The sequence below is a fragment of the Vombatus ursinus genome, unplaced genomic scaffold (assembly GCF_900497805.2).
Source record: "Vombatus ursinus unplaced genomic scaffold, bare-nosed wombat genome assembly UNPS02014794.1, whole genome shotgun sequence".
In the NCBI taxonomy this organism is placed as follows: domain Eukaryota; kingdom Metazoa; phylum Chordata; class Mammalia; order Diprotodontia; family Vombatidae; genus Vombatus; species Vombatus ursinus.
In genome coordinates this window covers 2481625-2549687 of record NW_020954572.1, presented here as the reverse complement: position 1 = coordinate 2549687, position 68063 = coordinate 2481625, and the positions used below count along the sequence as shown (strand labels likewise).

Sequence of the window (68063 nt, the reverse complement as noted above, 5' to 3'; positions counted from 1 at the left end):
TGTGTGTGTGTGTGTGTGTGTGTGTGTGTGTGTGTGTGTGTGTGTGTGTGTGTGTATGAGTAAAGCCTTTTGGGATTTGAGTCTACTTGATACCACCTGAACCAAAAGGTTCTTAACCTTTTTTGTGTGACTAGGACCCCTTTGGCAGTCTGGTAAAGACTATGGACCCCTTCTCAGAATCTTGTTTTTTAAATACATAAAATAAAATACAGAGGATTACCAAGGAAACCAATTATGTTGAAATAGAGTTGTCAAAATATTAAAAAGAAAACAAGTTCACGGATCCTGGGTTAAGAACTCTCTGATCTGGACTCACAGGACCTTATGCCCCAGTAACAAGGAGGACTGACAATGGTAGAGTAGCACAGAATACTGTTCTAAATAGTGGATCCCATATGAAAATTATATTCTAATCATTTATGAAGGATAATTGTTGCATGTACCTCTGTAACCAATATGGAGTCTGGGCCTCTGTGGATTAAACATATCTGAATTATCGTACTATATTTGGAGTTTTGTAAGGAATTTGTGAATACGAGACAGCTAGGTAGTATAGCAGATAGAGGGCTGGACCTCAAACCAGGAAGACCTGAGTTCAAATCTAACTTCAGACACTTACAGTTGTTTGACCTTGGGCAAGTCACTTAATTTATATCTGCTTCAGTTTCTTCTGTAAAATGGGGATAAAAATAGCACCTACTCATTCTCACAGGGTTGGTGTGAGGATCAAATGAAATCATATTTGTAAAGCCCTCAACATAGTAATCACCATAAAAATGTTTATTTCCTCTCCCTGCCCTGTTAGTGAGAAAGTGGGCTCTATAGCCCTGGTATGTCTGACCTGAAAACATCTCTGGAGTTTTGGCATTGATTGGGACCAACTCCAGACTTTTCAAAGTAATGAAAGAGTAGTTCAGGCCTTGAGCTGACGCTCAGTAACTCAAAACCCTGACAGTCTATGCCTCCTGGGCAGAAGCTTACAAGAGGAGTGAGGGCAGTACTGATTAGCCAGAGGACCACTGAGCAAAGAACCCTGTAGCTCAGAGATAAATCTAGAGAAATTTAACATTTGAGACTCCCAGGGACCAAGAAATGAATGATTTGAGTGGAGACTCAGCCTGAGGCCGAGGTGTTTTAAATGAGGACAGGGCAATGCTTAGCAGAAAGAAACTAATCCCAAGTGGTGAAATCCCATCTACTGTGGTACTCTAATGAAGGAAATAATTAGGAAGAGGGCTACTCCCCTCCCCTTAAGTTATACAACAACATGGCAAAGTGTTAAACACAAGTCTGGGAGACTTGAGTTGTATCAGGTACTTCCTCTCTGTGTGACTTTGGACAAGCCTTTATAAATGCCATTTCTTCAAATGTGAAATGGGGATAATAACATTTGCATTATGACCAACTTTTGTGTTCTAATGCTCTATGTTCTAGCACTGTGAGTTCTGAGATCCTATCCAGCCCCAATATTTCATATTCTGTAGGACCTGTCTAGTTCTGACTTTCTGTGATAAGTTATGAAGGTTCTGATAAGATGTGGTTCCTAGAATCCATCCTCTTAGTGAATAGGAAGTATTATTGTAGGTAATTAAGGAAGGGCTTCAGAAAGGAGGGAAGGGGAAGAAAAAGGTGGGGGGGGGTGCCCCAAAAGCAAACGTCATCTCCTTCACGAGGTTGCCTGAAGCCTGAACTGGCTGTGTCACTAGAAACCACCTGTCACAACATCTGCCACACTTGCCATGGGTTTAGGCGCTCTGCTTTGCTTCGGATCGTGCCTTCCAATGGGATAAACTTCCGTTCTTGGGTGATCGTGTTCACCGTGCTAACACACCTTTGAATCATCCTGCTGGTTGCGTTGCTGTGGCCCATTCTCCCCAGTTCTGCCCATCCAGACGCAGTCAATGCAAGGTGATGCTGGCCCCCGTTCAATCTTTCCACAGGAGCCCCTGTCACTGAGGTAGCCTGTAAATAATTTCATTAGATTAAAACAAACATCTCTGGAAAAGAAAAAGAAACAAAACCTTAATGAGAAGGCCCCTAGGGATGTTTGCCAAAGCAGATTAGCAGAGGCGCTAATGAAATACAATAAACCACACTGAGCATCACCCCCGTGTCTTCCTGGTCTGTGCTCCATGTTGCCGTGCGACACAGCTGTTTCAATGTCCTAGATGGTAATGGGGGTCGGAGGAACTATATGTTTGAGAAGTATTTTCCCAGAGAGATCGTAGGTGCGTATGTTGACTCTGCCACTCCGTAACTCAGCCACCAGCATTGGTGTGGTAGCTGCTGCTTTTCCACTGGGAGCCATGGGTAAGGATGCAACAGAGAACTTCTAGAACAGCCGCTGATCCAGATGTTGGCCCCTAAAGCTTGGCGGGGAGGGTGTGTGTGAGGAGGTGGGCAGAGGATTCTGTAGCTGGGCTCACTTATTCTTTCTGTGACTGGTTCTTGGACATACCTTACTCCCCATTGTTATTTAGCGCCCACTGGGGGCAATATTTAAGCATGGGAGGAATGATATATTTCATGTTTTGAGGCACTCTTTTCCCTCCTTTGTGAGAAGTTCCAGGGAGAGTTCTGGACTGGGGGGCAAACCTCAGAAAAGCAAACTTCTCTCAACCCTCCATCCCCAGCCCCAGCAGCTTCATTAGAGATGAAGGGATCCTGGAAACAAGAGAGAATTCATTTTGGTGGCATTCTAAATGCCTTCTCTACAAAGGCAACCGAGAATTCACATAGTTCATAACAATTTAGAACTAGAAGCCATCTTAGAAATAATCTAATAAACTCCCCTCATTTTATGGATAAGGCAACAGAATTCCAGAGCACGGGAGTGATTTGACAACGGCCATAGGAGTAATATGTAAAAGAGTCAATATTCAAACCCAGGGAATTACCACCATCTCCCCTAGTCCCCCCACATGACTCCTCCAATGGTCTTACGCCTGCCCCAACAATATGACTAACAGCATCTCAGGGAATTGTCTGGTCAGTAGGAAGAGCTCCAGAGCTGGAGTTAGGAGACGCTGGTAATAGTCCCAGATTTTCTTTTTTTTTTCTTTTTTTCTTTTCTTTTTTTTTGTAATTTTTAAAATTTTAAACTTAAATACAAAATGAGAAAAGAGAAAAAAAAAACATCTATTGCCATGGACACAGCAGACCACAAGAAAGGATTCAATATAAAACAATGAATTTCCATTTCAAGAAAACCTATATAATAAATACCACACGTTGTTTTCAAAGCTGCCCAGTTTTTCTTTGCATCCTTGTTTTCTTTTGTTCTCTGCTGTGCACTTTTTCCTTCATTTTTTTCTTCTCTCCCAAAGAAGGCTACAATTAAGTGTGGTACAATTAAGTACGTACATACATACACACATACATATACATATACATATAAATGCATATATACACACAACATACATATATACATGCACATATACATACATACATATGTACATCTACATAGATGTCTATAAATATGTACAAATATACTCTTATACATATATGTAAGACTGTACTATGTTTATTTCCTCCTCTCATCTGTTTTTCTGAAGGTAGATAGCATCTTCCTTCATAAGTCCAAGTCTTTTCATGTTTTTCTAAATCAACCAGCTCATTTCCTACACCACAGCAATATTCCACCTCAATCACATCCTATCTAAGAGATTGTCTATGAAAGTTTTTTCCCTCAGTTTTCTGCATTCCTTTGGTTCTTGGCTACGTTGGTTTTATTTATAAAAGAAAATTTGAATTTAAAATAATCAAAATTATACTTTTCACACTTCAACAATGCTCTAGCCTTGTAATATAGTTCATGGTCTGATACTGCTGAATCTATTTCCTTTACATCTTTTTTCCCTGGTTTCTTTGATATTCCTGACCTTATTTTTTCTAACTCAGTAAAATAATTTTTAATAATTTAATTGGGATGACATTGAATAAATAGATTAGTTAGGTAAAATTGTCATTTTAAAAATTATATTGGCCTTACTCACCCATGAACAACAAATATTACTTCAATTATTTAGATGTGAGTTTATTTGTATAAAAAGTGTTTTATGTTTATGTTCATATAGTTCCTGTGTCTGTTTTGGCAGGCATATGCTCAAGTATTTTATATTGTTTAGGTATTTTAAATGGTCTAGTTTTTCTAAAGATTATAATCTTGGATAAATCATTTCCCCTCTACTGGCCTCAGTTTGCCCTTTTGTAAAATATAATGAACACTTGCCCTTCCTGAGATTAAGGCACTGAGGGTTTAACATCTATTTAAGATGCTTTGAAAGACTTCATTGCCAGTACTGTCCCTAGAGTCAGGAGGACCTGAATTCAAATCCGGCCTCAGACACCTGACACTTACTAGCTGTGTGACCCTGGGTAAGTCACTTAACCCCATTGGCCAGCCAAAAAACAAAAAAAAGAGAGGAAAAAGAAGAAGAAGAAAGACTTCATTGCCTAGTGGACAGAGCTGATCTCAAGGTGAGGAATACTTGGGTTGGAGTTGTCCCTCTGACACACACTAGCTGAGTGACCCTGGCAAGTCTCTTAAGTTCTTACTGTCTTAGGCAACTTTCTAAGACTATAAGTTGTAGAGAATGTGCTGATCTGTTTTGAAAGAGGAAGTTCCTTACTGGGAATGCCTTCATATAGTAAAAACCAGAAGTCTAGGCCAAAAAAAATTAAAACAAAACAAAACAAAACAATGCTTTGGTAGAAAGACTTTATTCTAGGGACAGCTAGGTGGTGCAGTGAATAGAGCACCGGCCCTGAAGTCAGGAGGACCTAAGTTCAAATCCGCCCTCAGATCAAACACTTGACATGTACTAGCTGTGTGACCTTGGGCAAGTCACTTAACCCCGATTGCCTCACTGAAAAAAAAAAAAAGAAAGAAAAAAGAAGACTCTATTCTAATACAGAGTGCTTTTTTATTTTTACAGATCAGATTTCCCTGGTCTTAATTCATTCTGACAGTGACAGGGGTAGGGAACCTGCAGCCTTGAGGTCCCCAAGTGCAGCCCTTTGACTGAATCTAAAATTCACAGTTTTGTGAGGCCACATGGGGCCTCAAGGCTGCAGGTTCCCTACCTCTGTCTCTGGGCCAAGGACATTGCAATCATCTATGGTTGGGCTAGAAATCTCCTGGTGATATAACAAGGTTGCCACAATTAAAAAACTGGAAGGGGATCCTGGGTCCTGGTCCCTAAGGTCCTTTCTTGCTCTAATTAAGGAAACTGAGGTACACCACACAACGAGTTAGTAGCAGGATTCAATCGAAGTACTTAGAGTCTAAATTCAGCGCTTTCTCCTCTACCTCACATTGTCCCTGCCAGGATAAAAAAGAATAATAATTTCCCAGTTGTGCAAAATTCAACCAATTTACTAAATAGCTGCTACGTATAAGATATCACGTCAGGTCCTGGGGAGATATAAAGATAAATAAGAGATGATCCGCTCCCTCAAGGACCTTGCAGTTTAATTGGAGAGAAAAGATATGACCACATGTAGATCGGAGATAGATCATAACACAATAAATGCCTAAGAGAAGAGTTAAGTGTTAGAGGGTGCCTACATAGGCACAGCAACAGATTTTTCAAATAATCATATCAACGTCTTATTCAGTCAACAAGCATTTATTAAGCACTTACCACATGCCAGGTTCTGTGCTATCTGGGACCTGGGACTTGGCTGAACACCGTATATTATGGTTATCTAATGATGAATGTGCATATTTAAGCTTTTGTCATTAAGCTTTCTGCATGGGCTTTAAATGGAATAACCACATGAGGTTGCCAAGGACAGCTGCTGATTTACAAAGGGCTGCGTAGAGATGAAGACTTCCCTCCCATTCCCCAACCCAGACTCCTCCATCAGGGCTGCTGGGAGAGCAGTTTGGTAATTGTAGGTCTTATTTTGCACTGAGAGTACACGTAAATCATATTATCATACGATTTCATATGTCATTATCATAGCATTTCAGAGCTAAAAGGGACTTTAGAACACAGAATGTGTGTGAGTGAGTGTGTGTGTGTGTGTGTGTGTGTGTGTATGCGTGTACACACATACTCTATAGCTGGAAGAGACTTTCAGAGGTCACCTCCTCTCATCTATTACTCCATGGGGGGGGGGGTACTGGATCTCTTTTACAACATTCCCGACACGTGGTCAACCAGCCTCCACTTAAGAATGTTGAGTGATGGGGAATTTATTACCCTTCCAGATAACACAATTTCATTGTTCAATAACTCTATTTGTTAGGAAGTTCTTATGTTGAACCAAAACCTACTTCCCTATAATTTTCAGTCCAGGTGAGAACCCACCCAGGCTGGAAATAGCGTAGGTCAAAGTTCCCACACTGATAAATAGTAGGATCAGGCTCATGAGCCTGGGTGAGACTCTGGGCGAGATAGGGAGATCCAGTCTTTTTTTTTTTGGAGGCAATTGGGATTGTGACTAGCCCAGGCTCACACAGCTAGTAAGTGTTTGAGGCCGGATTTCAACTCAGGTCCTCCTGACTCCAAGGTCGATGCTCTATCTGCCGCACCACCTAGCTGCCCCCAGAATGTTTTTTAAAAAAACATTCCATAATGTGAGCCTCTCATTATCACTTCTATTCTAATTCCCAAGCCTCCTAGTTCTTTCTCTAAGTATAACATCCAGTCAGATGTTCTAAAGGGACAAAGTAGGGAAGGGGATGAGTTCACACTCATCTTAGTTCTGTCCCTCCAAAAGAGCGTTGGGTGGCAGGAGCCCCAAATTCCTTCAGGAATTCGGTTTAAGTAGAATGAAGAAATTAATGAAAGATGATTAACCAGCAAGAGGCAATGTAGTGGAATGGAGACTATCCTAAATCTGCAGTCAGGAAGACCTGAGTTCAAATCCAGCCTTAGATACTTACTAGCTGTGTGACCTTGGCCAAGTCCCTGAACATCTCTAATTCTCAATTTCTTCATGGATAGAAATGAAGGTGTTGGACTTGATAGCCTTCAAGTTCCCCTAATCTATGATCCTATGAGATAAAAGTAGGAAAGAAGGTGTCTACAATTCAATCTGTGGTTAAAAAAAAAAAGAGAGAGAGAGAGTAAGGAAGAGATAAGAAGTTTCTGGAAGTTGGATTCCCTGGATTCCCAGTAGGATGTAAGGCCCTCAAGGGCAGGGATTCTCTTTGTCTTTGTATGCCCATGCCTAGCAAAGCACCTTGTACGTAGTAGGGGCTTAATAAAGTTTAATTGAATTTAATATAAGACCTTCTTAAAGATAATAGATGAGGGTAAACTATTAGCATTAGGGCTTTAGCAGAGACCTAATAATAGCTGGTAATGGAGCTGAGTTAAAGGGGTGACATTATATGAGGAGAAAAGGTGGGAAATTCCCCTCAAAAGGAGGTAATGGCTCCTGTAGATAAAACCTTATACAAGATCCCCCAGCAATAGAATCCCCTGGTACAGTGAGCAGGCATAGCAAGCAGACCATTGGCTATGGCAGCTAGCCATTGGTGCTTGCAGCTGGATGGTGGAGAACTGAGTATCTCAGTTCCAACAAGAGGAGAATATTCCAGTGATGTGTAGGCAAAGTACAAGGTTTGTATTTCTACCAGTGCAATTGCTACATGTACACAAAATATTAATGCTCTCCCCAGTAGAGGAAGTTTAAAAAGTAGAGGGAGGGACTGGAGAAATGGCTAGGTTATATCTAGGTTATCGAAGAGAATGGAAAGATTATTTGAAAAGGAAAAGAAGAAAAAAAAAGAATATGAAGAGCCAGAAGGGAACCCTAACCTGCTCCAGGAAAGTGAAGGAATGTGAAAAGGAGAAAGAAGGGAAGAAGAAGGAGCAAAGTATTTTTGGAGCTATGTAAGAGGTAGGAGGCTCTCTGTATCTTTTTCTGAGAAGGTAACATCTGGTGCTCCAAGGAATAAAGTACTATTGTGTGAGAGGTCATAGGATAATAGATTTAGAACTGGAAGGAACCTTTGAAGTCATCAAGTTCAATCCCCTCATTGGAAACTGAGGCTCGAGGGAGTGACTTGTCCAAGGTCATACAGCTAGTAAGTGACAGGTAGGATCTGAAGCTATGCCCTCTGAGGGCAAAGTCTGGGATTCTTCCACTGTAACACCCTGCCTCCAGTAAGGAATGGTCAGAAGGAGAGGCAAGAAGTGGTAGCTGGTAACTCTCTGTTTAGGGATACTGCTAATACAACCTGAACCATACTTTGAAGAGGACCATACTTGAAGAAGAACCATACTTCAAAGAAGGAGGCAGCTAGATGGTGCAGTGAATAGAGCTCTGGGCCCAGAGTCAGGAAGACCTGAGTTCAGATATGACATATCCTTATTAGCTGTGTGAGACTGGGCAAGTCACTTCACTTCTGTCTGCCTCTGTTTCTTTATCTATAAGAAGGGATAATAATAACATCTACCTCCCAGGGTTGTTGAGGGTGTCAAATGAGATAGTATTTGGATAGCCCTTAGCACAGTGCCTGGTATGTTGTAGGTGCTATATAAATATTATTTGTTATTATTGCAGGTAGATGGTGCAATAGAGCACTGGGCCTGGAGTCAGGAACACCTGAGTTCAAATCTGGCCTCATAAACTAGCTGTGTGACCCTAGGCAAGTCACTTAACCTCTATTTGCCTTAATCGACTGGAGAAGGAAATGATATATGCTCTCTTCCTAGAGCACAGATCTGGGATTGACAGAGTCTCCAAACATTTGTCAGCTCTGATAATCACTACCTACTGTTTGTGTGATTCATGGTATAAATGATTCCTCCAGAAGGAATTTAGACAACATTGCCGGGGAATGTGAAGTCTTTGGCAAAAAACTAAAGACAATTTTCCAAAATCTGGGGTATGCCCCTCTTGGGGGATAGGGGAGATCTGGCAAGACCCTCTTGTGGGGAAGGTACATGAAGACATTGCATGTTTTTGAGCATAACTTCCTCATAAATAGGGAGAGGGGCTGGACCTGTGATGTCATTAGAATAGGTAATATTAGCTATATTTCAAGATAATTTTAGAGCTATATTTTAGCTATATTTCTTTTTTATATTTATCTGTACTTCAACAGAATTTTAGAGCTAGAAGGAACCTTAATGATTAACTAGTACAAGACCCCTAGTGTCAATGTTACACATCCAGTTAGTACTAGACTTAGTTTAGATTTCTTGTATAAATACACTCATTGCCCTCAGCAATAACAAAGTTCAAATGAAAATCCACCAAAGGGAGGAAACTATGGCAAATTTAAGGCAGCTGATGGGGGTTGAGGGACAAAAGAATTGATAGGAGGTGAGCTTGGGCACAGGAGGTCTTCCACCTTCCCACTCTCCCCAGCTCCTCCAGTTCCAGGTAGCTTTGGACTGGGACTAGGAGCTGCTCTCTTCCTCTGATTTTCTGGGGTTTTTTTGTTTGTTTGTTTTTGCTTTTTTTTTAAATTTTATTTTTTATTTTTTAAGGCAATTGGGGTTAAGTGACTTGCCCAAGGTCACACAGCTAGTAAGTGTCAAGTGTTTGGTTTGAGGCCGTATTTGAACTCAGGTCCTCCAGACTTCAGGGCCGGTGCTCTATCCACTGTGCCACCCAGCTGCCCCCCCCTTTTTTTTAAATTTGTTTTTGCTTTTTTTTTCTGATTTTCTGAAGAAACCTCCACTGCAAGGTGGAAGAAATCAACCAACATGCATTTATTAAGCACCTACTATGTGCCAACTAAAGGGCTAGATGCTGAGGATATAGGTACAAAGAAGGAAATAGTCTCTACTCTCAAGAAGCTTACACTCTACCAGGGTTTGGAAAGGGCTGGGAGTTCCAGATAGAGAGAAGACGGTGGGCGCATTAGGCAGTCACACTCCCAGTGTGCCAATGTACCCTCCATACATTGGAGTCCATGTTGTCCCCTCTTGAGAGGCAAGTCCTGGGGTGTAGCTGCAACTAGGCCTTCCTTAGTGCTGTCCCACTGTGACCCTGTCTCCAGCCTCCCAATCCTTGGGCTGGGGGGAGAGGGGAAGTTCCTGCGGCATACCTGGTGAGGAGTCTCAACCACCCCCCCACTCATGACCCCCCTTTCAAAACACCACCATTCATTTTTCCCCACATTTAGTCCCAGGTACTTACTATATCCTGTCACAGATGTGTAAATGTTGTAGGGATGGACATCCTACTGCTTCACACAGCAAGTATCTGAGGCAGGATTTGAACTCAGGTCTTCCAGACTCCAGGCCCAATGCTCTATCCACAGTGGTCACCCAGCCACCTCTAGGAGATAAAGATGGTCAAAAAAAGACAAGCTAAAACTTTGAATACAATAAAATGAACCTATTATTTTTGTCCCTGCTCTCAAGAAGCTTGCACTCTACTAGGGTTTGGGAAAAATAGAAGAATGTTGTGATGACACTATACTACAGACCACCTAGACAAGAGGAAGACAATGATAATGTGTCTATGGTAGGGAAATCATAAACCTGTCATGGAAGCAGAATACAGTAATGATGGAGGACTTCAACTGTGAACTAGATGAAAATACAATTAGATTGGTTGAGCATTGATTGAAAGACCCTTCCAACTCTAAGATTTTGTGAGTGAGCTAGGGCAGGTCTAGAAAAAGGCAGTTTAAAAAAAAAAGAAAAGAAAAGAAAAAAAAGGAAAAAAAAGAAAGAAAAAGGCAGTCAAATGACTTGAGGAAATGTTAGAACCACCAGCCAAGCACAAACTAAAACAATTCAACTTGTTATTCTAGAAAATGGGGCAAAGAATCCTATAATCTCAGAGTTTAAAGAATCTCATCTAAACCAATTAGTACCTGAACAAATGTTTCCAAAGTGGTTATTCAACCTTTGCTTGAATATCTCAACTGAGAGGAAACTCAGCAACGTCTGTGGCAGCCCTTTCCCCTCTTGCATAGCTCTAATTTTTCAGAAATCTTTCCTTATATCAAGCCCAAACATCCATCTCTGCAATTTCCATCCACTGTATCTAGGTTTGCACCCATATGTAAGACTTTATAGTTATCTCTATTAAATATCATATTTGATATAAGCCAGTGTTCTAGCCTGTTGGGACCTCTTTTGTATCCTGATTTTGATATGCAACATGTTAGTTATCCCTCTCAACTTTGAGTACTCTGCAAATTTACACCTTTTTAAAAGTCATTTATAATAATGTTAAATGGTACAGAGCCAAAGATGGATCTTGAGACACTCCTCCTTTCATAGTGACATCAGCCTATTGTCATTTTTTTTGGGCTAGTCATTCAACTTCTCCTGAATCTTACTAATTGTATTATTGTCTAAAGTATATTCCTTCATCTTGTCTTCAAGCATAACATAGTAAACCTGTAAAAAAATGATTTAGTCTGGTGTGGCATGTTCTTGAGATGCCATGATGGATTGCTAAGGCAACCATGGATTCCTTTTCTTTTTTTAAGATATTCATTAACCATCCCTCTAAAATTACATTCTAGAATATTGCCCAGAATCAAAATCAATCTCATTATCCCACAGTATGCAGATTTTACTCTTTATTTCTTCTGTTTTCGAAAGTCAGGGTTTTTTTTCTTTCTCTAGTTCTGAAATATCTCTTTCATTCTTCATAAATTCTCAAAGATTACTGGCAGTTTTTGCTTTGGGGCAGTTAGGTGATACAATGAATAAAGTACTGGGCCTGGAGTCAGACCTGAGTACAAATCTGGCTTCAGACACTTATTAGCTGTGTTGAGCAAGTCACTTCACTGCTATTTGCCTCAGTGTCCTCATCTGTAAAATGGAGATGATAATAATAGCACCCACCTCCTAGGGTTATTGTGAGAATCAAATGAGATAATAAATTTTAATTCATTTAACACAGTGCCTGGCACATAGTAAGTACTATATAAATGTTTGCTATTAGTATTACTAAGTACAAAGAATACTTACAGTAGTTCTGCAATCTCATAAACCATTTGAGATGTAATTCATTTGGGTTTGGTAATCTGGAATCACCAAGGGCAGCTAGGGCTTCTCGTATTGTTTCTTTGCTAATCTGGAGTTGTAACTCCATATTAGCTACTTATTTTCCCCCTGACCAAGCATGAATTTTCTTGGCAGAGAAAACAGAAGAAATATAAAAACTGAGTAGCCCTATCTTCTCTCCAATGTCTATTGTCATCTTGTCCACTCAAAGCAATGGTTATATCCAGGGGTATGTTGGGAAATGTTTAACTGAAAAAAAATATATACATATACACATACAACACATTTTAATCTGTACTTTCTCCATCACTTTCTTAAGTTCAGAGAAGCAATAAAACAAACAAAAAAGTCCAGATTTGTAGCATTTGATGATTTATGAGAAATAAATGCTTAGAACGAAGATTTAACAATAGGTTCTTATGTGCAAGTAGGATCTAATTCCAGCACACCCCTGGTTCTCTCTCTTTGATCCTCCTCTTCTCCAATATCACTTAGAAACTAATTTTTTTTTGCAAGGGAGGGGTGGGGGAGGAAGGGAGAAAAAAGAATAAAGTAAAAAGTGCACAGCAGAGAACAAAAGAAAGCTTACAAAGAAGCAAAGAAAAGATGACCAGCTCTGAACACAATATGTAGTATTTATTACTTAGACTTTCTTGAAATGGAAATTTATTGCTATATATTTTGAATCCTCTTTTATATTCTGCTGTGCCCATAACATGTTTTTCTTTTCTTTTCTTATTGTGTATTTAAGTTTTAGAAAAAGAAAAACTCATTTTTAGGTTCCTTTCAATATTTTCAGATGTGTGTTGAGGAAAAAAGAGTTCAAAGTTTACAAAAAGAGGAATCAATATGGAAAACATACTTGATGTCTGTAGTCAGGTAACCTGGGTTTGCGTGTTGCCTCTGCTGCTTCATAGACGTGTGTGTAACATAGTCACAACATCTCTGAGCCCAACTTTCTTCTGGGCACAATAATACCTACTGGGGCATTGGTTGGAGCTGTGATTTTACCGACCTAGGGAGCTCCCAGTGAGGAATTTCTTTTATCAATGAAGATAGGTACCTTCTCTACAGCTTAGCCTTCGAATATTGCCTGAGGATGGCACATTAGGTGACTTTTCCAGTGTCACACAGCTAGCATGTATAAGAAGAAGAACTTGAACTCAGCTTCTCCTGACTTTGAATTAGGTTCCTGATCCCCTACGACCTGCTGCGTCTCACAGGGTTGTCATACAAGGATCAAATGAGAGAATTTGTTTAGTACTTTGTAACAGAAACAAGACACTCTACCTCCTCACTCCAAGCATTTTCACTGGCTGTTCCCCATGTCTGGAATTCTTTCCATCCTTCCTCATTTCTACTTCCTCAGCACATAGTAGGCATTTAATAAATGTTTGCTGACTGAAGTATGAACTATTATTTTTATGCCAGTAAATCACTGAGGCATGAAGGTGACCTTGGGTTCTAAAAGGTCAAGCAATGGAAATGCAAGCTCTGGAAGTTCCTACAAAGATAAAAAGACTTCAGGAAAATACTTCACATAGGAATAGACAGCCTAGCTAAGCACGTAGAGGCTCATTCCTACAAGGTTGGCCATCAGAGGACAAATTGTTTATATCTCCTAAGATGGGGATGGGCTGGGAGTTTGGATAGGCATCAGGAGAGGGAGTACCCATGTTAATGAAACCACCAATCTTTATACAATTTAGTGTAGTGGGTTTGCTGGTTTCCTTGCTTCAAGACTTCCCACTCCATTACATTCTCCCTCTCTCAAACTGATCTTAAATTTCAGGTCTAACCATGCCAGCCCCCATCAACCCCCTCAGGTGGCTCTCTGTTACCTCTAGAATCAAATTTAAAGTTCTGTTTTGCTTTTAAAGTCTTTATAACTTGGTCCCCTCCTACTGTTCTAGTCTTCTTATATCTTATCCCCCTGCATATACTCTGAGATCCAGTGACACTGGCCTCCTTCTTTATTATTCCTTAAACAAGTTGCTCTATTTCTTGACTCTGGGCATTTTCATTGACTGTCCCCCATGCCTCTAACTCTCTCCCTCTTCATCTCTTCCTCTTGGCTTCTCTGACTTCCTTTAACTCCCAACTAAAATTCCACCCCCTACAAGAAATCTTTCCTGATGGTCCTTAATGTTAGTGCTTTCATTCTATTTATTATCTCCAATTTATCCTGTACACAAATTGTTTGTACATAGTTGTTTGCATGTTGTCTTCCCCATTAGACTGTGCTCTCCATGAGAGCAGGGACTGTAGATTTTCTTTGTATCCCTAGCACTTAGCTCAGTGTCTGGCACAACAGTAAGTGCTTAGTAGATGCTTGTTGACTTTCTAGTCTCATCTTTGTCATTAACTTGCTGTGTGACCTGAGTCAAGTCACCTATCTGGATTATTTTTTCTTCATCAGTTAAACAAGAATGATCACACATGCTCCACCTACTTTGCAGGAGGCTTGGGAGTATATGTTTAAATATTAGATGTAAAACAAATAAAGATAAAATCTCTAAGCTGGAAAAGGTTGTAAAAAACAGAATGTTAGAACATTACAGCTAGAAGGAATGCTAGAACATAGGACATCAGAACGTGGAACATCAGAGCATTGAAATGGACTCCAGAGATTACATGCTAATTTTTACCGATGGGGAAACTAAGGCTTAGAGGAGTTAAGTGATGCCCAAGGTCACACAGTGAGAATGGCAAAGCCAAGGCTAGAACACGGCTAACTCCAAGTTCGGTGCACTTTTCAATACACCATGCTACCTAGATTAAAGAAATAATTATTCAGCTAAATGTTTTCAGGAAGCCATTTTGGTATTTCCCACCAATCACAGTGATTTTCTTTTCCCCTGGGGGACTGTCCAAGCAAATTCACATTACTGAAGATCTGGCCTTGTAGCTACTCAACTGTCTTGGGCTGGATCTGACTGGGTTGGGTCTCTAACCACAGGCCCATAGAATTTATAACTGAGAGGAACCTTAAAGGTCTAAGCTAGTTCAGTCCCTCAATTTTCCAATTGCATTGTATATGGGAAAATTGAGGTCAAGTGACTTTCCTTATACGTGCAAAGGGCTGAGATTTTATCCTAGGTTCTATAACTCTTAATCCAGTGACTTTCCACTATACCACCCTGACTTCCTCAGTTGCTTTCCTGGGTGCCTCTCACTTGAGGAAGTGGCCACAATGGAGCCCAGATGCAGCGAGAACTGAAGGCTGAGGGAGCCCTGCGGAAATAGCGGGCACTTTTGAGCAGCTGCGCAGAGCAAAGGAAGGAGGATGGATTGGGGCTGGAGGTTGGGGGAAAAAGGGCGGGACTATTTACCTTGACTTCATTTCCGGGGGGCTGGGAGCAGTATATAAGAGAAGGTGTGAGGAAGCTGCTGCAGCAGAGCTCCAGTTGGAGTGCTGAAAGACTGCAGGCTGACGGAAAAAGGCAAAGAGGCAAGCTAAGGCGTTGCCATCCCCCCCCCCCCCCCCGTTCTCTGGCAGGCGCTTTGCCCCCCCCCCCCCCCCCCCCGCCACCTCTTTTCTGTGAGTCAGGCAGGTTCCTCTCTCCCAGTTGTGCAAAGCAGCTCAGAAATAGCAATAAATCTGTCTTCTTTTCCACCTCACTTCCCCTACTCAGCCTGCCCAGAGTCTTCTGAACCCCTAGCACCTACCTCTCCTGGGTCCCCAAGTCAACTCCAGGCCGAGTTTGTGACCCAGGACTCACCATGAGCTTTCCCGCCTTCCTCGTCCTGCTGTTCTTGGCTGTGCAAGGTAAGTAAGGAGATGGGACTGGGAGAGGACAGGATATGGGGGTGAGGGGGGAGAGAGGAGAGGTTCAGAAGTCCCCAAGCAGTTCCACTGCCTAGGACCACAGGGAGCTGGGGCGGCCTGACTCCGTCTTACATCCCAGGTCTCATCAGCACCATGGGCAGCGACAGTGACTCTAAACCCTCCCTTTCACTCTCCTTTCTCTTCTTGGAGCTGAAAGCTGAGGTTCTGCTTCAGGTCCAGGATAAGGGTCCACTATGGCAAAGGGCTCTGAGGTGGGTCTTCCCTCCTGCCTTCCTGGGCTCTCCACTAGGGTTCACCTCCACTGCAACCTGGGCTCAAAGCCTGATGCTGGTCAAGGTCATTGGCAGAGTTGGGGGAAGGGCTCAGGGAAATTTCAGTTGTTTCTTTCTTCGCTCTCCTTCTCTTCCTCATTTCTCTTCCTACTACTTCCCTCTCCATCATCTCTCCCTATATTCTTCTCTCCTTCATCTTTTACTCTCCTGTTTCTTTCCCTCTCTCTCCACCAGATCACCTCTCTTCTTTTCCCTATTTCACCCCACCATCACCCTCCTACCTCTATTTACTCTACCTTTCTCCTTTTTCTTGTATCACTTCCCTTCTCCTTATTCACCCCCTCCCCCATTCTAGCTAAACTGTTGGCTTTGTTTCCCTGGCACCTGCCTCAAGGTCTCCTGAGCCATCTGGGAGCCCTCCTCCTATGTGTACCCAGTAGACCTGCATCAGGGCTGGGAGCTGTCCAACCACTAGAATGATTAATACTTTTCAGCACAAGTCAACCTGTCTGGCTTGGGTAAAATGTTTATGAAAAGCCCACTGCCCCCAATCTCCCTGGAAATCTACCTTTTGGAAAAGAGTACATTAGTTGTACTCTTTTAGTTGTGAAATTAAGAGCTGGAGTAAAGACCTCTGAGGTTTGGGAGCCCCTTCTGTGAGCCACATCATGGGAAAAGTGAGCACTTGGGTTGAGGGGTCTCTACTTGGGACCATCCCTGCTTCCCAGGTAAAAGGAAAAACACTGTATGGCATAAAACTGTCTCAGTGGGAATAAGTCCTTTTCTTTTTCTCCTTTTCTTTTCCAGTCATCGCATTCCCAGTGAACAGCCCAGCAAATAAAAGTGATACTAAGGTAAGGCACATAAGGGACCTTCAGCTACAACCTTGGGTGTAAAGCATAAAGTGGGTGTCTGGATCTCTGAATAGCAAAGGTTATAATCAGTCCATTGGATTAGATAAAGGAAAGCTGAAGACCTCCTAAAATGGTAACTTCTTCCACTCAAATTATATGGTGAAGGAAAAGATTGGGGAGTTCTTTCTCCAATTGGCTTAACACAAATCATATTGGCTCATCTTGAGTGAATCCCATGGCTCCATCGATGTGGATGTGTAGTATCTGTGCCTGGTTTAATCTGAACTTGTCATGTATATGACTAAAATTGTTAAAGGTACAATGCAGGGGCAGCTAGGTGGCACAGTGGATAGAGCTCTGGCCTTGGACTCAGGAGGACCTGAGTTCAAATCCAGCCTCAGACACTTGACACTTACTAGTTGTGTGACCCTGGGCAAGTCACTTAACCCCAACTGCCTCACCAAAAAGCAAAAAAAATAAAATAAAATAAAGTACAATGCTTTCAGTGCGTTTGAACAACTGAACTATTATGCATGTAGTCTTGTATGTGCAACTGAATTAATTGCATATACAATGAACTAGTCCAATCCAAAACTGAAGTAGTGCAAATGTACAGCTAAAACTAGTCATTTGTGCCATTACACTGGTGAACTTGTATAACTGAATTACTTGTACACAACTGGACTGAGATACTTGTACAATTATGTTAGCACAGGTGGCCAATGGACTCAGCATACAACTGACTTAGTCTGTGCACCTGTTGTACACATGCTCTAGCTGATTGTTCCTTTCTGAACATTAACATTCCTCTCAGGATTTCTTTTCTACAATTTGAAGAGAGTACTGGGGAGAGCAAGGTGATTTTTCTAGAATAAATTCTCTGTAAGTTCATAAGATGATGGGTTTAGAGCTAGAAGGGAACTTCCACCCTTCCTCTATTTAAACAGATGATGAAACTGAAGCTCAGAGAGGTCGAGACTCAAGATTACAGAGCTAGCAAGTGACAGAGCTTGAACGCATATCCTGATTCCAAATCCAGCACTCTTCCCATTGTTCCATGGAAACAGATGTAAAATTAACTGCAAACAGTCCCTGCTCCCAGCCTATTTTTCATTCTAGTCTCTGGAATGCTCCATTGGGGACCTAGCTTGATATGGTTCTAGCTCCTTCATTCCCCAGAATGGGAGGGTGATGAGTACTTAAGTACTTGGACCATTAATCTTACTACTTCTGTGAATAAAACCCAGTCTTGGGGTTACTGGACATTTATTCCACTTTGTGGATGTTAGTCTCAAAGTCCAACTTAACTAGGAGATACAATTTCAGTGGAGCTAAGATATCCTTGAATACACTGATTTCAGGAAACCACTGAAGTACACTTCTCTAACAATGCTTTGGAGCAATTCGAAATACACACTTGCATACATGGTTATGAGTCAGGATCAAATCAGAGTTGAGTTTCCAAACTTCATCTCATTTGTGGCCTCAGTTTAGACCAATATAAATCTCCATTAGTTGCTTCTTTCCCCATTTAGTTGCTTTACAGAATGCTCCATTAGGGAATTATTTGGGGGTAATAATAATAGCTGATATTTATAATGGCACTTTAGGGGTACAAAACAATTTACACACAGTAGTAGTTTATTTGATTTTTACAGACACTGTGAAGTAGGTAATGTGAATACTGTTGTCCCCATCTTATATATGGGCAAACTGAGAGGTTGCACAGCTAATTAAGAGCAGAGCTGAAAATTGAACCCAGGTCTTCTGACTGCAGGTCCAGTGTCTTTTCAACATATCACTGCTTGGAAAGAGACAAAGATCACTGTCCCCAAATTGTCCAAACTGTCCAAAAGATTTCCAAAGCATTGCTCTCTCAAATTGCTTTATCGTTCCTGCTTTTGATTACTTGATGTGAAGCCTACTTGCTTTTGATTGCTTGATTTGAAGCCTACTAATTTCCACCCCCTGTTGGCTACCCCTTCTCTCCAAGAGTTCCGTATTTGTAGAAATATAGAAACTTAGAATGTCAGAGTGGGATAATACCTTAGAACACAGAATGTTAAACTGGAAGGGAATTTAGAGATTGCCTACATCAGGGGTCCTTAACCTGGGTTATATTTCAGGTCTACGAAGTTCGTTGGGGAAAGATATACACATACACATACATATACACACATATCTTTATTTTCACTAACCTCTCACTGAAAGTTAACATTTACTTCAGTTTTTAAAACATTATTCTGAGAAGGGGTAAACAGGTTTCACCAGACTGACAAAGAGATCTATGATACAAGTGAGTTTAGAACCCCTGCTTGAGAGAAAACCTTTTTATGGATGGGAAACTGCATTTCAGAAAGGCAAAAGGCTATCTGGCCAAGGACAAAGAGTTAGTAACAAAGCTGAGACTAGAACCCAGATGTCCTGACTCACAGTGCTGTGCCATTTCCATTCTTTCCTCACTGCCTGTCCAATTATGACAAACTCTACTTTCTTGGAAATTGTCCTCATCAACAAATATTTAGTGGGTGCTCAACGCACTAGCACTTGCAATGCAAAATAACTCAAAGAAAATGAGATCCTGTTTTCAGGGAGCTCCACAAAAGAGGACACCCAGGATCCTCTTTGACAATCACTTCCTGGAAAACAGACCACGATCCTATAGCCAGCTGAGCCAGTCAGTCAATAACAGCTCCTTAGGCCCCCATTATGTGCGAGACATGTCCCTAGATACCTCATAGGTTCATCAGGCTCTGGCTATGTGACAATACTGTAGTGAAGGTTCAAAATTTTATTCAACTGGTTGTATGCATGCTCCTCCAGTCAACGTGACCACTGTCTTCTTTGCCTGACTAGATATAGCATTACATCCCTTTAATCTCTCCTCTCTTTCCATCACTGTTGTTTACAGAAGAGGGGTGCCTTCTGCTCCCCTGTTTAATGGATCAAGCTCTGATTGCTGGAATGTCAGACTAAAGGTCACTTACCTTTTAGATCTGACCCCTGAGCTATGATATGCCTAGAGATCCTGAATGGACAGTCTTATAGAAACAGACCATTCAGCTTGTATTTCTATAGCGTTGTATGGATCATAGGGATTATAACTATGGAGCTTGAAGGGGCTTCAGAGGCCATCTACTTCAAGCTCTACCACCCCATTTTACAGATGAGGAAGCTGAGGCTGACAGAGGCTGCATGACTTTCCCAAAGTTACACTGGTAGTAAGTATCAGAGGTGGGATTTGAACCTGGGTCCTATGATTCCAGAGCCAGTCATTGTAAGGGAAGGGAATAAGCATTTATATAGTACCTACCATGTGCCAGGCACTGTGCTTAAGAGTGTTACAAATATTATCTCATTTGATCCTCACAACAACCCTTCAAAGTAGGTGCTTTTATTATCTCCATTTTACACTTAAGGCAAACAGAGTTTAAGTGATGTGCCCAGGTCATCCAGCTAGATTTGAGCTCAGGTTTTCCTGACTTCTGGCCCTGTGCTCCATTCACTGCACCACTTAGCTGCCACAAAGTGGAATCTTTTCAACTACTCTAAGAGGGTGATAGTACAAGTAGTATTATTTGAGTATTAACTGAGATAGACTGAGATTGAATAACTTGCTTAAGTTGTAGGTTAGTGTAAGAGCTTGGGGTCAAATCCAGGTGTTCTGACTTCCAAGTTCAGTGAGCATCATCATCCTCCTCCTCATCATCATCACCATTATAATATAAGTAGCATTTATGTAGCACTTTAAAGCTTGCAAAGCACTTTACAAATATCTCATTTTACCCCCACAACAACCCTAGGAGGTAGATGCTATTCTTATTTCTGTTTCACGGAAGAGGAAGCAAAAGGAAGGTAAATGATTTTCCCAGGGTTACACAGCTAGTAAGTGTCTGAGCCCAGATTTGAACTTGGGTCTTCCTAACTCCAGGTCCAGCCCTCTATCCTCTGTGCCAGCTAGTCCTCTTTTCATTTTGCCTCACAGATCTCAAAATCATTTGTCTCTACAATACCTTGCTGCCTCTAAAACTGGACTCCAGCTCCCTGGTGATTGAGTGAAGGTTTGGATAATCACTTAGATTTAGAACTGGGAGGACTTCATAGATCATGTAGCCAAATCTCTTCATTTTGCAGAAAAGGAAACTAAGGTCCAGTGAGTTAGTAAGGTCAAGGTCATAACAATAGAAAGTGGCAGAGACGGGATTCAAACTGGAGGCCTCTGAGTCTGGAGTCAGTCCTCATTCCATTGCATTATACTGCCTCTCACATACTGTGATGTCTCCTCTTAAGTTCATCTATTGGACTGGGAATTGAATCTATTAACATTGGTGGTTCCTTTCAGCTTTGAGAGGATCTGGAATTAGACATTGGGAACAGCGGATAATTTGGAAACAACTGGGAGGCACTTTATGCATCATCTAGTCCTATTCTCTCTTTTTATGGAGGAATTCTTTTTACACAAAACAGGCCCAGAGAGCAGAAATTACTTTCCCAGAATCTCACAGTCAGTAGATGGAAGGACTAGGGCTTGAATTCAAGGTCTTTTGGTTCCTGGTGCACTGTTCTTTCCATTGCATCTTATTGCTACCATATTCCAGAGTAGGACACACTGGTTCCTCATAGTTTCCCATATACCTGAGCTTTTACTTTCTTTGAAATCTGGCAGAATTGGATTAATTTGTTACTATTTCCCAGAGTTCTGTCAAGGGTGAGTGGCTTACTAGCTCTGGTAGTCCATCTTCATGAACAAGTGAGAGTGTCTCAGAGGTGGTCCTTTGTTTTTAACTTTGTTGGAAGTCCCCAGTCCAGCACTGCCTAATTTGGAGAGCCAACATATGAATCTAAATCCAAGAGTATTATCCAAATAGCACCATCAGTGTCTCCTGTGCCAGACCTGCAAAATGACTGACAGCTGAGAGTGCAAATTAGTTCCCTTTCCCAGTAAGAAATAGAGCCAGAATTTCAGCCTCTTCAAGTCAGAAGGGATGCCAGAGTACAATCCCACTTGCAACATCATCAAAGAGTGGTCATCCCACCTTGGCTTGAATCCTGTGATAATGGGGGATATCTCATGAAGCAACCAGCTCCACTTTGAAATAGCTCTCATTATGAGGAGGGTTTTCCTTAAGAGTAATCTGAAATGTGTTTCTCAGTGACTTTTGCCCATCATTCCTAATCTCCTCCCAAGGCCTGAGGAAGGTAAAGAATGTTCAGAGTACCCCGATCCATCTTCCATTTTTATTTAGTCTGTGCACTCAGCACCGGGCTGCTCAGATTAGATTTCTTTTCTGGAATTGTGCCAGCTTCCATAGCAGAGTCTCAGCACTTTGAATTTAGTTGTACTGAAAAAAAAAAAAAAAGCAATGTGATATAGAGCTTTTGGAGTTGGAGAACCCTAGGTTTGGATTCTGCCTCTTATGTATGACCTTGGGCAAGACATTTAACCTCTCTAGGACTCAGTTTTCTTATCTATGATAACAAAAAAAGATAGCTATCATTTATATAGGACATTGAGGTTTGCAAAGAGTTCTACAAATATTATCTCATTTGGTCTTAACATTCCTGGGAGGTAGGTGCTGTTATTATCCCCCTTTTATAGATGAGGAAATTGAGGCAAACAGGTGAAGTGACTTGCCCAGGGCCACACAGCTAGTAAGTGTGTACAGCTAGATTTGAACTCAGGTCTTCCAAATAACACTTTTTAGGCTAAGTATATACAGTTCCTGAAAGCATGAATATATTATTTTATTAACAGAATGAACAAAACTGAGAAGGGCCCTTTCATAGAACAGGATTACTCTGAGAGTTGGAGAGGGTAAAGTAAATATTCCTTAGCTATGGGGTATAAATCTGTGACTAAGTCAAAATGAAAACTTTCTCTTAAGTCTTTGGGTGACTTGGTCCTCCAGACAGATCCACCCCCAAATGAGTGGCATGGTTTCTTCTACTACATCATGGCCAGGGACAAGCTCTGATCTCTCGATATTTCTCTCTCCATTTCCTTCTCCTCTCTCCTTTCTTCCCTTCTTCCCTTTCTTCTCCCCTCCCAGGTAATGAGGTGTATTGTTGAGGTCATCTCTGACACACTTTCCAAACCGAGCCCACTGCCCATCAGTGAGGACTGCTTTGAGACACTACGAGGAGGTATTTGTATCTCCCTGCTTTTCAATCTGGTTAAGAGGTGGATCAGGGGTGGGAAGACAATTTTAGCATTGGTTTTTGACAAAAACCATTACCACTTTGAAGACCTTGGGTCTCTGAGTAGGTGTTTACCCAGGGCTAAAGGTGCCACTTTAAAGGTACTTAATACATGTTTTGAATGGATGGGTGAATAAACTTTGGGTCAGGTGACTTTGGTGAGCCCACAATAAGATATAGTGCCTGGGACTCTTCTGAATGGAATCTAAGACAACATCTCACTAGGCCCTGCTGTTGAGTGTTGTGTGCAGCAGATCATATGGAGGGAAATCTTACTCAGCTGGTGGCTGGAAGCTACCCATGACAATAATCTTTTCTTACAGATGAAAGGATCATTTCAATTCTCCGCCATCAAAACTTGCTGAAAGAGCTCCAAGAACTTGCCATCCAAGGTATTTACAGCTATTTCATACATGATGGAGGCAAATCCCTGTGGTAGGCAGAAATTGATTCTACACACGCACAGGAGTTTGGTTTGTGTGGTTTCTAAGCAAAACAGGAAGCCAGAGATCCTTCTATCCCTCCCATATGGTTATTATCTTTAAATTAGAGAAAGCTGGAACAAGAAGGGCCCTTTATAATATAGAATATTTGAATAAAGAGTCAGAGAATTCTAGAACATGGGATTGAGTGTCAGAACTAGAAGGTTGCATAGAACATGAAAAGTTAGAGCTATAAAGAACCTTGGAACAGACTTAGAACACAAAATCTGAGAATGTTAGAGCTTTAAAAGAACCTTAAAAATTATCTATGCAACCATTCATTTGGCAGAGGAAGAAACTGAGGTCTAAGTAAGAGAAATGACCTACCCAAGGTTATATGTTATTGGCAGACCTGAGGAAAGAACCCAAGTCACAGGATCATAGATTTGGAGCTGGAAGGGGATAGTAGAAGCCACCTATTGCAATGCCTTCATTTTACAGATGAGGAAATGAGCCTCAGAGAAGTTAATTGCTTTGCCCAAGGTTACATAGTAAGTGTGGATTCAAACCCAGGTCTTCCTGACTCCAAGTCATGTACTCTATACATTATGCCATGCTGCTCTCCAGGGTCCCAGCCTAGTGCTCTATTACATCACCTGTCATTTCAGAAGTGCTTTCAGTTTAATTGTGGGGAACTCAAAGCACAAAGAGTTTCCTTCCCTTTATTATCCACAAGTTAAACTGTAGTCATAGGGTCCCCTGCTTTCTTCCTTGACACCCCAAACCTCACTAACAGGGATGCTTGGATGTGCCCTATAAGGAGTGAACAAGCAAGGTTCACTGACTCAGGGAAGGTTTCCTTCGTGCCAGACAGTGACTTACAATAGTGCTGTTGGAATAATTTCTCTCTCTCAGGTTTTTGTCTGGGAGTGAGTGATTTACTAGCTCCTATAATGCATCTTAATGAGCAAATGAGAGTTTCTCAGAGGTAGTCCTTTGTTTCTGACTGTGTTGGAAGTCCCTGGCCCAGCACTGCCCAAAGACTATTCTGAAATCTAATTTGGAGAGCCGGTATATGAATCTAAATCCAAGACTATTTACCCAAATAGCACCATCAGTGACTCATGTGACCACAAAAATGACTGACAGCTGAGAGTGCAAATTAGTTCCCTCTCCCCAGTAAGAAGCAGACTTAGTATCACAGCCTCTCCATGCTGGGAAGTGATTTGCCAAAAATCATATAGTTAGTAGGTCAATATTTAAACGCGGGTCTTCTCTCCACTCTCTCATGTGTCCTTTCTTTGAATCCCCCAGCTGTGATCTGAGATATAAGGCAGAATCAAACCAATAAACATTCCAGAGGCAGTAAGATTTCATTTCCGTTCATTCAACAAGCATTTATTTAGCATTTATGTGCCAGGCATACAAAACACAAACCTGAAAAGGCCCCCACTCTCAAGGAGCCTTCTTATTTTGGGGAGCAGGGGGAGGGGAGGGAGACAGGATTGCTGCCTTCATCTATCTAAAGGGCTCTCATGTGAAAGAAAGATTTAACTTATTTAATTCAACCAAGGAACAATATGGACACAAATAAGTAACTACAAAACATATGCAAAATAAATTTCCAGGGGGTTGGATACTATGGGGAAGGAAGGTCAGGATAGAATTCATTTAGGAGGTGGTACTAGAGTAGAAGGGCAGCTAGGGGCACGGTGCTGGGCCTGGAGTCAGGGAGACTCATCTTCCTGAGTTCACATCCAACCTCAGTCACACCTCAGCTGTGTGAACCATGGGAAGTGACTTAACCCTGTTGGCCTCAGTTTCCTCATCTATAAAATGAGTTGGAGAAAGAAATGGCAACCCACACCAGCATCTTGGTTAAAAAAACAAACAAATAAAAAAAAACAAACAAACCCAAATGGTGTCATTAAACAACTTGAGTGGAGCCTGAGAGATAGGTATTGGACACAGAAGCCTCTGGCCCATGATACAGCCAGAAAGACCTTCAGTCTGTAGTAGGTCTACTTGGAGGCTCATGCTACCTTGGGAATGACATCTTCCTTCTTCTTGATCCAGATGTAGGTCTCAATTAGACAAGAAGTTTCAATGGGGGTCTGCTCACCAATAAGGAGTACATGGTACTCCCAATGCATCTAGAAGGCGTGGCCTTTCTCGTTTCACAGCCTAAGGACCACAGTGTTAGGTGTTCTATGGAGTATCCTCTTCTGATCCCCAGCATACTCCATATGCCGGTTACTAATCCAAGATCCTCTAATGGTGGAGGTGTCAAACATGCAGCATATGCCACCACAATGCTCCTGAATGCTGCCCAAACCAGGTTAAAATGCAAATGGGAAATATTTAACCAAATAAATAAAAATAGAGTAGAACAGAGGCAACATGACAATTTACAGCTAAGTCAATATATGGCCTATAGGAATCCTTACAGCCACAGATTAGTGGTCCCTATTTCTATTTGAGTTTGATCTCACCGTCCCAGAGGCAGCCAGGCAGGTATGAGAACACTAGTCTTCGAATCAGGAAGGCCTGAATTTGAATGTTGCCTCAGACATTAGCATTGGTGACCCCAGAGGTTACCAAACTTGAGGTCTCTGAGAATAACTTTATTCTGGTGGAGGCACTGGCAACCCAGGGCAATCTCTTTCCCTGGTTAAAGTGTTGGCAGATAATCCTATTTCTGAAAGACAGAAGACACTTTTAATAATGACCATTTGCCCACAAAGAGTAGTTTGACAGCCAATTATTATTATTATTAATTTGGGTTCCACATCTTCTTTTAGAAGGAGCATCCTGCCATCCTGAGTGCAGCTTTCTAGCTTTGCTCAGATCATCGTTTTCAGCCCATTTTGAGGTTTTCTAGGTAGGCTGGAGGAGCACAGAATTTAGAGTTAGAAGAGATAATAACACATAATGTATTACAATCATTTCATTTCATAGAAGGGAAGCCCGGGCCCAGAGAGGTGAGGTGATTTGTTTGAAGTCACACAGTAAGTAGCAGAAATTAGACTTGAACTGGTGTCCTTGAACTCTAGATCCCATGTTATTTCCATTATACTTCTATGCCTGCCCTCTTGTAAAGTTCTAAAGTTCCCCTTTCTGGCAAGCTTAGCTGTGAGCCAGGGTTTGCCTGGGATGCTGGAACTGAGTGGTCATTTGGGGAGCCCTACACTTTTGCTCTTGGGCCCCTGAATGAAATGAGTACCCTGCCTAAGTACATCCTTAGCCCTGAGGGTGGATTCTCTCTTTAGGAGTGAAAGGAATCTTGGTGGAGTAGTTTTACCTGGTCCCTGAGCCAGTCCTGGGACCAGTGACTTCTGGTATGCATCCAAGGTAACTGGGTCCACCAACTCACCCTTGATGCCTCCAGAATTAGAGCAAGATCAAACCTGCTCTGTCTCCTCACAACTACCACTGGGCCACAACTAAAGACAGTTGAGATACTCTGGTTTATTCTAAGGATCAATGCCCTCCCCTTCCAGGGAACCACAGACACCATGATTGAAACCCTTGAGGTTAGTATTGGTCAAGGGGCAGCACGATGAGACAGAAAGAATACTGCAATGGAAGTCAGGAGAGGCACATTCAATACTTCATTCTGTCATTTAAGCTGCTGGTGATCTTGGGCAAAAAAACACCTCTCTGGGCCTCAATGTCCTTATCTATAAAATGAAGGATTTGGATAAGATGACCTTTAAGTTACCTTCCAGCTTTAAAATACTATGCTTTTTGGGTTAACCATCTAGGTTCTAAGGCTGCCTTCACATTCTAACATTTTATATGCTAACATCCTATGTTCTTAGGTCCATTTCATTTCTAACATTTTCTTCTTAAGTTCTAACATTACTTCCAGAGCTAACATCCGGTGTTCTAAAGTTTTTTCCCATTCCAGTATTCTGTGTTTCCATGAAGTTATTTAGAAAAGGTGCTCTCTGGATCTAGCTCTCTGTCCTTTGATGGAAGTAATTTATGTATCCTGGTGTTCATGTTTAGAGCTGCATTGTCCCTAGTGTGTCCTTACTCTGGACCCTCCCTACCCAACCTCCCAAATGCTGGTGCAACAGGAGCTGCTTAAAGCTGAGGATGGTTCTCTGCTCCTTGCTGGGTAACTTCCATGGGAACATGAGTGTTTCTGACAATTCCCAAAAAGGTTTCCCAACCTTCCATCCTCCTTAGCTGACTCCTCTGACTTTGGCATTGCTATTTCAAAATCAATAGTTTTCTGAGTCTCTTCTTGTTACCTCCCTTGACTGAGCCTCATTTCTGGCTCAGTGGGCTTCACATGAAGCTCATTCCTTCTCTCCAGTCTTTCCCCATGTCCCTCTCTTAGCCTCTTACCTCCCTCCCTACCACTGGAACTGGTTGGCTCTGTCCCTACATAGAAGAATGGTAGGACACAGAGGGGGGAAAAGAGCCCTAAACTAGGAATCGGGAAGTCTGGGGTTTAGTCTTAGCATCATAAAATCTTAGGAACTTGGAACAGTAAGGGGATCTTTTGAGTCTCATATCTGTTACTAGTTTTGTGACCTCATTTATTAAGCATTAATTAATTTATTATTATTATTAACAAGCATTTATTAAGCACCTACTGTGTGCTAAGCACAGAGGAAAAAAGAGAACCAAAATAGTCCCTGCCTTCAAGGGACTTGATCAACTGAAGGGAAACCATAAGTACACAGAATAAGGGACTATTAAAAACATACACAGTAATTTCAAAGAGGCAGGGCACTGGAAGGAGGATCAGGATGAGTTTCCCGTAGGAAGTGGCCCTTGAAGTGAGCCTGAAGGAAGCCAGGGTTTCTAAGACATAGAGATGAAGAGGACCACAGTCGAGGCACTGGGCACATCTTGTGCAAAAGGCATGGAGATGGAATGTTCTGTATAGGAAACAGCAAGGGGGTCAGTTTGGCTAGAAGAGAGTGCACAAAGGAGTAACGCACAATAATCCGAGAGCCAGGTTGTGAAGATGTGTAAACGCCAAACAGAAAAACTCATCTTTTATCCTAATGGCAGTAGAGCAGGGACGTGGCCAGGCCTGGGCTTTAAGAACTTTACATCTGTCCATCAGTTGGGGAATGGCTGAACAAGTTGTGGTATATGATTGTGATGGAATACTATTGTGCTACGAGAAATGACAAGCAGGATGGTTTCAGAAAAACCTGGAAAGACCTACATGAATTCATGCCAAGTGAAGTGAGCAGAATCAGGAGAACACTGTGCACAGTAACAGCAGTATTTAACTGTGAACGATTTAGCTATTCTCAGCAATACAGTGATCTAAGACAGTTCTGAAGGACTTATGATGAAAAATGCTATCTACCTCCAGAGAGAGAACTGATGGAGCTGAGTGCAGATTGAAGCATTTTTCACTTTATTTTTCTAGCAACATATGGAAATGTTTTGCATGATTTCATATTTATAGCTGATTTCACATTTCTGGCTTTCTCAATGGGTGGGAGGGAGAGAATTCAGAACTCAAAATTTTTTTTACATGTCAAAGGAGTGGTAATAAATTTGGGATTATAACTCAGGTCCTCTGACTCTAAATCCAGCACTCTTTCTACATCATCATTCCTTTAAGTTACATTCATTATTCATTATTATTATATATTCATTATATACAATCCTTATGAGGTGGTCAGGATAAGGAATCACTGGAACCATTTTACAGATGAAAAAACTGAGGTCCATGCCTTTTTCTCCATCTCAAGTGTTAGAAAAGCTGAAACACTGTTCTTTTAGGGGCTGTGATTTTTCCTTCTCCCTTTCCCCAACCCAGGTGCCAGTGAGAGAGCCCAGCAGCAAAAGAAAGACAGAGGTTTTGAAGATGAACTTTCTGAAGTCCTTGAGAGCCCAAATAATGAAGAGACCATTGAGAAGGGTCAGTACCAGATCGACCATTTCCCCCTTGACACACCAGGATGTTGTGTTAACAACAGAGATGTTCTCATTGACCTCCTCGGTAGCTAAAGCGTCACCCCCTGAGCAGCCTAAGCCCCACTTGTAGCAGGGATGCCCAAGGTGGCCGTGTGATTTAGACCTGGATGAGTCAGCAAGGCCTGAGCTGAGCAGTTTCCAAGCCCCCAGGTAAACAGGGATCATCTTTCCTGATGCTGGAGAGTTTTCCCATGTCAAAGAGCTTCCTAACAAGGCCCAATCTGGGTCACACACAGGCCTCTGTTAGCCTTGTGCCATCTTCTCCAACTTGGCAATGATAACCCCAAAATGTACTTTGCCTATGCCCTGGACTTTAAATCTAAACTTACCTGGGTGCCGATGATGGCCTCTGAGGAAAATGAAAGATTACCTTGCCCTAGCTCAGGTAGACAGACTCTACTTTCCATATGCCTGATGGGGAAATCAGGGCTGGAAGAGACCATAGTGGTTTCGCCAAATGTCACGTCACACAACTATTTAGGAGCAGAATCGGGGTCAAAATCCAGATCTAGCCTCTCAGTTTTTGTTTTTTGGTTTGGTGAGGCAATTGGGGTTAAGTGACTTGCCCAGAGTCACACAGCTACCGTCAGGCATCTGAGGCCGGATTTGAACTCAGGTCCTCCCGAGTTCTGGGCAAACCTAGCTTTTTTTTCATAACATCTCTCTGGATGAAGTTATGTAGACAATTTTTAATAATTACAATGATGATAATATAAATAATAACTCCATAAATAATACCTTTATGTAGTGCTTTTTTTTTTTAAGGGTGAGGATCCAAACCTACATAATCCAACTTCATTTTATAGATGAATTAACTGAGATTCAACAAAATGAAGGATCCTGCTTATGTGACTTTGGACAAGTCACTCAACCTCCCTGGGCCTCAGTTTACTCATGTGTAAAATGAGGGAATGGGGCTAGCTGGTCTCAAGGGTCCCTTCCAGCTCCAGATCATGGTGAAGAAAGCCCTCTAACAAATGCCAAACAACAACTGCTCTGTAACTTAGAGGCACTGAGGGGTTAAGTGACCTCTCCAAGGTCACTCAGCCAGTATGGGTTAAAGTTTGACTTTAACCCAGGCCTTCCTGACTCCAGAGTCGGTTCTTTATCTGCTATGTCTTGCTGCCTCCACTTTCAGATTTCACCAAATACTTTATGTACATTGGGCAGTTAGGTGGTGAAGTGGATAGAGTCAGGAAGACCAGAATTCAAATCTGGCCTCAGGCACTAGCTGTGCGACCCTGGGCAAGTCACTGTACCCTGTTTGCCTCAGTTTCCTCAACTGTAAAATGATTCTGGAGAAGTAAACCAATATCCTTGCCAAGAAAACCAAATGGGTCACCAAGAGTCAAATATGACTGAAAATGACTTCAGACCCTCTGGAGAAGCATGACAGAGCCTGGGTTGGTATCACTGGCTCTGCTTTGTGATCTTGGGCAAGGCATCTCATCTCTCTAGGCCTCAGTTGTTGGAGTAGATGGTCTTTAAGGTCCCTTTCAGGTCTCTGATCCTTCTAATAATGTCTCATGAAGAAAGGTGGCAGAGGCTTTACAAAGAAGCCTCGATGTAATGTCCACTTGGACTCTCCAAAAGTGGAATGAACTGCCTGGAAAGATAGGGAGCTCCCCGTCACTGGAGGTCTTTAAGAGAAGGCTGGACAGAACCTTGTTGGGGATTTGTGTTTTAAGGGCCAGTGGGACTAGATTTGTTTCTAAAGCGTCTTCCAACACTAACTGGGTTTCTGTGATTCTGTAATTTTAATAAGGTCCTTTTAATTAAGTGATAATCCTCCTCCAACAGGATTCAAGATGAACTAGTCACATCAAAATCCTACTGAATAAAGAACAGGGTCAGAGTGAGGTTGTGCATATTGTCCCCATTACCTAAAGAGGTTAAATGACTTGGTTAAAGTTGGGTAGCATGTCAGTGAGGGGTCTGGGATTAGGCAGCTAAGTAGTGAAGTGGATAGTTGGATGGACCTGGAGTCAGCAAGCCTCTTCTTCCTGAGTTCAAATCTGGCCTCAGACACTTGCTATCTGTGTGACCCAGGGCAAGTCATTTAACCTGTCTGCCTCAGTTTCCTCATCTGTAAAATGAGAATAATAACAGCGCCTACCTCCCAGGGTTGTTGTGAGATATTTGTAAAGCATGCTGCAAACCTGAAAGTGCTGTGTGAATTCTTGCTGTTATTACTATTTGAACCCAAGTTTCCCAGTTTTGAGTCTAGTCAATGCTATCTCTTATTATTTGCTGTTGTTGTTGAGTCTTGTCCTAAGACAAGACCAAGTCTTAGTCTTTTCCTAACCCCATGGACCATGTGGTCCACGGGGTTTTCTTGGCAAAGATACAGGACTGTCTACCATTTCTTTCTCCAGTGGATTAAGGCAAGCAGAGGTTAAGTGACTTGTCCAGAGCCACACAGCTGACAGGTGTCTGAGGTAGAATTTGAACTCGGGCCCTCCTGACTCCTGGCCCAGCTCTCTACAGAGCTTGACAGAGCTATCTATAGTAGAGTCCATTGCATCATCTAATGGTTTAAGTGAAGGATTTACTAATAATGGTTTTGTTTCAATTCAAATGCAAATATATGAACATTGTATGACTTCTGACTGTGCGGGAGCCTCCCTCCACTATAAAACAGATTATGTAACCCATCTTTTTGTTATATGTAAATCCTAGAAATTTTCTGAACCACCGAGAAGGTAAGTGACCAATGACTAGTGTCACTGGTAGGATCTGAACCCAGTTCTGGATTCCATAACCGGCACTCTATCCAATACAACAGGCTGCCTATCTTCAATTCACATAGAATCCACATTGCCTACTGTCTTTGTAATCCAGGAAGGCACTATCTTGTGTGATTATTCAAGTAACCCTGGAAAGGTTAGACATTAGTGCTGGAGACCAGGAGACAGAAGCTATAACTAGATTGAGAGCTCTGAGAGCAGGACTCTGGCTTGTCTAAATCTTGTACTTTCTCCCCTAGCTAGCACAGCGCTTCTTAGACTGAGGTGCTTCGTAAATGATGAGTGAATGGATGACAGGCAGCTCTACTCACAGAAGAAGAAACAGGAAGGTTGATCTATCTGAAATTGACTTTCCAGTGAGTCTGCTGGGTAACCATGAGATTTGTTTTCAAGGCCTGTTTTTTTCTGTTTCCACCTTGCAGAGGAATTGAAGGATGCCTCCCCTGAGAAGCCTGATGAAGATGCCACCGAGTCTAAAGAGGAGAAGAGCCTGGAAGAAAGAGAAGCCCAGCCCAAAGAGACCGACCCCAAGGAAGCCAAGGAGGACTCGGAGAGCAATGAGATCAGCAAGGCCTCCGAGGAGGTGAACTTGGAAAGTACCCTGGCCAGTGGCCTGACCAAAGAGGAGCACTTAGCCCCAAAGTCCAGCGAAGACAGCAAGGACCAGCCCACTGATTCTCAGGAGAGCCTGGATCTCAAAAAGGAGGAACAAAGCTCCAAGAGAGATGAGGAGGCACATGACGAGGAGGAGGAAGAAGAGGAGGAGGCAGCAGCTCATCTGGCCTTAGCAGGAAACCAAGAAGCATCGGATGAAGAAGGTCCCACCAGTGCACTTGGCACCAGCTCACCCCTCCATGAGAATGAGGAGACTTCACGGGGAGACAGTATGTATGGCCCTTCCTAAGTGTCCCACGATCCTGGATGACCACATTCCCCCCAGTAAATCCCTGGCTGTGTATTTGCCTGCCATTGGGCACAGAGAGATGAATTCCTTCTCAATGAATTTGCAATTAAGATCCAGGCTTGGTTTGAGGGCTTAAATAATGACAAGAGCTCTTATTTACACAGTAATTTGCAGTTCACAAATCCCTTAAATCACAACAACCCTGTAAGTACACAGGTCAAGTATGATTGTCCCATTTCAGAGATGAGTTCAATGAGGTCTAGGGAAGTTCACTTACTCAAGGTCATCTAGGTATTAAGTATCAGTGCTGTGACTTGAACCCACATCTCTTAATTCTCAGCCCAGTGCTCCTTCCACTGTACCATGGTGCCTCAAAGACATAAAGACCAAAGAAAAAGATATACACATCCTATTTCTCAACAAGTTATTATGAGGATCAAATGAAATAATGTAAAGTGCTTTGCACTTACATAAACATAAGTTGTTTTTATTATTATTTCCACTAAAACAACAGTATCGGTTACACAGTACACAGAAAAAACACTGGATTTGAAGTCAGAGGACCTGGGTTAAAATTTTGGCTCTAGCACTTACTAGCTATGTGACCCTGGGCAAGTCAACAGCTCTGGGCCTCACTTCCTCATCTATCAAATGAGGGAGTCAGACTACATGGGATCTAAGGTGCCTTTGAGCTCATAATCTATGACATAAATGACACAAAAAGCCAACATTTAGAAAGCATTTTAATTCTTACAAAGTGATTTTCTTAAATAACCTTGAGGTAGGTAGTAGTATGACTGCCCCTATTTCATGGATGAGGGAATTGAGGTTCAGACAAGTTACTTTACCAATAAAGCTAATAAGCGTTAAAACTGTGATAGGTTTCCAGGATTCCAGACTCCGAGGTCACAGTACTCTTTCTGATACATGATGCGGTCTCAGAAAATTAAACACGAATGCAAAAAGATGAAGTATAAATACAAAAGAAGTTAAAGAAATCAACAAAACAGCATACACTAAGGGCTTTAAGGGTGGCATTGCTATTAAGTTTGAAGAGTTCAGAGGAGCAGATACCGAGAGCTATCATAGTCACTCAGGGAAGATTTCATGGCAAAAGGGGGAGGGACTTAGGCCTTGTAGAATAAAATAAAAGATTAAGGTAGGCTGAGAAGAGGAGGGATGGAAATCCCAGGTTGGGGAAAACTTGAGCAAATACATAGAAGTGAGATGCATGGCAAGAATGGAGTGGGACAGCTAGGTGGTGCAGTGGATAGAGCATCGGCCCTGAAGTCAGGAGGCTCCCAGTTCAAACCCAGCCTCAGACCAAACACTTGACACTTACTAGCTGTGTGACCCTGGAGTGTAGTGGGAACCAGGCTAACGTGAAGGTACTCAATCAACTAGTTGATTAAACTATCAAAACAGAGAAAGAGATTGAAGAGGTGACTTGGGGCTAGTTGTTATTGTTCAGTCATGTCTGACTCTGGGGTTTTCTTGGCAAAGATACCGGAGTGGTTTGCCATTTCCTTCTCCAGCCCATTTTACAGATGAGGAAACTGAGGCAAACAGGGTGAAGTGACTCACCCTGCCTCACACAGCCAGCAAGTGTCTGAAGCCAGGTCCTCCTGACTCCAGGTGCTTTACCCACTGTGCCACTTAGCAGCCCTATTTGCTTGATGGCAATTGTGGCCCCCTGGTCATGGAAATGAGAAGATTTGAGTTTGAATCTACCACTAGCTATTTGATTCTGGGCAAGTTCCACATCTATTCTAGGCCTTGGTTTCCTCATTTGTAAAATAAGAAATACACATCATGTATTCCCTATGTCACACAACTACTTTGAAGACAGTGCTTAGTAAACTTACAAGTCTGTACCCTGCCAAACCACTTACTCAGAGCGGCTAAACACAGCTTCCTTTTAGGTTTGTTTTTTCTCTTCCGGGTGCCCTAGGATCAGAACCCAAGACTACCAGCTCCAAAATGGTTCTGAGGCTAAAGGAGGACCACAGGAAGCCAAAGACGATCCACAAAAATCTCTCAAATCTGAAAGGACCTTAGAACTTGGAATGTTTTCTTTTTATTTACTTATTTTTTAAGGCAATTTGGGGCTAAGTGACTTGCCCAGGTTCACACAGCTAGTAAGTGTCAAGTGTTCGGTCTGAGACTGGATTTGAACTCAGGTCCTCCTGGCTTCAGTGCTGGTGCTCTATCTACTGCACCACCTAGCTGCTCCTAGAACTTGGAATATTAGCACACAAAACATCAAACGTTACAGCTAGAAAAGATCTTAGAATATGGAATGTTAAAAACATAGATTGTTTAAAAACAGTGCCTACCATGTAGCTTAATAAATATGTGTTTACTGACATAAAGTGTTAGTCCTGGAAGGGGCCTCAGAACATAGAATGTTAAAGCTGGAAAGGACCTTAAAATACAGAATGATAACACAAGAAGTGCTGACTAAGAGTCAGGAAGACCTGAGTTCAAATCCAGATACTTCCTAGCTGTATGACCCTGGACAAGTCACTTTACCTCTGTCTGCCTTGGTTTCCTGATCTGTAAAATGTGGGATAATAATAGCATTCCCCTCCCACAATTGTGATGATTAAATGAGATATTTGCAAAGCATTTAGTCTGGCACACAGAAGGGGTTTAATAAATGCCTGTTTCCTTTCCTTCAAAGGATTCTCCAGGGGTCACTCTTCCTTTAAGGAAAGAGAAGACGTTATTTGTAGTTCAATAAAGTGGTAATCCTAGTGTGTCCTTTTCAATCTGCCCCAGTTAGGAACAATCCTGCTAGGTTTGGTATGTGGTGACAGCACCTGGTTCAGTGCTAGCCGCCTTACTGCTCAGTGCCCACATTGGTCTCACCGCATGGATAAACCAGCAGCAGATAAAGGACCTAGGAGAGGACTCTGCAGAACCTCACATAGCCAGTGGATAAGTAAGTAGGCCAGGAGTAAGATTGGCCGCAGAGCCAACTGCTAATCGGCTCATTTCCTTTTGTTCTTTTCCCTCAACTGCTCCAGGTCAACCAGAGGCACTGGATCTCAATGGAGAAGGGAAGGTCATGGAAGAGGAGGCTAGGTCCCAGGAAGAAAAGGGTCTGAGCCGACGTTCCGAGGAGGAAGCGGCAGCCGCCGAAGACATCTTCAGCCCAGGGGACAGCAAGAGTCAGGAACTGGAGGAGGAACTCTCCAAAGAATGGGAGGACTCCAAGAGGTGGAACAAGATGGATGAGCTGGCCAGAGAGCTGACAGCTAAGAAGCGGCTGGAGGAGAGCGACAGTGACAGCGAGGAAGAGCCAGACCGGTCCATGAAACTCTCCTTCCGATCCCCCGAGCACGACTTTGGGCGTCCCCTGGGGCTGCAGAGGAGAACCTGGAAGGCCCACTCCAGAGAGGACAGCATCGAGGCGGGCCTGCCTCCCTCCGTCAGGGGCGACCCAGATGAGAAGAAGGAAGAGGAGGGAAGTGCTAACCGAAGGACAGAGGTGCGTATGCTAACAGGGTAGCAGGGAGTGATCTCGGGGGAAGAGGGGGAACAGGCAGCCACGAGCACACCAATGCAGAAATACCCTGATGCAGGCGAAGCCCACTGGATTTAGAATCAGGATCCTGCAGGTTCGAGTTCCAGCTCCGGCAATAGCTAGCTGTGTGACCCAAGATCACGAAGCATAAAGAGGACTCAGGTTTGAATTCCAGTTCTGCTTCGAATGTCTGTATGATTTGGAGCAAGTACATCCTCTTCTCTTGGGTCTAAGTCTTCTGTAAAATCATGGGGTTCGATTAAAGGATCACCAAGGTCCCTTCCAGCTCTGAGGAGGGCCTTGAACAAGACAATTCTTGGGGACTCCTCTTCTCTGAGGGAGCTGGTTCATCCCTTAGGCAGTAAGATTTTTTCTCCCAGCCCCAAGCTAGCATTTTCAACTTAAAAGCTAGTTTGAGGGCCTGGTCAACATAACCCTTAACCCCTGGGGCAGATCCAAATAAGGGTAGCCTCTGTCCTCCAGACACCCTAGGGCTGATAAGGATGGTCTAGTTCGATCCCTTCATTTTACAGATGGAAACTGAGGGCCAACAAAGTTGTTGATGTGCCTATGATCACACAGGTGGTAAGTGGCAAATTTGAGATTCAAATCCATATCCTCTGACTCTAAATCCAACAATACCATAATGATAATATTTATATAACATCTACTATGTGCCAAGCATTGTGCTAAACACTTTACAAATCTCTCATTTAATCCCTACAAAAAACCATAGCAGGTAGGTTCTATTGCAATTCCCATTTTACAGTTAAGAAAACTGAGACAAACAGGTTAAATGATTTGCCCAAGGTCACACGGCTGGTGTCTGAAGTAGTATTTAAGCCTAGAGCTCTTATCCCCTGCAATACCTAGCTGCCCCTAGAATTCTACTGCACCAATGTTGCCTACCCAGGAGGGCACCAAGTATGGGGAAGGGAGTCTAGGCTAGAATGACCCTTCCTACAGTAGGGTAAGCTTTTAAGAAAAGAGGCCCTGATGAAATTCTTTTTTTTTTTTTTTAAAGTTTTAGTTTTCAACATTCACTTTTATAAAATTACGAGTTCTAAATTTTTCCCCCTTCCAAAGATGGCATGCAATCTGATATAGGCTACACATGTACAATAACATTAAACATATTTGCACATTAGTCATGTTGTGAAAAAAGAATCAGAACAAAAGGAGAAAACCACGAGAAAGATAAAAAAAGCAGGAGAAAATAGTATGCTTTGATTTGCATTCAGACTCCATAGTTCTTTCTCTGGATGTGGATAGTATTTTCCATCATGAGTCTTTCGGAATTGTCTTAGATCATCGCATTGCTCAGAAGAGCTAGGTCTAACAAAGGCTGGTAAGATTCTGACTTCAACGCTTCGTGGTCCTAGTGCTTGGGGTAGGAGAAAAAGCCCTAAACCAGGCTCAGAAACCTGGGTGTGCTCCGCCAGATTCCAAGGTTTCATGGGAATCTCAGCTCCATTCCTTATTAGCTGTGACTAGAGACAAGTCACTCTCTCGTATGTACAAGAAGGTTGCTGGACTTGGCCTCTAAGGTCATTTCCAGTTCCAATCCATGAACGAGGTGGGCTCCCAGAGGGGCAGGTGGCTTTTCTGGATATTTAAGTCAGGGTATCGCTGCCTCAGCTAACAAGGCTCCTGAGCTCATGAAGAGCAGCTGGGACCCATCCCAGTCTCAGGCCAGGACATTCACACATTGTTAGAACGAGCTCAGTCCCCAAATGAAAAAACTCAGTCTGGAGAGGCAGCTTGCTTCAGTGAATAGAAAGCTCTGGTTTAGAGGCACTACCTCAACATTCCCAATTCTAACCTGGGTTCAAGTGCCACCTCTGACACATACTGGCTTTGTGGACCAAGGTAAGTTACTTAGTCCCTCCGGGATCTAGACAATTCCGAGGCAATTACCTGCTTTAGCAGAGAGAGTTCCTCGTTAAGGGCTAGATGGACTAGGTTTCATTCAAAACAAATAGAACCAAAAAATGCCACCTCAGCATGCGGAGAAAAATACTTCTCTTCAAGGCACAGCTCCAATTCTGCAGTCTAGGAAGCCTTTTCTGATTACTCCAGCCCCTGCAGCTCTTGTCCTCCTATGGAATGCTTCAGCACCTAACAGGAGGCAGTGCCTTCTTAGGGCTAATTGTTTCTTGTGGGTTAGCTTCCTCTCCCCAGCCAGACTAAGCTACTGGAGCACCAGGCCTGGGCACTCACGGAAGAGAAGATTTTTGTCTGAAGAGCTGTCCCAGGAAAGAGGACTGCACTAGGACCCTGGGGTAGCGGTATAATGAAAAGAATGCTAGATTAGGAGTGGGAGAGTTTCAACTCTGAATCTCAGCTTTGCCCCTTAATTGCTGTGTGACTAAGCATGAGTTACTTTACCTCAGGCCTGAGCTTCTTCATTTGTAAAAGGAGGTTGAACTAGATGAACTCCGAGATCCTTTTCAACCCTAAAATCCTCTGATCTGGAGTTGAAAGGAGGCAGATGTTGACTCGGCATGAGAAAGAACTTCTAATAGGGGTTATCGTTTCCAGTTGCTGAAGGTCTTCCGAGTGGTGGAACAGCCACTTGTCAGGATCGCTACAAATGGGACTCATGCTTCAGGAAGCTTAGAATCCAAAGCTTCCGAACTCCCCTATACCATAGGCAGACACTTTCAAAGTCGAGTGCTGACCTCTGAACAATTTATTTATAAACTTGGGTTTATAGATACATTTAAAAACAGGGTGAAGTGATTTGCCTAGGGTCACACAGCTAGTGTCTGGAAAAGACTTTAAAGGCCAGCAAGACTCCCACAGAAGAAGAAACCAAAACAGAGAAGTGTGACTCTGAGCAAGTGACTTAACTTCTCTATTGTGGTTGATGGGATCTCAATCTAGGTCTTTCCTACTCAGAATTCTATCCCCTATACCAGAGGTGTCAAACACATAGCTCCCAATTGCTGCTGAATCAGATTAAAATGTAATTGGGAAACATTCAGCAAAATTAATAAAAATACAAAAAGATAGAGATAAAAACTGCATTTTAAAACTAAGTCTCTATGCCTTATGCATGGATTAGTGGCCCTGTTTTGAGTCTGACACCAATGCACTACACTATCCTGGGCTCTTCCCCAATGAGGTGTCTGTGTTTTCAAAGAGGATCACTTCTAGGTCCCAAAGCCCCCATAATTTGTGAAGATTAGGGCTCTTTCAACATAATAATAGCAGCTCATATTTCTATAATGCTTTGAAGTTTACAAAGTACTTACCAAGTCACTCCAAGAGAAAGGTAGTATAAATCATGTTAGCTCCATTTTTTTTTTTTTTACTTGCCCAGGGTAACACATCCAGTTCACTATAAATTCAATCCCAGGTCACACCTGACTTTAGGGCTAGAGTCAGTATAGGAAGTCCTAAGATTGGTTCCATGGATAGCAAATGTGACTTGTGTGTTTACATTTCCTCTTGCTCTAGAAATGAGGACACAGCACCAATCTGGCTGGTGAATTAAGTGTAGCTCTATCTGAAGGCTGGACTAGATGACCCCTAGAAGTTCCTTCTAGTAGCAGCATCTTACTAAAACCTACCAGGGTTGCAGAAGGGATCCAATGAATGGACCTTACTTCCTTTTCCACTTGTGTTTTCTAGGACCAAGAGCTGGAAAGTCTGGCAGCCATTGAGGCAGAGCTGGAGAAGGTTGCCCACAAACTCCATGAGCTCCGGAGGGGCTGATTTAGGATCCCATGAAATGCCCAGAAATTTACTCCTCACCTTGCCTTTTCATTTCCAAACTCAAATATGGATGGGCTAGGGGGAGTTTGGGCAGCCAGAGAGTGCCCCCCAATGCCACTTGTGACACTGGCTGAATCTGCTTTTTCACTTCCTGAGTTTCTGTCCCCCTGTGCACTCCTTTCCCCACCTCAAGGCCTCTTCATGCACTTTGTGTTGGTTTCCAGACAGTTATCATTTCAAGACAACAATGAGACAGCTTTTCTAGAATGTTTCCCCATCACTGTTATGTCCACTGAATACAACTGCAATAACTTGTTCTCTTTGGATTAAAGTCAAAGGCTATTGACTTTAATACATTCTATATAAAATTTATCTAAGGAAAAATAAAACTCCAATGGGCTTCCTGCTTCTTCTCTCTCTTTAGGTTGGGGGCTGGCTACCTGTGGCATGGGAGAAAGAATGCTGGAATTAGAATTAGGTGACTTAAGTTCAAATTCCTTCCCTTGCTTCTTGGTGTGAGACACTGGGAAAAATCACTTCTCTAGTCGTCAGCTTCCTCCTCTGTAAAACAAAGAGGGATGAATTAAATGATCTCTTTTGGGTTCTACTCTATGCCCTCATGTAACTGTCTTCTGCACAACTGAGTGGTCTAACTCATACTGACTCACAGAGATGAGGTGGCATGTTTACAAACAGGTCTGTCTTTCCAATGAGGCATTGAGAATAGCAGCACTAGCAACTCCAGAGAAAGGGGAGGCCTGGGTTGCAATTCTGAGGTTATGGGAAGAACTTTGCCTCCCAGCATCTCATCCTCGTCTATAAGATCTGGGGATTCGACTATGATCTCCAAGTTGCTTTCTAGCTCCAGATGCTATGAATCTCAAAGTTCTTTCTGTCCCTTTTCCTACTCTAAGGGAGGGAAAATTATTTACTCAAAAACACCAAACAATTTCCTAATTGGCTGAAAGTGAGCTAACGATTGGAATGATGAACCATTGAGATGGGTACAGTGTGCTCAAATGGGTAAATCTCAGAACTAGTTTAGTATTCTGAGACTGAAGACACCATTCTCCTCTGGAACTGAGAGACAGAGAGAGAGTAGGCTTGGTCACTGTGGCTAAAACTTTCTACCTAGAGAGGATCACTAGTCAGGTAATTTTAGCTTAAGATTAGGTCAGTCTAAGTGTCACCAATAAATATGGAAAAAGCTTTTGACAAGATATAATACCTATTCCTGTTTAAAAAAAAAAACTAGAAATCATAGTATTAATGGAACCTCCTTTAAAATAATAAATAGCATCTATCTAAAACCAAGAACCAACACTGGGGACAATGGGATAAGCTAGAGGCCTTCCCAATAAGTTCATGGGTAAAGCAAGGATGTGTAGTATCATTTTTACTATTCAATATTGTGCTAGAAATGCTAGCGATAGTAATAAGACAAAAAAAATTGAAGCAACACAGGCAAAGAGGAAACAAAATGACCATTTTCTAAATGATATGATGGTTGAATGAACCCTAGAGAGTCAAATAAAAACCTCAATGGAACAATCAACAACTTCAGCAAAGTAGCACAAATTAAAATAAATTCATACAAATCATCAGTATTTCTACATAATAACTATCAAAATTCAGCAGAGACGGAGAAATTTCATTTATAATATCCATGGACCATATAAAATACTTGGGAATCTATTTGTCAAAACACATACAAGAACTACATCCAACATGATTATAAAACACTTTACACAAATAAAGACAGATCTAATTAATTTATAAAATATGAATTGCTACTGGATAGATCAAGCCAACATAATAAAACTGGTATTACTACCTAAATTAATCTATATATTTAATACCATGTTAATGAAGCTACCAAAGGATAGCTTAAGTGTCAATCTGGGACTGGTTTGGTTTCTTTTTCTTTAGGAAGGATCCTGATTTCATCAATGTGAAAACTCCTTCCATTGACAGGCCCCAACCCCTTTATTAACCTAATAGATGGTGTGGGGGAATTTCTGTGGCCAAAAAAAAATTTTTAATCACCCTATAGCCTCTCTGATAACAAGCTTTTCTGAATCTGACTAGGTAGGTTGGTTAACAAACAGGGATACAATCCAGCACTAGTGTCTTACTTGATAGAACTTGCCAAAGTTTATCCTCCACAGGCATAACCTGAGCAAACCATGACCTCTACAAGGGGGTAGGAGGGAGAGAGAGAAGGCAGTTATCAGACCAATCATATCAAGATGGTGGCAACAGTAGAACCAAGATGCCTCAGGGGGTAACGCCTCCAGGCTTGGAGTTCAATTAAAAGTTATATTTTTACTAAATAGTAGTAAAAAGTAGAAGTAGTCAGGAATAAAGGCAAAATCTCTTGGACCAACACCAAGGGTAGTAGTTGATGCCTAGGAAGAAACCCATGTCTGCACAGGACCAAGGATCTACTGTAAATTTTTCACACCTGGTTCCCAGATAAAAGAATTAGAACACTTTCACACACTTCCATCTTTATGAGATGAATGCTAAAGCTGGAAGGAAACTTATCGAAACTCTAATCGAATCACTTAATTGCACATAGTAGTGAACAGGCAGGTAAAGGGACCATGCACACAGTCATATAGGGACGTGTATAGACAAACCCATAGTGGTGGTGATCATTAAGAATTTGGTCAGAGATAAGAAGACCTAGTTCTTCTGTCTTTTGTCCAGACCTCTTAACATGTATCCTTGCAATGCTGTAGGGGCATAGCTGAAGCAAGAGCTATTAGCCTTCAGATGCAGAAAGACACCTCTGAGGCTCAGTTACTAACTCTCCTAAGACTAAACTGGTTAAGAAGACAAGGTTGGGAATTACGAACCTTTGTTTCCAGATCTGGAATCCTGCCAGAGTTGTGCCTATTATTGATGCTTCCATCTAAGAAAGTCTCAGCAGGCAACAGAGCCCACAATGAGTATCCCTTTACCATCAACATCCTGTTCTTCTGTTGGAGATCACGTAGTTTTCCTCAACATGTGTTCTATCTCAGCAGCAGCACTATGAATCAAAATACTGAGAGGTAAGGGAAGAGATTCCAAAGCAAAAACTGTAAATGGCACAGAGTACCAAAGGCACTGACACCACTCTGCAGAGATTTCCCAAGCAAAGCTTCAGCATCCAAGTTGGGGCTTGAGAACCCAACCCAGGCTCCTAGAAGGACAAGACTGAGCAAAGAATCACAGGCTAAAACTAGACGGAACCTTAAAACACATCATAGCTAGAAGGGACTCGAGAGATCAACTAACTCTACCTCCCATTTTACAGATGAGGAAACTAAAGCCCAGAGAAGATGACTGGCCTAAAGCCACATGGCCAGTTGGTGTCAGAAAGTCTTGGATGAGACACTTCAGTATTAACCACACCCATACCCTGGTGTTGTAAGGCATTTATTTCTTGGTGTGTTTCAAAGAGGATTTTTTTTCTCCAAAACAATTACAGAAATAACAATTACAATACTTACTGTATCCACTAGTGACTGTTAAAACCAAAATCCCAGGTACCACAGAAGGTTGGCAAATTAAAAAAAAACAGGACTTATCCCAAAAATAAGTGATAGTTGAATAGATGCCATCATCTTCCTCATTATCACATGTATGAAAGCATGCAATAAACTCAAATTCCCAACAAAAGTTTTTGGTTTTTACAATTCACCATTTTATATATTATATATATTTCTTAGACATATATATGTGTGTGTGTGTATATATATATATTACATATATATACATGAATTAAGTATAAAACAAGTTAGACTTTTGGTAATGGATGCCTGTGAACAGGATTGAAGCAAATTACATGATCACAAAACACTCTTTTGTTTTTGTTTTTTAAAACACCATAAAGTTGGGATCATATCTTTGTCAAATCACTGCTGAAGGATCTTTGTAGTTACGAAGAGTATGAGTCAAGAGGGAAAAAGGGATGTGATTCCATGTAGTGCCCTGAATGGAACAGCACTGGGGAACGGGGGATGATTAAAATTTGGGGAAAAAGTAGTCCCCAAAAGAGGTCTAATGGAGCAGCACTAGGCTTTGTGGACTGTGGAAGGATGGAAAGGACATAGAAGGGTAAGGATGGCATGGAGAAGGAGTTAGAATGAGCAAGGGGGAGGGTGTATTCATTGCTATATGCCTTTACACAATCTTTTCCCAAGGATATGTGTGAATCTGGTGGGTTTGAGGCATTTGGCTACCAAAATTGGGTAAAACTTGCAAACACCCATGTCTTTCAACAAGAACAATAAAAGGATTCTAAATGTTTGGGTTAGAATGTAAATGGAAACAACGGCAATGATGGAAAAGTGGAAATGGAGAAAGCTCTAGACACACGCTTCTATGTCCTTAGACAACAGAGGCCTACTAGAGAGACCCTTCCAGTCAAGCCTCTTCTTTCTGCTCCCGGGAATCCCACAGGCAGGAAGCTGCCACAGGGGTTGTGATCCTGGACACCAGTACCACTGACCAAACAGGCTTATCCATACTTGGGTTATTGCATCTCAAGATCCCCTTGGTCTGGGGAGCACTGCTTAGCTGTCTCTCCTAGATTCCCTAAGGCTTATGGGACAAAGCCCTGGACAACCAAGGTGGACGGCAGCCTGCTCTGAAACAACTTGAGGAGTTAGGTCCCCATGGAAAGTTCTACAATGAGGACTGATAGTCAGCTTCTTCATTACTTAGGGAATCTTAGATTTGCTGGGAGAGTGGAGCCATTTATTCATAAAAATCAAAATGCCAGAGCTGGAAGGGCTTTTCAGAGAACATATTCCAACCTCCTCAGTTTATATTATGTGGAAATTGAAGCTGAGAGGTTAACCTAAATAATCCATCTTTAATCCTATGATCCTATAAATTAAGGACAAATGACCTAACATTACAAGTCTGTTACATGACTAGCCTGGGTCTTGAACCCAAGTCTCATGAATGCCAGTGCAATGCTCTTTCCACTGTGTCAGAAAATCTGGGTTTGAGAGGAAATTAGTTCTTGCTGGTGAATAAATTCATGTGACTCTGGGAGCAGAGGGCAGAAAAAATATAAAATGGCAAATTTAAACAAAGGAAAAGTCTACAAAACCTACTGAGAAATTGTTCTCTGTTGAATATAAGCTGAAGTTCTGATGTCTTAGGAAACAAGTTTTTCAGACTTCAAGGGGAAAGGGATTGCAATTTCATACCATTAATACTTTACATGGAAAGACTATACCTCAACTAAAAGCAATTTCAAGACAGAATTTCAAAGATGGTCAACTGGCCTCTCACAGCAGGTGTGTTAAAATCACATATTGACTGTTTCCCATTAGGTATCCTATTGTGCCTATTTGTTAAAAAAACAATAAAGAGTTTTGTGGGGTTTGAGAGTACTTAAGCTAAAACAGAATTTACCAGTCAGTTGAAACAAATCAAGCCTGCCTCATATAACTCAACTGTTTAATCAAACTGAAAAAATCTGGACAGTTGAGGGAAGTAAAAGAGAGGGATGGGGATGTGTTTGGCGATTGAGTGGCAATAAACAAATGGGCTGGTCCATTTGGAGCCAGTTCCTTTTTACACTATAGATTTAAAAGACTGATTTCAATACATGGCATGGATATTTTTCCAAGGACAATATGAGTTAGCTTTCATGTGCTCTCTCCTACCAGTAGTCATAGTGGGAAATGTCACTGAACGCAAACGGAGGTTCCACAGACAGAAACGCCATCATCTAGGGAAAGGAATTTCACCTGACATCCTCTGGGAAACCAGTAATCAGTGGATCATTGTAAGAATTTGATATAGGGCTTCACATTTCAGACTCTTCTTGGCTAAGCAGAGATCTGACATTACCACAATCTTCCCACAAAGCAATTCTTCCTAGGTTAAGTCTTACAATTTGCCACCCATGTACCTGAAACTAATACCATGGCATCTACCACTTTGGTAATGTTTTATAATGTTTCTTTATAAAATCAATTCTTCAGGCCATCACCTCCCTGACTGACAATTTGAGAGCAGGCATTTGCCTGGCTAGTCAAAAACTTCACCACATATAGATATATGGATAAGCCAAGGCACGTAAGCTGATTTTTCCAACCGACAAGGGTTGTCCATTCTGTCGTGTTGTGTCCCCTCACCCCCAAGGCTAGGGGCCAATCTGGTTTATGGTACAATTAAGGAAAAGGATGAACACAAACTAGGTTAGGCTTCCCAACAGATGCCTACCACTTCTGTTTCTAAATGCTAGAAGATGTAAGCCTTAGGCCACCGATATCATTTAAAGTCATATCCCCATTTGTGAAACTACTGCCTACAACTCATTAGGAAACCAAGAACATAAATGCTAGAAAACATTTACAAATTAGAGTCATTTATTATTATTTAACCTTGAGAATTTGGGGATTGTTTTAGTGGAATACACAGGATGGTGAAATCATTTTCTCCAGGGAACAGTCAGAAAATAGAATCTACAATGACAAGGATAGTGGGAGCTAAGAATGAAAACCAACTATGCTATTTATACAAGCTGAATCTCAGGCCAAAAAGGTCTATTTAAACCAGGCTGAGAAACTACGCTGTCCTTGTCAGATTCCCATAAACTCATTCTTTCTCCTAGGTGGAAAAAAAAACAACTGAAAGAGGACATGTCCTTATTATCATTCATTATTATCAAAATCCTAGGAAGGTAACACTGAGGCCAAGAAGCACAGGTTAAAACTGGAAGGAATGTAGTCATATCTATCTTACTGATGGGAGGTCCTTAGTATCCTCTTCTTAGCAACACTGACCAATCTAATATGATCCATTTCTTCTCCATGTGACCAGGGAGTAGCCATGTTTGCAAGAAAAGAGAGACCACAGAACAATCCCGTAAGTCCCTTGTAAAGTGAACTTTCCCCATTCTCTTAGTTTTATAATGTCTCAGAATATTATGCAAATAATAGGTTCCCCAACATAAAACAATCCATTTTGCCCCCCCTGCAACCAGCAGCAATGATTAGGTAGCCACACTACCCATGTCCTATAAAATGCCATGTCATTGGAAAGCAGTTACATGGTATCTCTGTGCCCTGAAAATTTGTGAGACACATTTGGAGAAATAAAAAATAAATACTATAGGATTGAGATTGGGGTGACATGAGCAGGTGTCCAGGTGTCACACTAATAAAAATCCACCTGTTTTCTATTGAGAGTATAGGATTGGGATTTTATTTTTAAAAAGGTAAAGCTATTAAAAACAAAATAAAACCAAAAAACCTTTTTCAAAAAGACTTTAGAGAATTACATAACAGGATTTTAGCAACTGTTTGTAAACAAGTATAAAATACAATTACATTTCAGTAGTTTATTTTGGAGAAACAAGGCAGTGCAAAATCGGCTAACCAAACTTTCTAAGGCAAGCCAGATTAATCTACTCTGATTCCAAGGTAGAGCTAAGAAACAGCACACAGACATTAGAACTGGATCTAACGCTCAGAAGTCATGTAAACATGGTTAGCTGGAAAGCTCTCAAGTTCCTAGGAAGCCTGACAGTGTCAATTAGGTCCATCCTCTTACCCCTCCCCCTCCCACAAACCCCACCCCTTTCCCCTTCCCCAGCACTTCCCAACTGAAATGATCATTCCCATGTGGGTTTTTTCCAAGAGGGGGCAAAAAAGAAATGACAACCAAAATATTAGCTAGCATTGACCAAGCGCTTAAAGGTTTGCAAAGCGCTTTTACACATTATCTCATTTGCCTCTCCCTCCCTTAACTCAGTACCATACAGAGCTTACAATGGTGGAATCTCATCCAGGATGTCCTCATTGTACATGAATCAGAAGAAGGTCCAAATATTTTTTCTCTCCTAAAAAGCATTTATATCTTACTATTTGTCTCAAAAAATAGATTTGACAAAGAAAATCATCAAAAAGTCATATGGGGAGAACATTTACATATCACCACAGATCATTACAAATCTTTGAGACTGTTTTGGAAAAATGAGATTTTTTTTCCCCTTCCCACTTGAACTTGGGGGCAGGGAAAGCATGGACAAACAATGGTTTAGAACAGTGTGCCCCCCTGCCAGCCTACAGCAGATCTTAATGGTCCACAAAACTTAGGGTCCTTACTTTGTATAAGCTACAGACTGAGAAAAGGGATTTTTCTTCTTCCTTGAGTCCCTCACCTTCTACCACCTCTCCAAACCTCTACTTGGTCTCCTTGGTCTAGGCAAAGTTCCAAGGTTGCAGAGGTCGTGGAGGGGGATGGGAGAACATCACAGAAGAGAATTTAAGTATTTTGCTCGCCTGCAGTATAGTTTGGACTGGGAAACAGCAATTTACAGTGTGGTATTAGTTTGGCTGCTCGTCAAAGTGAGAGTATTCTTTTGGGCTGTTCCTAGACCTTGTATTGAGGGGAGAGAGGGACAAAAATCAACTCCTTTTCAATCAAACCTCTGACTGTGAACTTAGTGTTTAGGATTTGCAAGAACAGCTGAAAGTTAAGAAATGGCAGACGCGATAGGTTACAAGGTACAGTTTATGGACTCTGCCCAAAATCTTTCAATGGGGTAGTGTTAACCAGGCTGTGCTCTGGTTTATGATGCACACCATCAAGATGGATGACACTGACCAACAGTATACAGCTTTGTTTTCAGGTTTTGTGGGGAAAAAAAACCTAAAAGAGAATAGCTATGCCTCTCCATTATGCTAAGCTCAGGAGCTCCCCCAACTCCCCTCACTTATTTAAGATCTAGGAATGCTTTATAGAATCATAACATTTTATGGCTAGATTGAAATTTTAAAAGAGATCATCCTCATCCAAAGAGAAAGAAATTAAAAAGCCCAGAAGAGGAAGGTGACTTTCAAAAGGTCACACAGAAAGTTAGTGGAAGAACTGGGACTAGAACCTGGGTCCTCTCATATCTGTAGCAAACTAATAAACTGTAGAGTGGTGGGCCTGGCTGCATGTGTCAAGGATGTCTTTGAGGGAAGCCAGAGAGACTTCTAATTGGCACGAGAGTCAACTGTCCTAGAAGTGATTCCAAAGCAGAGTGGGGAAAATTCCTTATGCCTTCCCATTCCTTTCTTGAAAGGGTCTGCTCAGAGGGGTACCTCCTATAGAAACCCATACCTTATTAACCTCTGAAGGTCATTTTGGGTCATCTCTCTATAAGTCAGGACAGGGGAGAGAGAGCAAATGCAACCCACTCATCTCCTCCTGCCCACTAGATGTGGCTTCAGCACATACTGCACAGGTCATTTTCCTACTGGGATTGTGGAGTAGGGCAAAAGGGGGACCGGGCCAAGGGAAGAAGAGTGGACCACAACTAAGGGGGCAGGTGGGTGATCAAAAGAGAAGACAAAACCATCTATAGCAACTCAAAATTCTCTTTAAATTATGACATTCACACACAATTTCAACCTTGGCCTCTCTAATTCTAGGAGGTCTGGACTTAAGACATAGAATCATATAGGCTGGAAGGACCTTAGAGATTGAGCCCAACCCCCTCAATTTATAGATGAGGAATCTAAAGCCTAGACAGGTGAAATAACTTGTTAAAGGTCACACAGGTTGGCCCATGGTGGTCAATTACAGTTTATGAAGGGGGAATAACCGCATGTACATAGACATAAACATAGACATACACACACACACACACACACACACACACACACACACGAGAAACCACAAAATAAATCACCAAAAACAAAAACCAACCATCCCACACATTAACGTCTAGTGTTGAAAACACAAGTGTGTGTAAACTTGTTAAAAGATTTGCAAATGGAAGTGGGTGAAACATCCCATTTTCTCCCGCTCTGATCACTGTGGTTTTTGCCCCCCTCCTTTTAAATCATTGCATCAGGAAATCAGGTTAAAAAAATAATCAATGGAAATTTGTCGTAGTAGGTGGAACTCTTCTAAGCTGCTTGCCTCATCATCGTGATTCTAGATGGGCCCTTCGCTTGTGCCCTGGTCCACAGTGCCACCAGCTATTGGGAAGACGCTTTGGTGGCCAGTGTTGCCACACAGTGCTGCTGGAAGCTGGGGGACACAGCAGGGTTGCACCCCAGTCGCTGGTGCTGTAGCTTCACCGAGGTGTTGGTCTCACTCTCCACGATCCAGGAGGAGTCTTTGCCCATCACGTTGCTGCAGCACCCCGCACTGGTGCCCCGTGTCCGCTCCCCTGCTAAGCCACCAGATGGGTCAGCCAGGAGCTTGCTGTGGCTGAGTGGGGTCGTTTCCAGGTTCTGGCCTTGTAGGACGGCGGCTATGTGGTTCAAGAGGTCAGTGAAGAATTCAGTCACACCCTCATAGCCTGAGTGAAGAAAAGAAGAAAAGAAATAAAAAAGAGAGATGGTTTCTTTTTCTCTAGAACCACAGAGGCAGAAGATTAAGAGATGGAAATAGAAATATAATACCAAATGTTAAAATTGGAAAAGACCTACCTCAGAGATGATCTAATCCAATCCATTCATTTTGCAGAAGTAGAAACTGAGACCCAAAGAAATTAAGTGAGCTGCTCAAAGTCACACAGCTAGAGGCAGGACTAGAAACCAGAGCTCTTTCTATTTACCACACCAATGCTCTCTCCCTCCCAATAAAATAAGCAATGTTAAGTGCTGTGGATAAGGGCTTTTGCGGGGGAGAAGAACTAGAATCTTGAATAAGACACTGTGGGGCATCACCCTCATGATGATTATCACAGCTCATGACATTTGTGTACCCCCCCCCACTTCTCTTGCATTTTAATTAGTGCTTTTTTTTTCAACAATTCTATGAGGAAAGCAGAGAAGAAATTAAGATTTCCATTTTACAGCTGAGGAAACAGCCTGGAGAACAAAGTAATTTGCTTTGGAATCTTCTGCTCTAAAATGGCTCAGATCCCACCTTCTGAGGGGGAGGTGAGGGTCTTTCCTTTCTAGACTGTATACATCACTCCCCACTCTCCACCCCCAAAGCTAATGTCTTTACTTTTTAGATTACATTCACATACTGTGTCCATATCTTGTATGAGCCCACATGTTTGCATGGTGTCTCTCCTATTAGAATGTGAGTTCCTTGAGGGCAGCGGCTATGTTTTTTACCTTAAAAAAAAAAATCCCTGGTGTTCAGCACCTTGCCTGGCATATAATAAGCACTTAATAAATGCTTACTGGCTGACATGTAATAAAAGTACCCTGAGCTCAGGGACTGGCCCACTTCTGTGTCTGTTGGCCTTAGCACAGTGCTAGGCCTACAGTAGAAGGGAGAGTGTGAGAAGAAAACTACCTAGTCAAATACACGAGGCAGCAGGAACTAGAACTGCTAGTTTAAGGATTTTTGAGAGGAAAAATGACAGGAGAAGAGACATGTGAGTCATGTGTCTGTTATTTCTTTTTTGTGCCCAAGATCCCTGGAAAGTGAAGTCACTCAAATCCCCAAATTCTGATGTCCTAAGGAGGCCTCTTCCTTCCAACCACACGAACAAATTAATTGCTCCTTCCCTAAATCTATATAAGCACTCTGCTAAGATAAACTGCTCATCTCATCCCAGGACAAGGATTTTCCTGACATGGGCTTTGGTGAATGGATTTCCAAGAGCAACCAAATAGGTTTAGAATATGCATGGGAAGCAATCTTATCATGTTTTCTTCTCGGAGCCAAAGTTATGCTGACTTACAAGAAAGGGCTTTAAGGCTGAACTGGACAAGAGATGATGCCTGGATCTGTATGAACCACTCTGGATGGTGGGAGGAATGAAAGGCAATAAATACCCAAGTTCATATCCCCCCCAAATGCTGGTTGTCTTTAAGAACTGCTGCAGAGAATTTATAGATATGTATGGTATCTCTCTAGTGGAGTCTTACTTTGATGCCCTATCATTGCCTGGTGGTGTCCCTGGGCTCTCTATGATTATTTCAGGGAAGCATAACCTCCAGCAGGTTCTATGAAGCAGAAAAGGCTTAAAATATGGGCCCAGGGGCAGACTGTGTTCCTGCGGTCCAAGAACTAGGCTAAATGTGGAAAGGCTCATCACCAGGTGTAAAGTAACCGAATTTTTTTAGTCATGGCAACTCTTGGAGACAAACTAATAAGTCACTAAAGGGCTGCAATTTTTACTACAAAGGGAGTACCCAACGAAATTTTTGTAGTTTTGGAGGATTAGTGACATAACTCTTTAAAACACAGAACTATCTTTCACAAAATGGACCAGCTATCCCATCTGGAGAACTTTGATCCAAGTTCCAACAATCTCTCTGAGTCAGACTCACAATTATCAAGAGTTAGTTGGAGTCTCTCAGTAGGAAATGAACATTGCTAAATGTATATAACTGCTATTCATTCACCTGATGCTGAATTGATCTTATGTAAGGCATTAATCAAACTGGAAGGTTTAAAAAACCTATAATTATAATTATGACACAATAAGCTGAAAGGCTATGTCATCATATTTTAGGAGAAATGTTAAGTTTAGAATATGAAAAATCCATTTATCCTTTCCAGAGATGACCTTACTACCACAGAAGAGAAATACATGCCCACAAATAATAGCTAACATTTAGAGAGCGCTTTAAAATTTACAAAGCACTTTACAAATATTATCTCCTTTTATCTTCACAACACTGGGAGGTAGATTTTATCCCCATTTTACAGATGAGGGAAACTGAGGCAGGTGGTGGTTAAGTCACTTGCTGAGGGTCACATAGCTAGGAAGTGTCTCCCTGGGAGGACCTGAAGGCAACCCCCTTAGAGGGAGCAGACTTTGACTGGCATACTGATGGCTCCTGCCTCAGAAATGAGGAAGGAAACTTGGATGCAGGTTATGGAATCACTACCACCACAGAAGTGATTGAAGCTTCATCGCTACCTGATGCCCATTCGGCACAACAAGCTGAACTTGTGAATTAGGAAAGGGAAAAAGTCTAAGGCCTGAACTCAATTCAAGTCTTCCTGAATCCAAGTTCAACACTCTATATGCACTGTACTACCTAAGTGTCTAGTCTCCTATTCTTACTGGTGACCATGGGATATTTTGGATGGAAGTTTTGATTGGTGCCTCTAAAATAGTCTTGTGATGTATAATTTGTATAATATTAGAAATTATTGTGTATTTTTAAAAATTATAAATGGTTAACTTTTTCCCCTTCTGTCAGTCATTGTAATTCCAGATACAGAACACTGTTTGGGAGGATGAAGAAGGACAGTACGATGACAAGGATTCCATGACAAGAGATATAGCTATGGTGTAGTAGAGTGGGAGGGAAAAAGATCCAAGTTCAAGTCCAAACACACAATGGTGTGTGACCCTGGCTAACTCATTGAATCTCTTCAAGTCCCCCCCAAGGGAACTCTCTGTAAGACTGTAAGCTACAGAGCAGGTATAAATTCACAGAGGTAGAGGGAATTTCTTTGCTGGATCTTCTTCCCTATATCAGTGTGGGTGTATATATACATACAGACACATGTAAAATAAAATCTTTCCCACATAATGGGCATGAATGCTCAAAAAGTAACATACTACTGAATAAATGCTCTTAACATGTGAGTGCATATACTTCAAAAATCTGTAAATTCATCTAGGTAGGCCTTAACAGACTGTCTCCATAAGCTTCTGTGACAAAAAAAAAAACAAAAAACCAACAAACAAACAAACAACAACAAAAAAAAAAACAAAACAAAATGAAATACAACACCTAATCAACACTTTCAAATCATGCATTATCTCTGGTCCTGACTGGTCCAGTCAGTCACTGGACCCAAACTCAAAGTCTTTGCAGTATGTTAGGACTTTACAGAGCTCATGCTATATACCCTTTTATACCCTATATACCCTTTGATACCCTGGGTTCTCCATGATACACTGCAGATCAAATATTGTCCTTCCTATTTCATTCCCAAATAATATAGTCACAGCCTGATAAGACTGGTTTAGTCTAGAAAGAGACTACTTGTACACATCCTGGATGCTAGCATTAAAAATGAGTAGGAGTAACATCTACCTAGATCCCTACCACAAAGGTTAAGTTAGCTTTTCCCTAAAAAGCAATGAAAACATAGTCAAGACTAAGATCATTCAAGAGATTAAGGTTCAAATTATTGATGTTGCTTTCAGGTTGTCTAAATACAAAAGCACAGCCCTGAAATAACTCAGTTATGGCTTAGCAACCTTGACTCATGGAAAAAACATGGGCCTTGGGAGTGAGGCGATTCGGGTGTCTAAAACAACCTTCCTAATCCTTAGATCATTCATGTAAAAAACAGACAACGTCACCTTCTTTCTCATATGGTGGTTGTTAAGGATCAAATAAGATCAAAGGCCTTAAAAAACCTTAAGGGAGTTACATAATTGTGAGCTATTATCATATCAGCAGTCATAGGGACCTGACCACTTGCTCCTAGGATTGAATGAAGATGGCTCAGTCTGACTGCCGGGCACCATGCCTGAGAACAAGATCTCTTGGGTAGAACAAGTCAAAGTAAAACCAGACTGCATTAACTCCAACTCTGCTCATAGAATAGAGTGAAAGAAGAGAGGTTCCAGCATTCATATATGTAGAAAACAGGGGGAAAAAACCCCTAAGCTTAGCCTTCTAATTTATACAATGTTCTGTAAATACCCTGAGAATTAAGCTGTTCCCCAGCAACAGCCGAATATGCAAAGATGAGGTCCTCACTGAGCCACCACCAGCACAGAGTTGCCTTCTCTTAACGAGACCCTTCCTGTTTGTTGGTCACAGGTTTGGGTCACCAAAAAGTGACCCAGGCATGTTCTAAAAACCATTCCTATAGTCTGTGAAATCTCACAGAGCTTCGCTTTAAAGTAAAGAAGAATTTTTTTCAGGAAAAACAAAAACTCAGTAAATGTCACAAACTCTGTTGCTCATGCCTCCCAGTCCTGACACCCACCTTATTCCCACAAACTGGGTCTATTTTAAAAGTCAACTAGCAAAGTCAGGCAAGGACCCATGTGAGAAAGTGAACCAAGTCAATCTGAGCCTGGGCAGTACTGTACAGGAAAACAACAACAGTTTTACATGTCTTTGTGGCTGACACCAAGATACACCTCTGGAATATGCAAAGGCTAAATGGTACCAATAATGGGTTTTCCTGGAATCAAGAGTCTGGATGATCCTCCTAAAATGACTGACCTCTGACCTATACTTCCATGTTAGGTCTTATCCCTAGGCTAAGAGATGAACACAGGATCATAACTGTAACTGGGAAAGAAATCTGAGAAGCCACTTGCTTTATTTTACAGGTAAGAAAACGAGGCCCTTTATTGAGAGGACCAGGGCAAGAGGTGATATGAAAGGTCTAAGGAGAGAAAAAGTTTGGACAGTTGCTATGGAGAATGTAAAAGTCAAGAAAAAAAAATAAAAGATTTTCACAAAGCAGTAAGAGCCCACTTAAGTTAGATAACATAATGAGGAACAAATGATATATTATGTACCAAGTGCTTTGCAAACCTTCAAAGGAATACATAAATATTAGTATCGTGAATGAGACGTAACAGAGCTGAGAGGCAGTGGTGCACAGTGGATTGTAAAGACAGAGCTAACCTTTGTGGCCAGAATACTAGGGTTCAGATCCAACCTGTGACACAGGAACTGGCTTGTGATGCTGGGCTCACACAGCCTCCCAGTGCCCCTCAGGCAACTCTCAATGAGCAGATAAAAAAGTGGTGAAGTCCCTCACAGATACCAGACCACTATGGCAACAAACATAGACACCCACCCAGTTAATTCACCAGGCAAGAAATCATTTATATGGTACTTTATGAAGCACTTTCCTTACACCATTCTGTGAGGCAAGAAGGTATTATTACTATCCTTTTAAAGAAAAGGAAACATTCAGACTGTGTAAGGAGGAAGGGACAGGATGTTCTGTGGTACAGACTGGCTCAGACTTGGGTCCACAATCTTCTGGCTCCGAGTTCAATGATCATTTCAAGATTCAATCCAATTCAACAAGCATTTGTTAAGGTCTGAATATCTATCTCCAAGGTGCTAGGGATACAGAGCCAAAACAAACAGTCCTTGCACTCTAGGAAGCTTGTATCTTAAGGAGCACACATTGCTTCTTAATGTAAAGAGAAAAATCTGATAAGACAGGGCCCTTGCTACAGCTCCCCAACCTGCCACCAGAGACTATGTTACAGCAGCTGCTCCTCCCTCTGCCCCTGGACGCAGGAGACCTTTTGAGGTCCCCGTTACCTAGATACTTCTTTCCCCAAGTCCACAAGGGAGGGGCACATTCATAGCCTGGTAAATGAGCTTATCAGGCACGTCTCTCTGCCTGGCTTCCAGACTGACTTTATTTTAGCTACATTTTTATCAGTCCTTAAAGCACAGCTCCTCTTCAATTTCCTGTCCTCCTACCTTTGCTGTTACTGAATAGGGAAACTAAGAAAGAATATGAGACGTTAGTGCTGGAAAGGGCCTTAGAGAACCTGCAGTTCAAACCACTCATTTTACAAAAGAGAAAACTCCCAGCCCTGATGACTGCTGTGAAAACAGGGCTTGGGCCAGATGATTGCTAAGGTCCCTTCCTACTCTAAGATTCTGTGAGGTGACTTCTCTGAGACCCCAAAGCCAGTGAGCAGTAGCGATGGGACTAGAATTCAAGTACTATAGGCTCAATGCTCATTTCAATACAGGACAATGCTTCCCAAATACTAGAAGGGAGAACTCAGACCTCTGTAAAAAGGGCTTGTCCTTGGACATGTCCCAATCATTCCTGCCTCTGCTGACCTGCATAATACATCTTTCCTGCCTGGAAAGATCTCTCTCTGCCTAAATTCTAACCATCGTTACAACTTTCTCCTCATAGCTGTTCCACAGACCCAGCCAAGACCACAATGATGCCTCTTTCCTCTGAACCCATAGCTCTTATTATCTATGTCATTCATATGGCATTTATCTTCTACTATACAGCAATATACCTGGGATGGTTACATAATGTTTCACCCATACTTTTCTTGTCTTTCCAGTTATGTTGCCAAAACTTTGTCATTCATTGGCATAAATTTTAGAAACCAAACATTGTCACTTCCAACTCACAACATGGCATCAGAGCAAGACTTCAGTAGCAATATATAAATGTAAGCTATCATAATGATTAAATGAGATTCGGGTTGAATTTATTCCCTCATAAAATACAAGGTTGGTCAAGATAAGCGAATCATAGACTTAAGGGCTGTAAAGTTCACCTCATAGTGCCATCCCCTCATTTTACAGATGATGAAACTCAGGCATAGAGAGCTTAAGTGACTGGCCCAGGATAGCACAGGTAGCTGCGTGATCAGAGGAGGATTTAACCCCAGGTATCCCTGACTCTAGGTCTAGCAGTCTATCCACGATGTCTCTTCTAGCTGTAGAATTCTGCTCAAAGGTTTCATATTCTAAGATGTCTTCCAGCTTTAGCATTCTATAGTCCAACTTGTCAATGTTAACATTCTATATTTTAATGTCTCATCCAGCCCTTACATTTGGGGAGACAAAAAAACCTGAATTATGTTGCCTCTTTGACTCCGGGCCTCAGCATATCCAACCTGCTCGTTTCCCTCCTCTGGGTCTATTTTTTTCTCTGCAAAATAAGAAGGCTGAACTCTAGATAATCTCTAAGGTCCCAGATGCCTTTCTTCTGCCTTCATTAAGTCACACTCACACATATTCTAATCTCCAGGAAAAAAAGCCAAAGGAAGATGATGCTGGAGGGAATAAAGCTCTTGCCTATTTTAATTATTTTTTTAAAAAAGTATTTGGTCTCTTTTTACACCACCTTTTTTCCAAAAATATTCATCTCTCCTCCCCAGCAAGTCATCATTTTTCACAAAGAATAAAGAAGAAAAAACCCTGTTTTAGTCTTAACAGCAAAGAGAAAAGGTGAGAGCTTCCCAATAGAAAACCTGGCATATTAGAAAAGTGTTTCATTGTCACAACTCAAAAATCATCCAGAAAATTGTGCACTCCCCATCCCCCCTCCCTCCTATGTAAAAGCTACTGGGAATAAGGCTCTGAGTTTTCCCCCCAAGGAATCTCAGAGTCAAGTACCTGAATCAAAAACAATATCTAAGCCATTTACAGAGACTGCTACACGAACAAAACATCCTAAGAAAAGCATCCAGGCAGACTCTAGAAGGATCAAAGAAACTAGCTCAGGGTCACTGATGCTGTTGTTCTCAGTGGAGATGCAAAGTGAATGCTGGTGAAGGGCCAGCATTTTAGCAACTAGACCACATTGCCCCTAGCTCGTGACCAAGAAAGGACTAGTTGTTGTAGCATATTTTTAAGCAAATGCAACCAAACACAAGGATCCAAATGGATGACTCAACAGCAGAAGCGACAATCCCACACATTTTGTGGGCAGTTTTCAGTTCGGAGATTGCACAGGGCAGTGTGCAGCTTTCACAGCACTGTGGCAGTTATGTGATTTGACCCCTGCAGCAACCTTAGGAGGTGGATCGTACAAACATCATCTCCCATTTCACAGATAAGAAAACTGAAGCTCACATCTATCCACTCCAACACCTAGCACCTTAGAGCTCAGTCCAGGCCCTCATTACCTCTTGACTAGATTTCTATAACAGCCTCCTACTTGGACCCCCGACCTCAAATCTGTCTCTGACCCCTCCAGTCCACAATATACACAGCAACAAGTGACCTTCCTCAAGCTCAGATGTAATCAGGTGATTACTCCTACTCAACCAACCCCAGAGGCTTCATACTGTCTCCAGGATAAAAAAAATAAACTCCTCTCTTTAGCTTTTCAAAACCCACGTAATCAGAGCCATCCTATTTTTCTAAGCTCACTGGGCACTCTTGCCTGGAATGATAGACTCTGTCCTTCACTGGACCTCAGAATCTCCTCTCCTTCTTTAAGCTGAAGCTCAAACACCATCTTCTGCGTGTGGCCTTTTCTAAGCCCCACAACTGTGAGAGCTTTCCCTTCCTCCTTTTTACCTTGTATGTAACTACTATGTGTGTGTATTCACATTATATTTTATGCTCTCTATATATTTTATTTATATTCAGTGTCACCTCCCTACCCCCATTAGAATGTAAACTCACTGTGAGCGCAGACAGCTTTATTCTCTGTACTTGTATCTCCCGTGCTAAGAACAGTGCCTGGCACATAGCAGGCATTTAATAATTACTGGCTGATTGATTCTAGTGCCCTGTCCTGCTTCTTCTGTTAAGGTACAGTGGATCTCTCACAGCTGGGCAGACTATTTCCTTCAGCCCCAGCCCCAGGACCTTACTCTGTTCAGGGTCAAAGTGGGCACCAAGAACCTAGGAGAGAGAAGCAAAATTCTCATCCTTGTGCAAAGCACTTCCCCAATGACAGTTAAGAGGGTCTGTTCTGCCTTTCTACCACACGTATTATTCAATTTCATCCTGACTCAGATTTTCCAAAGGCTTAAAAGCTTGTTTTTTGCTTCATAAGGAAGCCTGAATCAACAAGGTAAGTGGAAAACACACACACACACACACACACACTCTCTCTCTCTCTGAAAACTGATCTGCTTTCTGGCTATCTCACAGTGAAATCAGATACACTTGAAAGTTGGTAGAAAACCTGTTGCTTTTTCCTTTCGGGGTTTACAGGTACTCTCATCTGAAGAGCAGGGCAGTTTACAGACAAAATCTACAGACTGTTCCAGAATAATGATCTAGGGTGAACAAAGGCAGAAGAGCTATGACCAAATAGATTGAAGAGAATTGGATTTTATTAGCTATGTAACCTTGAACAATTCACTTAACCTCTGTCTTCTGCACAAGTCACTTAATCCTGTTTGCCTCAGTTTCCTCATCTGTAAAATGGGGATAACGATAGCTCTGCTACTAACTACATAACTTTGGGCAAATCACCTAAGCTGTCTGGCTCTCAAGTTTCCTCATATCTAAAATGAAGAGGTTGCACTAGATGTTAATATTAATGATGATGATAACATTTCTATAGAGCCTACTGTGTGCCAGGCACTGTGCTAAGCGCTTTATAATTACCTCATTTGATCCTCAAAACAACCCTGGAAAGCAGGTGCTATGATCATCCCCATTTCCTACCTCACAGGGTAATTAGGAGGATCAAATGAGAAAATAATTATAAAATGGCATATTAAAAAGGGGGCAGCCAGGTGACACAGTGGATAGAGCTCTGGCCTTGGAGTCAGGATGACCTGAGTTCAAATCTGGCCTCAGACACTTGACACTTACTAGCTGTGTGACCTTGGGCAAGTCACTTAACCCCATTGCCTAGCTAAACAAACAAACAAATAAATAAATAAATCCTTATTCCCTATGGGGGGCAGCTGTCACTTAACCCCCAATTGCCTCACCAAAAAAGTAATAAATAAATAAACAAACAAACAAATAAATAAATAAATGAATACTTGCAGTATACTTCCTACAGTGTGTGGCACATATGAAGTGCCACACAAATGTTATCATCATCATTATTATAAAATCCAGTGTAGCCCCACTTGGTGTTTTCTTGGCAAAGAGACTGTAGTGGTTTGCCCTTTACTTCTCCAGCTCATTTTACAGATGAGGAAACTGAGGCAAACAGGGTTAAGTGACTTGTGCAGGGTCACACAGCTAGTAAGTGTCTGAGGCTGGATTTGAACTCAGGAAGATGAGTCTTCCTGACCCCAGGCCTGGTGCTGCGTAGGGGTTGGATTAGATGTTTTCTAAGGTCTTTTCTAACTCTAAAATCTATGATCTATGACCATAAAGGAAAGAACACATTAACCACTGTTGGGCAGAATTCCACGGCTCACGATCCTTCCATGGAGCCTTTGATGTGGCCCAGAATGGGAAGCCTAGAGGCACAAAAGACTCCAAACCTCCTGACCTGACCCTTCACCTGGGCTTCCTTTAAGGATTCATAGCTGAAAAGATCATCTAGGCCAAGTCCCTCATTTTACAAAGCAGGAAACTGAGGCCTACAGTAACTAATCCAAGGTCACACAGCCAGTTAGTGGCAAGGGCACATTCACGCCCAGGACCTGTACCCTCCAAATCTTATTTTCACCATAGGAGCTCATAAGCTCAAGTGGGAAACGTGATCTCACGTGGACAAAATAGAAACGTGACATTAGTGAACATGGAAAAGGCTTTTGTGTTTAATGGCATCCCTCCCGTGCTACCCTACACAACTGTCTATCAAAGCACGAGGTATGCAAGTCTGACGTGTCAACTGTAATTGATATAAACTCTCAACAACTGTCCAGGCAAGCCAGACAGAATTTCTGCCCCAGCAAACAGCACAGTAATGACAATGACAATAATAATAATGGGGGATGTTTATACAACACTAAATAGTCACAAAGTGCTGTAGGGATTATTATTTCACCTGAGCTACATGACAATTCCATGAAGAAATTTAGAAAATTATTATTCTGATGAGAAAACTGAAAATCAGAGGAAAATTTGTGATTTCTCAAGGTCACAAAATAAGCATCAGAGCCAGGATTCAAACCCAGGACTTCTAAGAAATCCAAGACAAGAGCTATTCCCATTATATAACACTGAATTCCTAGTGGCATTTACACAGAACAATCATCAGTTTAGGGTTAGGGACTGGATCTGGGATTTTACTTGTATAAGGAATTCCCAGGTGAGTAAACTCCCTCTACTAATGTAAGACATCACCTTCTCTGTAAGTCTTAGAGAGCTGCCAGAGTCACATGTGGGGTGCTAAAGGCAAGATTTGAACCCAAGTCTCCCTTCTTCAAGGCCAGCTCCTCTCTCCACCATGCTATGCATATACCTCTCTGAGCAATCCTAATGGTGACAGTAATATATTACCCTTGGTACAGAAATTGGCATTACTAAGCCACTGAAGAGGCAGCATATACTTTATGAGTTGCCTGATAGTACTGATATAATCCACTCCCTTTCTTGCCCTTATGACCAACAACATGTCCTGCTAAGTTACAGATACAGTCTCCAGGAAGAGGAAGGAACAATGGCTTTGGAATCAGAGGGCCTGCGTGTGAATACAGGTATACTTTGTTTTACTGCATTTTGTTTTATTGCACTTCAAAGATATTGTGGGGTTTTTGTTTGTTTTTTAACAAACTGAAGGTCTGTGGCAACCCCAGATTGAGCAAGTTTATTGGTGCCATTTTTTCACAACTGCATGTGCTCACATTGTGTCTCTATGTCACATTATGGTAATTCTCCCTACATTTCAAATTTTTTCATTATTATATCTGTCATGGTGATCTATGATCAGTGATCTTTAATGGTACTATTATAATTATTCTGGGGTGTTATGAACTGCACCCATATAAGACAGCAGACTTAACCAATAAATGCCGTTTGTTCTGACTTCTCCCCCAACCGGCCATTCTCTTTCTCCCTCTCCTTGGGCCTCCCTATTCACTGAGACGTAACAATATTGAAATTAGGCCAATTAATAACCTTACAATGACCTCTAAGTATTCAAGTGAAAGGAAGAGTCAATTCATGTGGCAAATTCCACTGTCATCTTATTTTAAGAAATTGCCACAGCCACCCCAACCTTCAGCAACCACTACCCTGATCAGTCAGCAGCCATAATCACCGAGGCAAGACCTTCCACCAGCAAAGACATGATGACATCACCATGTGATGACTCAGATGATGGTGAGCATTTTTATCAATAAAGAAATTTTTAATTAAGGTATGCACTTTTTTTTTAGATATAATACTATTGTACACTTAATAGACTACAGTATAGTGTAAACATAACTTTTATATGCACTGGGGAACCAAAAAATTCATGTGACTCGTTTTACTGAGATAGCCTAGAACTGGATCTCTGAGGAACACCTGGACCAGCTCTGCCTCCTAGTAGCTGTATGATTCTGGGCAAAACATTTAACCTAACACTCAGTTCAGGCTAGAACCAGATGATATCCAAGGACCCTTCTAGAGTTAAATCCTTAAGTCACTTCTGCTCTTAAGAACTCAGTTTCTCCATCTGTAAAATGAAAGGACTGAGTAAGATGATCAATACGACTTCTTCTAGCTCTAATAATAGATAGCTGGTCAGGTCTAGAGGCAAAGAGAATGATGTTCTGTTAACTAGCTAAACAGCCCATCAGTGAATAGATAGGGTTCATGACTTTGGGAAGCTGGGCAGCTTTTACCTGGGAATGCGTTGACATCAATGACTGCATGCTGTCCCGTCTGGTTGTTAATAATGATGTCGATCCCAAACAGCGATACACCAAGTGCTTGCCGAAGGGCCTTGGAAATCTCCCTGATGACCTCATCTGAGGGCTTCTCAAATACGCCTTCTATTTTGTCCAGCTACCAAAAAGAAACACAAAAGTTCAAGTGTGATGTACTTGGAAGCATTCAACTGTTTTGAAGAAAGGAAGAAGATAATCGAATTTTCAATAAGATTTATGTCTTGATTTGTGCTTCCCAAAGAGGCTCCTCCCTAGGCTCATGATCTGCTTATTTAAATTCTCCTCACCCTTCAAGATCCAGCTCAAATTCCACTTCCACTGTAAAGTCTTCCCTGATTATTCCAGACTACATTGACTAGGTACAGCTTTAATTTTTTATACCCAGGGAAAAAAGTACAAACTACTTGAGGCAAGCACGGCATGAAAATATCTTCAAATAAACTTTTTAAAGATATTCAGTTCAGAGAGTGGAGAGACAGAGATCCCAGGACAATGACACCTGTAGGCAAAGACCCTGGGATATCATTAGGCTAACATCAAATAATACCATTTTTGATAACACCAAAAAGGAACCTAGAAAGCAAAGTTCTGGGCAAAAAAAATAAGCCTTTTTTACAGCACAGGTAATATTTTCATCATAACTGTTGAATGAAGGCAGAGGATTCAGGATTCAAATTTGAAAAGTTAACAATTCGCTAAAATAGTATCAGAAATTGTGTCATAATACCAAAACCAAGAAAGGATTAAGTAAAGAAAGAAAACTGTAGACCAATATTACTAATGAATTTTGATGCAAAAGCTATAAATAAAATCCTATCAATGAGATGGTGCCTAAGAAGGGATTTTAGACTTCTGGACAATAGCATTGTATTTATTTAGCAAAGCACAAAAATCACAAAACTGGGAGATAAATTAAGAGATCAAATGGTTCAATATCATTTCCCTGATGAGAAAACACACCCAGAAAGTTAGGTAACTTGCCTAAGTTCACACAGCTCTGGAATGAACTGAATAAGTAAATCACAGAAACTGAGCTGGAAATGAATGAAGAGGTCATTTGTTTTGACCTATGAGAAGCACTAATTCAACAGCATTTAATTTGATGGGGGGGCATGCCGCAGGCAGCCATTCACCAGTTTCAAGAGTCCCAGGAATAGGGAGCTCACTACATAAAAAGAGAGTGCAGTATAGTAGAAAGAAAACTGAATTTGGACTCAAGGGATCTGGGTTTGATTCATCTACTTATAATCTGTGTGACACTGGTAGTTACTTAACCTCTCTAGATAACACAGTGAACAGGGTGCTGGGCCTGGAGTCAGGAAGATCTGAGTTCAAATACAGCCTGAGACACTCCCTAGCTGTGTGCCTTTTGGCCAAATCACTTAATCTCTGGTTGCCTTAGTTTTTTCAACCTTAAAAGGAGAATAATGACAGTATTTACCTCACAGGTTGTTGTGAGGATCAAATAAGATAATACTTGTAAAGAACACTTAACACAGGGCCTGGCACACAGTAGGTACTATATAAATGCTTATTCCTCCCCCCTCCCTCTCCAAATGAGAAGGATAGAAGGGATAATCTCTAAGTTCACTGTCCTATATTACCTATATCTGGACAGCCTATTAGTGAGTTCTTATTATTAGTGAGTTCTCTCATATATTGAATCTCTCTCCTTATTTCTTCTACCTGCTGGGCCTAGTTTAATTCTTTAAAGTCACACAGACCTAGTCTATCCTCTCTTCATGAGAGATTAGACATCAGCCTTTTCTACGCATGCTTGTCTTCTCTGCCCAAATAGATTACAAATTCATGGCAGGCAACAATCATACCTTACATTTCTTTTGTATTTTTTAACACGGCTCCGGCACAATGTTAGCACTCAATAAACCCATGCTGGTATCTCTTGAGTTCCTTCATGCCCATAGAATATGAGGCATGATGACTTATAGAGCTAACACATCTAAAACGAAAGGAGACTTGGAAAATGGAACCACATGGCTGTATCTTTTAGAGAAAGATCTATGATTCAACAGCTGCAAGAAAACTAACAGATAGGTATTTGGGCAGCAAAACAGTATTTTAACACATTTAATTTGGGGTCCTTAAACTATGCACCCATACATTTAAGGGTCAACCCTCCTTGTTCCAAGCCTGGGACCGGGCCATAAGTCAACAGAAACTACGTACTATGTGAACCCCATGTGACACCTCTCATTTTAACACTCTTAGATTCTTTTTTTTTTTTAAAAGAATATATGTTGCCACAGCTCTGAGCCCCAACTGTGTCTTGTGACATTAATAATTCATTAAGTTCGTCTCTTGGACTATTCTCATCAAGGTAAAGGTCAAATGCTTTGGCCCTAATGGAACTAGCTCAGCAAAAAGAGTAAAGTATGAGATAAAAAAATAAAATGAAATCTCAAATTCTTGCCCAGATGGACACACTAAAGTTTATAAAAACAAGACCAGGTGACACCCAACATTTGTGAAAATGTCTATCAGGCAATATAGTTTTCATAAATTGCTTTAAGATATCTTATTATTTATTAATATTATTAACATTTATTAATATAAAGTAATATTTATTAATATCTGTGAGGGAAACTGAGGAAGATCTTCCCCAGCCCCTCGTGTAACCACCTCATGATCTGACATAAAGAATGTAAATTGGAGCAAGGGTACCATGGAGACGGAACATTAAGTAACCAACAAACTATGTTACCCGGGGGAAGCAATTCTTATCTCAAGGAACATTTTTCTTGAGAGAAATGTATAACTGTGAAAGGACTTGATCCCTCCTTGGAGATTTACACAACAAACAGGTATCTGGGGCTCTGATCAAGCTCCCACCTTTGTTAAAATGTGTATGTATCCAGGACCTGAGCTCACCAAGGATATGTACACAAAACAAAATATTAAGATTGTTTTCCCCTGGTTTACATAGATATAAAAGGAGCATCTGAAAGGGGATTTTTTGGAGTACTCTGATGTCAGAGATAGGGACAACAAATCTCTGCTGTTGCTGTCAGGGGCAGATTGCGTGCACCGCCCTTGTTGAGTAGGAGCAGGACACTGCTCCTTCGGCCTCCTGATCAGACCTCTTGATCATCTCTAGACTCCCCAGTCTTGTAGGTATTTGAGCTCGCCTGGTCAGTGAGTGTGTATCCTTTCTTTTCTTGATTTTGATTATCACTTATTGCATTGAATGTTATTTTCATATTCATATGCTTGTGTTGCCTTAATCATTATTAATCACTGTAAAATAAACGTGATTGTTAAGGTTGTACTGAGTACGTGTCATTATATCCTGAGATCCGAACCTAAAGTGAAAGTACTGCACAGTCCGTAATCCTTTTGATTACAATATCTTATTGATCTTACTAAGTTTATTAACTAGGACAGCTAAGTGGTACAGTGGATAGAGTGCTGGCCCTGGAGTCAGAAGAATCTGAGTTCAAATCTAGCCCCGGACACTTACTAGCTGTGTGATCCTGGGCAAGTCACTTAACCCTGTTTGCCTCAGTTTCCTCATCTATAAAATGATCTGGAGAAGGAAATGACAAACCACTCCAGTATCTTTGCCAAGAAAACCACAAATAGGGGCATGAAGAGTCAGACACAACTGAAACAACTCAACAAAACAAAAACTTTATTAACTATCACAATACATCACATTTCTATAGTATTTTATGGTTTACAAAGTGCTTTTCTGACAAAAATTCTATAATGTAGATGATGCAAATATTATTTTGTTGTTATTGTTCAGTTATATCCAGCTCATTGTGACCCCTCTTTGAGGTTTTCCTGGCAAAGATACTGGAGTAGTTTGCCATTCCTTCTGCAGCTCATTTTACAGATAAGAATAATGAGGCAAAAAAGGTAAGTGACTTACTTAGGATCACAGAGCTAGTAAGTATCTGAGGGCAGATTTGAATTCAGGAAGATAAGTCTTCCTACCTCCAGGCCTGGCACTCTTTCCATTGGGCCACCTAGCTGTCCCATAAAAATACTCAAACAAATAAAAATTATTGTTCCCATTTTATATTTAAGAAGATGATAATAATATCTGCAATGTTAACCTCAAGAAGGAATTGTGGGGAAAAAAAAACCCAACATAGTTTAAACCTTAAAGTAATACATAAAAAAGCAGGGTGTATTATACCTGGAACATAAATTTTACCTCCTCAATCCACATTCCAACAAGGTAAACGGATGGGCACTACACCTACACTAAGAATGAGAAGACCTACCTAGGTTAGAATATGAAGCCTCAGTTTCCTTCACTGTAAAATATAATACTTTCACCATACCTACCTCTAAAAGTTGAACTCTATAAAAACTTTATAGCATTTACATAAGTAAATACAATTAACATCTGATGACTGCTGTCCTGCGTTTGGTTGAGTATCTACATACTACGATGTATATAAACTATATGCTAACTACCATGACTAAAAGCTGGTATCTATACAGGTTTGTGAAATATTCTACATACACTACCACTTCTGATCCATACAACAACCATGTCACATAGGTACTATAGGTTATTATGATGATTTGACAGATGAGAAA

General features: G+C 41.6%; 2 protein-coding genes across 4 annotated transcripts in view; one reads left to right on the top strand and one right to left on the bottom strand.

Moving 5' to 3' along the window:
• Positions 1-15456: 15456 nt before the first annotated feature.
• On the top strand, positions 15457-40775 carry CHGA (chromogranin A). The gene is made up of 8 exons (XM_027870009.1): positions 15457-15711; positions 16812-16858; positions 22909-23002; positions 23380-23448; positions 29276-29377; positions 32603-33064; positions 36114-36577; positions 40250-40775. The coding sequence occupies exons 1-8, from the start codon at positions 15666-15668 to the stop codon at positions 40331-40333; spliced, it is 1368 nt and encodes a 455-aa protein (XP_027725810.1). The 5' UTR covers positions 15457-15665; the 3' UTR covers positions 40334-40775.
• A 9293-nt stretch (positions 40776-50068) lies between these two features.
• Positions 50069-68063, bottom strand: part of ITPK1 (inositol-tetrakisphosphate 1-kinase) — a 307786-nt gene continuing 289791 nt past the window's right edge. For all 3 annotated transcript variants that reach the window (XM_027870122.1, XM_027870121.1, XM_027870120.1), the window contains exons 10-11: positions 63447-63609; positions 50069-50645 (exon numbers count right to left, since the gene is read on the bottom strand). In XM_027870122.1, the coding sequence (XP_027725923.1) occupies positions 50320-50645; positions 63447-63609 (489 nt within the window). In that variant the 3' untranslated portion in view covers positions 50069-50319. The remainder of the gene's footprint in view (positions 50646-63446; positions 63610-68063) is intronic.

Coding starts and splice junctions, on each gene's coding strand:
- CHGA (XM_027870009.1), top strand. CDS start 15,666: ATGAGCTTTCCCGCCTTCCTCGTCCTGCTGTTCTTGGCTGTGCAAG. Junction 15,712..16,811: donor GCTGTTCTTGGCTGTGCAAG/GTAAGTAAGGAG, acceptor TTTCTTTTCCAG/TCATCGCATTCCCAGTGAAC. Junction 33,065..36,113: donor GGAGACTTCACGGGGAGACA/GTATGTATGGCC, acceptor CAACTGCTCCAG/GTCAACCAGAGGCACTGGAT.